The 72,089-nt window shown below is 41.6% G+C and overlaps 3 protein-coding genes across 3 annotated transcripts; 1 reads left to right on the top strand and 2 right to left on the bottom strand.

Moving 5' to 3' along the window:
* Nucleotides 1-28,809: 28,809 nt before the first annotated feature.
* Nucleotides 28,810-41,855, top strand: CCDC43 (coiled-coil domain containing 43). Its single transcript, XM_080923379.1, has 5 exons — nucleotides 28,810-29,042; nucleotides 34,325-34,412; nucleotides 36,486-36,621; nucleotides 37,857-37,915; nucleotides 40,032-41,855. The coding sequence occupies exons 1-5, from the start codon at nucleotides 28,845-28,847 to the stop codon at nucleotides 40,217-40,219; spliced, it is 669 nt and encodes a 222-aa protein (XP_080779505.1). The 5' UTR covers nucleotides 28,810-28,844; the 3' UTR covers nucleotides 40,220-41,855.
* A 4,187-nt stretch (nucleotides 41,856-46,042) lies between these two features.
* On the bottom strand, nucleotides 46,043-61,862 carry MEIOC (meiosis specific with coiled-coil domain; the record flags this gene model as incomplete). The annotated part of the gene is made up of 8 exons (XM_080923033.1): nucleotides 46,043-46,272; nucleotides 46,681-46,861; nucleotides 48,500-48,634; nucleotides 49,488-51,360; nucleotides 53,082-53,186; nucleotides 57,053-57,210; nucleotides 61,218-61,352; nucleotides 61,797-61,862. 8 exons carry the CDS (start codon nucleotides 61,860-61,862, stop codon nucleotides 46,043-46,045), a joined length of 2,883 nt encoding a protein of 960 aa, XP_080779159.1.
* A 7,046-nt stretch (nucleotides 61,863-68,908) lies between these two features.
* Nucleotides 68,909-69,394, bottom strand: LOC308425059 (transcription factor BTF3-like; the record flags this gene model as incomplete). Its single annotated transcript, XM_080922258.1, has 1 exon — nucleotides 68,909-69,394. The coding sequence occupies one exon, from the start codon at nucleotides 69,392-69,394 to the stop codon at nucleotides 68,909-68,911; it is 486 nt and encodes a 161-aa protein (XP_080778384.1).
* Nucleotides 69,395-72,089: the final 2,695 nt, after the last annotated feature.

Raw genomic sequence — 72,089 nt, 5'->3', positions numbered from 1 at the left:
TCAGATGTATAGTCATTCCCATTGATACTCAAAACAGCTTCTCCTACACATAGTGGTTCCTGATCAATAGTCACTTACCTTCTGGTCCTGTCAGCCTCCCTGTAAGTCATAGGGGCAGAGACAGAATGTCATTAGAAAGTCAGCTTGGCTGGGAATGGTGGTGCACACCTTTAATCCCAGCATTCAGGAGGCAGAGGCAGGTGGATCTCTGAGAGTTTGAGGCCAGCCTGGTCTACATACCGAGTTCTAGGTCAGCCAGTGCTACATAGTGAAGAAAATAAATAAATAAACAAACATATTTCTGTCCTAGCTGTGGAACCCTAGGCAAGATGAACATCTGAGACTGCATTTCTTCTCTTCTGATGTAGTGAATAATGATAAACACATGACGTGTGCATATGCTCACACACACAGACACACACACATATACACATAACACACACACAGATACACACAGACACACACAGACACACAGACACATAACATACACAAGCACACACACAGGCACACACACAGATACACACAGACACACACAGACACACAGACACATAACACACACAGGCACACACACAGATACACATACACACACAGACACACATATATACACACAGACACACACAGACACACAGGCACACACAAACACAGACAGACAGACACACACAGTAAATATAATGAAAAGAAATGAAGGGGGCTGGAGAGATGACTCAGCAGTTAAGAGCACTGACTGCTCTTCCAGAGGTCCTGAGTTCAAATCCCAGCAACCACATGGTGGCTCATAACCACTGTAATGAGATCTGATGCCCTCTTCTGGTGGGTTCGAAGACAGCTACAGTGTACTTATATAGAATAAATAAATAAATATTTAAAAAGGAAATAAAAAAAAGAAGGCCCTGTTATAGTAGTAATCTGAGTAGCTGTTGAATGCTGATCCTGAGGGTATATTTATATAATTTTGTTATATAGCTTTGTTTCTTTTTCTTTCTCCCTTTTCCTTCCTTTTCCTCTTTTGTTATTGTTGCTGTTGTTTTGTCTTGTTGGTTTTTGTTTGTCTTCTTGAGACATGTTTTTCTGTGTAACAAGCCCTGACTGTCCTAGACTCGCTTTGTAAACCAGGCTGGCTTAGAACTCAAAGAGATCCAACTGTGTCAGCCTTTGTTGGGATTACAGGCACATGCCACCAAGAGTGGCCGTGGTTTTGTTTTTTGACACAGTCTCACTATGTGGATGGCCTTGAACTCACAGAGGTCACTCACTGCCTCTGTCTCCTGAGTGCCTGGATGGAAGTGTGCTGCCACCAGGCCTGGCTAATGATAACTAATTTGAATCCTTTTCTAACATCAACTTCTCCTGAAAGGCTCTCCCAGAGTCAGCCCTTTTGACTTTTAGTTCCAAACAAGATAACAAAGTCTACTGCCCACATTCAAGTGTATATTCTCTCTCTGTCTCTCTCTCTAAGTTTTGAAGACATCTGGGGAGATAGCTCAGTTGGTAGAGCACTCGTTTGACTATAGCAGGCCTGGGTTCGATCCTCAGAACCACAAAAACGACATCAAGTTTGGCTCATGGATTTGGTTCCAAGTCACGGATGAGGGCCTTTCTCCTGGCAGCCTTGTTAAGACGTCACAGGGCATCACACGGCAACATCCGAGGAGCACACACTATATAATCGGCTGCTTTCAGTGGCTTTGTGGTTAGAGTTGTAGAACTAACTTTAGAGCCTAACTTTGAATGATTTCAGTCACCCTAAGAAGAGCCTCATACCATTTGCAGCCACTCCACGACCCTGCTCCCTACCTCTGAGCAGCCTCTAATCTACTTCCTGTGTTTAGATATTTATCTTTGCTGAACATTTTATCCTAGCGTCCTTAGAACCTGTGGTCTTCTGCATGACGCCTAGTCATGGACCAGGACTTTGTCTCTTGTATTGTCAAACAGTGTTCTACTGTATGTACATACTGAATTCTGTTTATCCACTTATATTTAAATTCTTTCTTCTCACTGTTATGAGTAACGCTGCTCTGAACATCTGTGTACATGTTTTTGTGTGAGTCTGTTTTCATATCCTGAATAGATACCCACAAGTAAACTTGCTGGCTCACATATTCACACTGTGTTTAACATTTTAAGGATTTTATGGCACAGGAATTATATTTTAATAATGCCATTACAAGAGAAAAAGGAGGGAGGAGGAAGGAAAAACTCCTAAAGTCCCAGCAGTCATTTGGAGTAACTCTGCACTCTTTAAATTCCTAGAATAAACTAATTATTTTCCTCAATAGGAAATAATAACTTTATATCTCACTGGAAAGACCTGAAAACCTCAGGACTAACCCTCTCAGCTCCTGCTGGACAGTTTTCAAAGGCCCGTGTGATCACAGGGGTAAAGCAAGCCACACACCCACCTAGTTGTTAGATGGCCCATGCTAAAAACTGCAGATTCATGCCAGCAGGCAGGTTTGAATACTAGCAGTTTCAAGACAAGGGTTGTCTCCAATACTTGGTGAACTCTTGACATCTCCCCAAACAACTTGGAAGCTGTAGCTGCTGCTAAAAAAAAAAAAAAAAAAAAAAAAGAGAGAGTATCATGAGGAGAGAGCTCCTGAGAGCAAGGTAACCCTTCAGAGGACTTTGGCTACATGCTGGGCCCCTGATATTCAGAGGCAACTGTGCAGCTCGGGCTTGACCCCCACAAAACTTGGATGTAGAGGAACCAGAGCTCTCACAGGCCGAGAGGGTGGGGCTCCAAAATAGTGCATTAACACTGTAAAGTTTGATTATTTCTCCTCCTAGGGAAGGAGGAACTGATGGCTTTCCTAGCACCCACTAAAAGCCTCAGGGAATAGCAGTACTTGAATCTGCAGCAGACGCTGTTGAGCAAAGCTTAGCCATACTTGACCCCCATTCAGTCATTTTCACTGGAGAAGGCAGCCAGAGCTTGTAGCTCAGCAGGAAAAAAAAAAAAAAATCTGTGTTGACAACCATATTGGAGTCTCAACTGTGAGACTTACTGTTGACACTAGGCTGTTATGTAATCTTACACAGCAATACATGTTTGGATTTCAGATCTACATTTGACAGACCATTTCCTATAGTATGTCTTGCTTGTATTTCTAATTGGAAGCAAGACCCAGACACCAACAAAGGAGTATGGCCGGAGACCATATGGTGGGGGGGGGGGGGCTTCCTGCTGCTTAGGATGATATGAGTCTTCACATTTCCCAAACCAGTCCATCTGCTATTTCATCTCCAGCTATGTCCACTGGAGTTATTTCAGCCAGCTTACTCAGAGAAGCATATGTCTACATTTATGAGATGCAATTTAAATGAACTGGTTAAACATGGGCTGTGAGCTTTGGAAGGAAACTTTCCACAGAACGAAACCCAGCTATAAAGGATGTTCTCACAGGGGCTGCTGGGAAAGACGTGACAGTCCTGGGAAGACCACAGGGACAGGAATGGCCGCACAGCGGAGGAGGAGCCAGTGGAACACAAATCGATAAATCAAGTACGATATTATCAAAGCAATATTATAGCGTTTATTTATTTATCTATCTATTTTGGTTTTTCCAGACAGGGTTTCTCTATGAAACAGCCCTGGCTGTCCTGGAATTCACTTTGTAGACCCTGCTGGCCCCCCAACTTACAGAGGTCTGCCTGCCTCTGCCCCCTGAGTGCTGGAGTTAAAAGTGTGCTCCACCACACCTGGCTTCACTTATTTTTACTTTACATACATGGTGTTTGGCCTGCACGTGTGTCTATATGAGAATGTTAGATCCCTGGAACTAGAGTTGCAGACAGTTGTGAGTTGCCATGTGGTTGCTGGGAATTGAACCCAGGTCCTCTAGAAAGAGCAGCCAGTGCTTTTAATCTCTGAGCCATCTCTCCAGCCCATAAAAATATATTGATTAGGGCTGGAGAGATGGCTCGGCAGTTAGCACTGCCTGCTCTTCCAGAGGTCCTAAGTTCAATTTCCAGCAACCACATGGTGGCTCACAACCATCTGTAATGGGATCCAATGTCCTCTTCTGGTGTGTCTGAAAACAGCCACAGTGTACTCATATACATAAATATATATATATGTGTGTGTGTGTGTGTGTGTGTGTGTGTGTGTATGCTGTGTCTGTACATGATGAGAACACATACATTGTCCCTGCGGAGAGAAGAGAACAACCCTATGAACCTGGTTCTCCCTCCACACTAGGACTGAGTCTTGTGTGGCAACCACTTTTACCCACTGAATGTTGTTGGCCTGATGAGAAAGATTTAAGTATTTTAACATTCATTTATTTTTATTTTATCTGCATGTATGTTTTGCCTACATGTATGTATCGCAACATGTATGTGTCAGGTACCCTCGGAGGCCAGAAGTGGGTGTTCCAGAATCACCATATGGATGCTTCCTGACAGGGTAATGGGAAGGCCACATAACTCCTGTGCAAGAAACACACACCCTAAATTCCTTCAGGAAGACACACCAACAACACATCAGACACATTCTGTTCTTCAACAGTACTGAGTCTTAAGACAGATCTCACACTCTGAGAGCAGCGTGTGACCTCAGGACGAAGGTCACTAGAAGGCAGCTGTAAATATGAGTTCGGGGCTGGGGTGTAGCTCAGGGTACAAGCTCCTACCTAGCATGTAGCATGTAGATCCTAGCAACACACACACACACACACACACACAGAGGTGGGGTGGGGGAGAGAGATAGGGAGGGAGGGAGGGAGGGAGGGAAGGAGAGAGAGAGAGAGAGAGAGAGAGAGAGAGAGAGAGAGGCAGTGTGGAGGGGAGAGCTAGGCATATAGCTCAGTGTGGAAAGACTTCCTAGCTTGCTTGAGGCACTGGGTTTGGTCCCCACACAGCAAGAAATATGCAGCAAAATCCAGTGTAGTGGCATATACCTGTGATCCCAGCACTTGGGACGCTGCAGCAGGCCAATCTCTGAGAGTTCAAGGTCAGCTTGGTCTACAGAGAGTGAGTTACAGGATGGCCAAGGCTACACAGAGAAACCCTATCTCAACAAACAAACAAAGGAAGGAAGCTTGAGTCTGGCAGTGGCTGCCATAAGCGAACAGCTGTCCCACAGCCTTTCTTTAGGATGTTCTAACTGACCACAGGCCCGCAAGCCACCCAGCCAGCCAACCGCAGGCCCCAGCCTATGAAGTCATCAGCCAAGATCTGTCCCTCCTTTGACCAGCTGTCTCGGGTGTTTGTCCCAGTGACAGACCTCTGGCTAACAAAATAAACAAGATGCTCAGAGCGGGAGGCCCTGACATCAGAGGGATACTAAGCTGCCAGAAAACTAACAATCAAGCTTATATTCAACAAACAAGGGAAGGACTGAAGACTGCTCTCTAGAGGACGGAGTGGGCCAAGACTAAAGCCCTGCTTTATAAAACTGCCAGGACCCAGCCTGTTCACCACAGGGAAAGCTACTACCCACAACTCCCTGGGACGTTCAATTAGCATTTATGGCTTGCTCTTTTGTTTGTTTTGATTGTTGTTGCTGTGTGTAGTGTGTGTGTGTGTGTGTGAGCGTATGCAAGCGAAGACCAGAAGACAACTTTTTTAAAAAAAATTAACTTATTAGTCTTCTTCTGTCTGTCCTCTGTCAAGAGGCAGAACTCTCAGCTCCCCCCGCGTCAGACGTCCGTGTCCCCACTTTGATGATAATGGACTGAATCTCTGAACCTGTAAGCCAGCCCCAATTAAATGTCCTTTGTAAGAAAAAAAAAAAAAAACTTATATTTATTTTATGTATGTGAGTACACTGTCGCTGTCTTCAGACCCCAGAAGAGGGCACCAGATCCTATTACAGATGGTTGTGAGCCACCATGTGGTTGATGGGAATTGAACTCAGGACCTCTGGAAGAACAGTCAGTGCTCTGAACCATTGAGCCATCTCTCCAGCCCCCCAGAAGACAACTTTTGAAAGCCCGCTCTCTCCTATCATGGATTCGGGAGTCAAACACAGGTTGTCAGCCTTGCTCGGCTATCTCCCTGTCCCTCACTCTTAAATAGAACGATAGCCAATGATCACCAGAAACCTAAACAAAGTATTTAAAGCTGGTCATGGGAATGGCAACACATATCTATCATTTCATCGCTCGGGAAGCTGAAGAAGGAGAATAGCCAAGGAGAGGAGATGGTCAGTTCGAATCCTAGAACCCACATTAAAAGCTAGGTGTTGCTTAGGTGCCTGGAACTCTAGCACTGTGGGGCAGAGACAGGTGGATCAGGAGAATTCACTGGTTAGCCAGCCTAGCTACTGTTCCTGACAGCATGTCTGTCTGTCTATATGTATGTATGTATGTATCTATGAATGAATGTATGTATGAATGAATGTATGTATGAATACATGTGTGTGTATGAATGTATGTATGAATGAATGAGTGAATGTATGTATGTATATGAATGTATGTATGAATGTATGTATGAATGAATGTATGAATGTATGAATACATGTATGTGTGTGTATGAATGTACGTATGAATGTATGTATAAATGAATGAGTGAATGTATGAATGTATGTATGTATGTATTTATGTCTGGGCATGTTGGTTCACAACTGAAGCACTGAGGAAGCAGAGGAGGATGTATCTCCATGAGTTCAAGGACAGCCTGGTTCTCTCATATAAGTATAGCTTATGTCAGGTTAACATGAAACTAACCAGCACAGATGGGATGTAGCTCAGGGGCAGAATGTAGCTATGTTCCAGGCCCTGGGTTCAAACCTAAGTAATGGAAACTCCCTAAATACAACACCAAACCAATCCACAGGGAAAGAAATAAAACCACCAAGCATTACATAAAGCCTATTAGCCTCTCAACAGATATTCCAACAGCAACAATTGAACCAAGAAACCAGTATAATAATAGTCCATAAATTAATGTCAGCTTAGAATCTGATGTTCCTATAACAATTATTTAGAGACAAGAATAGGGGAGTCAGGCATGGCAGAACACACTTTTAATCCCAGCCCTTGGGAGGCAGAGGCAGGTGGATATCTGTGAGTTCAAACCCAGCCTGTTCAACACCGCCATCCTACAAGGTCAGGCTGGGATAGTACAAAGGAGTGGGCAGCAGAAAACGCTCCAGAGTAGAACATCAATAGCGTCATCTGAAGCTGCACAAGCCTGGTGACCTGAGTGTGATCCCTGTGACCTGAGTGTGATCCCAGGTGACCTGAGTGTGATCCCAGGAACACACACATAAAGGTGGAAAGAGAGAACTGACTCTACAGGACCTCCGTGTGTGCTCTGGTTAGTGTGTCCGTGGCTCCGCCCCCACCACACGCACATATACAACAGTAATAAATTCAGTCAAATTTTAAACAAGAGGTAATACTGTAGAGCTGTGTTGGTGGCTCACATCTGGAATCCCGTTACTTGGGAGGCAGAGGCAGAAGTTCAAATCCAGCCCGGACTACATGACATCCTACCACAATACAAAAATGAAAGGAAGGAGAGCCAGGTACAGTGTTACATGCCTATAATCCTCCCATTAAGGCTGAGGCAGGAGAAATGCCGTGAGTTAAAGGCCAATGTGAAATTGTATAATGAGGTCACCTCAAAAAATAGGGGGGGATTGTGTACACAAAAACTGTGATTAAGGGCTAACACTTATCCACATATTGGTACTTAAAAAATTTTAATAAAATAATCATGAATATGGGTTTATTTTTTTTTTTACTGCACCCTGACTCTGTTTACTAATCTTTGTTTGACCTTTACCATAAATAACAAAATTACCTATGACGCTCCTCTGCTCCTTGTGTATACACAAGGTGTCTAAGCTACTAGAAAACACTAGTAAGACTATGTGGTCTTCAAAGCTTCCAAGAGAGCCCCAGGCAGAGGCAGCAGCACTGACTTCACAGTCCTTAGAGAAAACCAGGAGTGGAGCGTTGGTGCTCAGGGGAGGGGGAGGCAGGAGAATCAGGCTCAAGGTCATTCTTGCCATTGAGTCCAAGGCTAGCCTGAGCTACACCGAGACCCTGTCTCAAACAAACAAGAAATTAACTTCCTAGTTCTGACTTGCTACTCACCTGAGTCCAAAGCAGGAGATCTGTTCTCGACCAGCTCCGCTCCAGCTCCAGGTACCTGCTGCCTAGGAAGGAGGGACAAAGCAGGGACTCTACCGCCTTCATCAGCCTTTCCATCCTCGTCGGCCCACCAACTCAACCACCCCCCAAACATCTGGCAAAATGAGGCTCAGGGGAGCATTGAGGTAAGTCCACACCTTCTTCCAGGCTTGGGTTGCTCAGTCCCTTGGTCTCCTGTCTGTCTCTGTTTCCTGAACTCTAATGACAGCTTCTTTTGTTTTCTTGATTTTGTTTATTTTTTTTTAACTTTCGTTTAATTTATATGTATGTGTTCATGGAGATCAGAGGACAACTTGAGGGAATCAGTTCTCACCTTCCACCGTGTGTGTGTGTGTGTGTGTGTGTGTGTGTGTGTGTGTGTGTGTCCAGGGATCGAACTCAGGTCATAAGGCTTGGCTGCAAGCACTTTCTTTCTTTCTTTTTTTTTTTTTTTTTATCATAATTGTATATATTTTTAAAGTAGAGTAGATAATGGAAAGCAACTTGATACATGAGTTTATACTAAAATTTCAGCTGGGTAAAGATGTGTGTTACAATATTGCTTTGCCAATAATCTAAACATTCTTTTATCTATTAAAACACATAGTTTGTGGCTTACAACTTTTTCTCTGAGCTCAATAATCATCTTTGAAAATACAGTGGACTGAAAAGCAATTTATTGAAAGTTTTCATTTATAGCTCTAAACTACCCATTTTTGTTTCAATTTCTAAATGTACAATTTATGTTTAAATAGGCTAAAGCTGACTGTGACTTCTGTCTGCAAAAATTAGACAAATTAATATATAAATAATTCAAAGGATTTTGTTTACTTTGACAACGCATTTTCTCTGAATTAAAGATGGTTCCACAGGATTGCACCAATCAGTTCCTTGTAAAATAAAAAAGAAAAAAAATTCAGCAACTGACTTCGCTTGTTTCTTTCAAGATTTGATTCTTTCTTAAACTCTTAAAAAACATAATTCATCCTACTGTTTTAAGGTAGTTTTGGGGCATGGTGGGGAGACAGTGTTCTAAGGTTGCCGGGTGTATAGAAACGAGCCCGGTGTAGTTGTGCATGCCTTTAATCCTAGCACTGGGAGGCAGAGGCAAGCAGATCTCTGTGAGGCAAGTTCACTCTACAGAGGAGGTTCCAGAACAGCCAGAGTTGCACAGAGAAATGCTGTCTCAAAAAAAAAAAAAAAAGAAAAAAGAAAAAAAGAAAAAAGAAAAAAAAAAGAAAGAAAGAAAAAAAAGAAAGAAAGAAAGAAAAGGAAGAAGAGTGGGAAGGGTATAAGAGAAAAAGAAAGAGGAAGGAAGGAAAAGAAAAAGGTACAGCTCAGTACTGATTTGAAACAATAGTGCTTATTTCTCATTTCATGAAGTTGTATGAGAAGAAACTCACCAAAATAGATTATAAAGAGTCAAACCACTGTCTTGTTTCTGTCTTTACAGTTTTAGTGAAAATATTCATGGAAGACAGTAATACCATTAGTTTCTCCAAAGTATTCCTAGTCAACTAACTTAGGTTATTTAAAACTTAGTAGTGTTGGCTCGCCTCCAGTCCTTCATGGAGTAGTCAGAAGAGACAATTGGATTCCTGGGCACAACTCTACAAAAAGGGAAATAACGGTATATACAGACTGGCATTTATTGAATACGTACACTGTACTGTACTGGAAGTATTATGTGTTGACAGAAAGTGTTCTCTACAATTGCCCTTTGAACTAAGTGTTTTTCTATTTTTAGACGAGACGTAGTGTAATTTGAAAATGACCCCTATAGGGAATGGTACTATTATAGGAGGTGTGCCCTTGGAGTAGATGTGGCCTAGGTAGAAATGTGTCAATTTTTAGGTTTCAGAGGCTGCAAGCACTTTCACCTGCTTGAGCCATTTCATGGGTCCTACTGATAAGACTCAGTCCCTCCCACCTCAGTAGCTCAAGACCCGTGTTACACTCGCCCACCCCCAGCCTCCCTCAGTTCCCGGAACATCCCTCACCCTCTAGGATCCATGGCACCTTAGTATTATTATTTTTACCACCTTTATCCTTTCCCCGCTTCCGTACCTTTTCCTGGCTTGCTCATCAGACTTGGGCTCCTTCTTGGCCTCTGTACTCCCTCCTCACAAACTCCGTGAAGGTGTTGCAGGTCCTGGGAGCACTTTCAGACTCCCTGTCCCTCCTTAGTCCCAGACTTTGATTTAAATTTCTTGGTGGCTCCACCCTATGGTGTCCCTGGAAGGACAATATTAATAAACAATGCTTTTATCCATGCCCACCCTTTCTATCCCGTTCTGCTATGGCTTCTTTAGCTCAATTTTCATTTCTTGTTTATCTGCTGCTCTTTGCCAGAAAGTGAATCCACTAAAGCAAATCTTCTCCAAAGTATGAGCCACAGTCAATTCTTAAAAAAATGTTTATGTAATGTGTGTGGGTGTTTTGTTTGCATGTGTGCAGTGCCCACAGAGAGACAAGAAGTACAGATGTTTGGTGAGCAGCTGACGTGAGGATCCTGGAAACTGAACCTGGGCCCTCTGGACGAGCAGCCAGTGTTTGAAAGCTGAGCCATCTCTCCAGCTCCGCCAGTTAATTCTTAACGTTATGTCTCCTTGAGGATGTCCTTCTCTTTCTAACATAATCTGTCATGCTGTGTAGGAAAATGGAGACAAGAGGAAGGGGGGGGGGTGGAGAGTAAAAGCAGTTACCGGACTAGCACACATAAAGGAAAGAAACCAGAACCATGATGGCTCGATGGGTAAAGGGGCTTGCCACCAAACCTAACAACCTCAGCCTGTTTCCTGGAGACCCACAAGTGAAAAGAGGAAACTGACTCTTCGAGTTTCCTTGACTGTGTAAGTGAATGTATGAGACATGTATTCACACACACACACACACACACACACACACACACACACACACACACACACACACACGTTAAGGACACTTGGCTGCTCTTCCAGAGGCCCAGGTTCAATTCCTAGAACTGACAGGACAGCTCACAAACATCTGTAACTCTAGTTCCAGGGCATCTAGTGCCCTCTTCTGGCCTTTGTGAGCACTGCATGCATGTACATGTACATGTGTGTATATGCAGGCAAACCACAGACGCACATGCAATACTAATGAAATTACAGCAAAGACAAAGAAAATAGTTGCAAAGTAAGACATAGACACAGCACGTAAATTCTCACAAGAAAGACGCCTCATGGAGGGGCTGCCCTTCCAGAGGGCCTGAGTTCAATTCCCACCAACCACATGGTGGCTCACAACCATGTGTAATGGGATCCAATGCCCTCTTCTGGTGTGTCTGGAGACAGCTACTCATATATAATAATAATAAGTACTCATATATAATAAATAAATAAATCTTAAGAATATCTCATGCAATGTCATCCTCCAAGGATAGGTTCCAAGGGTCTCTGGTCCAGCTGAAAATGCCCAAATTGTTACAGCTCCCAGAAGGGAAACCCCTTAAAGGGCAGGTGGCCAGAGCCTTAGGTCTTGTCCAATACCGTGGCAGTACCAATGCCAGTGGTAGAGGTGGCAGTGGCAGGTGGCAGGGATATGAGCCCAGCCTGCCTGCTGGTTCCAAGGTCCAAAGATGAATGCTTCAGGAGAGGAAACTCTTCCCCAGAGTGTTACAGCTCAGTAGCACAGCTGCTCCCAGAGGTTCTTGGTGAAATAACTCATGCACTTTATCCCACGAGGACAGGGACTTTATAAACACTGAGCAGTGGATGGGACCCAGGGGTAGACTGCCATTGGCTCAGTTTGAGAAGCTACTGATGCTCTATCAGCATGGGGAAGGATTCAGGTGTTTTCTCTGCATAGTTCTCTTGTGGTCACGAGCAGGTAGGTGGCCCCAACCATTCTCAATTCTGAGTTTCCCAGGGTGTGGGCTTACTCAGTGGTGACACAGTCCACTTGCCCCACAGTAGAAGGTCACGGGAGTTCTTTTCTAACAGTTTCATCGGATGCACTCGCCATTTGTTTATAGGCACGATGTCACTGTACACTGTGTAAAGTTCACCCTTGTGCTATTTAGATGCTGGTTTCTCTGCCTTTATTTCTTGTTGCAATCCAGACTTGACATTGTAATGCTTATACCAAGAACCTTCTGTCCCAAGTTTGTGTAAACAATGCTCTTCACTTTTTCTCTGCCTTATCAACCAAAGTTGGAAAAGCCAATAACTAGGCAACAGAGAGAATGGCGCACGGGGGGGGGGGGGGGGGGGGGGGGAATGGGGGAGGACTTCTGCCATCCATTTCCTGTGCTTTAAGCTGAAATAAAACCCTGGTTCCCGGTGTCATTATTGGGGGAAATAGCTAAGATAAGCTAATTTACCACATACATTTTTATTTAAATTACCATTGCATTTGTGGGAGGCCATACCCGGACAGTCAAGTTAGCATCTCACTATCTTGTTGGGTAATAAATTTTCCCAGCACCAATTGTTTTTCTTGAGAGTGGTCATTTGAGAGAGAGGCACTATAGATAGGTTCATTAAGAGTTAGGCACCAAATATTTATTTATATAAGGTAAGAACAAACCACTACGGTCAGCTGCCAAGCAGGGTCTAATGATTAAAGTGTAGGAATTTCTGTTTTTACTTCTGGCCTTTGGGTCCTCACGTTGGATCCTTCTGATAGATCAGCAAGCTCAAATTCTGGACCAGAGAGGAAGATCATCACTGGGAGTGTCTTCAGAGCTAAGAGGGGGTATTGGGAGAGGGGAGACCTAGTTGACATCACTCATCCATTGTAGGTTCATAAAACTGTAAGTCACAGACAGATTGAGAGGGATTCTGGAGAGATCACAGCTGCATGTTGAAGACAGGTTGCAGGGCAGCGTCACTTGGAAGCTGAGAGAAAGAACGGCGGGAGACAGTAATGATAATGGTTTATCTCCTTGAGATAATAACAGGCTTAGCCGCCTGTAGCCAGGAAGATACCAAACGTATCAGAAAAGTTAAAGACACAAGGTCAAAGGGTTATGCCAGTGACAGGACCCAGGAAAAGGGGCCTATGTGCCCTTCCATAGAAGAGGTGCTCTCTCTCTCTCTCTCTCTCTCTCTCTCTCTCTCTCTCTCTCTCTCTCTCAAGATTTTATTTATTATAAATAAGTACACTGTAGCTGTCCTCAGACACACCAGAAGAGGGCATCAGATCCCATTACAGATGGTTGTGAGCCACCATGTGATTGCTGGGAATTGAACTTAGAACCTCTGGAAGAGTAGTCAGTGCTCTTAACTGCTAGGCCATCTCTCCAGCCCCTGGAACCGGACTTTTTATAGGGGCATTTGGGCCTTTTTGAAAGTGAGAACCTAAGTCCATGTGAGGGTAGGTTTTGAGGATTAGGGCAGTGTTTTGACCTGAAGTATGACCATTTAGACTGCAGATTAATAAACCACTTATACAATGAAAAAAAGGCAATGCCCAAGGGGAGTTTTCAGGAGGTTCAGGTCTCTGAATAGGGCCTGTCTAAAACAGCAGGGACTCCTGAGAGCCCGGAGGTAAGACAGTTTGGGTGCATTGTTAGCAACCAGGGTAGACAGGGTCTGCTACACAAAGACAAATAATGATGGGGATCCTGGGTGAACAGGAATACAAATGAAACATCTGTAACATCTAATATCACCCCCAAAAGTGGGAGGATTGGGGACTCGCTGGGTTGGGGCCAGAGCCTCACGGTTGTCAGATCTTAAGTGTTCTCTAGGATGTACCCCATCTCTTTATTGCCAAGACAGGATGCTGTATGGAGGGTCACATGGGTGCAGTAGCCTGGTAGCCAGGCTGGAAGCGTTCCATCCTGTAAAGGATATGGAGGCCTCCAGGGAACAGTATCAGGATCTTTGAGGGCAATTGTGATGGCAGTCACCATTAGTGAGTGGTCAGGGATGGTGGTGCCAAGACTTTGGGAGGAACATGCTGGGTGACAGCGGGTCTTCAGTAGGCTCTGTGGAGGGGTATTGATCTGTTACAGAGCTGTGGTTAACTGGACAGAATTGAGAACCACCTGTGAGATGGGCCTCTGGCAAGGGGGTGGGTCTTAGTTATATTAACTGAGATGAAAAGACCCACCCACAGTAGGCAACACCTTTCCCTGGCTGGGATCCCAGACTGCAATGGAGAAGGGGATTGGGCAAGCGTTCGTTCTCTGCTTTCTGACACAGCTGCGATATAAACAGACTCTCCCAGCGTCTTTAAGCTTGCCTTCTGTACCATGCTAAAACAACACGCTCTCGAGCTCTGAGCTAGAATAAGCCCTTTCTCCCTTAGGTTTCTTTTGTAAAAAGGTAGTTTATCATCAAAGCAATGGGGAAATAAAGTTAAACAGCATTGCGAGATGAATATAAGACAGACACACATTCACACACACATACATACAGATACATACATACATACACATACATATATACATACATACATACACCACATACACACATACACACATACATACACACATCACATACACACACATACATATACACATCATATTCCACATATACATACTACACACCACACACACACATACACCCCACACGCAAATAAATGCAAAAAGAGAAGTATCTCATGTTACTTGTTTATTGTCTATAATTTCCAATCCTTAGACTCTAAGCTCATGTCTCTCGGCTGTCCTGGAGCTTGCTTACCATGTAGATGAGGCTGGCCTCAAACTGAGTGTTGGGATTAAAGGCATGTGCCACCACGCCCAGCCAATATTAAGGTTTTATATCATTTAATGATCTGTATATTTGGGTTTTTTCCTGTGTGTTCGTATATGTATCCCATGTGCCCTTGGAGGTCAGAAGAAGGCACTGGATTTCCTGGAACTGGAGTTATGGATGGTTGTGAGCTATTACATGGGTGCTAGGAACTGCAGGTCCTCTGCGAGAGCAAGTGCTCCTAACCATGGAGCCACCCCTCCAGCCCCAGGCTGTAGAGTAGTCACTGACAAAGGAAAGAAAGAAAGAAAGGAAGGAAGGAAGGAAGGAAGAAAGAAAGGAAGGAAGGAAGGAAGGAAGGAAGGAAGAAAGGAAGGAAGGAAGGAAGGAAGGAAGGAAGAAAGAAAAAAAGAAAGAAAGAAAGAAAGAAAGGAAGGAAGGAAGGAAGAAAGGAAGGAAGAAAGAAAAAAAGAAAGAAAGAAAAAAAGAAAGAAAAAACTATCATTTACTTCTTGGCAGAAAAAAATGTGAGATAATTCAAAATATTTTTCTTTGGGGCTCTAGGAGAAGGGGAGAACATGATCAAAATATATTCATGAAAAGAAAAAAATTTTTTTCTTCTGGGTATGATGGCACAATGGTTTTAATCTCACCACTTAGGAGGAAGAAGCAGTCTGATCCCTGAGTTCAAATCACAGTAAGTTCCAGGCCAGCCAGGGTTACACAGTAAGTCCTGTCTCAACTAACAAGCAAGTGACCAAACAACCAATCAATCAATAATTTCTCCTCTAGTGAGATTTTTGGTTTTTTTAAAAAACCTAGCTATGCTGTGCGAATGTTTTTGTTTTAATCCCAGGTGTGGGAAAGGCTGCTTCACAGCAGGTGATTATGATTCGCCTCCTGCACTATTAGGGGCATGATCTTTGCCAGCTGCAGATAGTTTAATTCTGGGGACTCTAGAGAGGGCCTGTGATGGTGGCTGCTCCCTCTGCTGCTTCTGGTTGTTGCTGCTGTTTGATGGAAAGAAGTTGGTGATATCTTAGTGGGGAAGAATGGACTTTCCCCAAGGGATCCTTTGCCCCCAAACCAACAGGGAGCAGTCTAAAGAGATATATGTCCCATTTCCCTTTTAATCTTCTTTCTCACCTACCTTGTGTTGAGGGGGTTGGAAATGTTGGGGGTTCAGGAATCACCACACAAACCATGCAAACATCGATCTCAATTAAGCAAGAATAGTTTGTTGAACACACACCTAAGGCTGATCAATCAGGACCACAAGAAGGACTTGTAGGCTAAATGTGACACTGGTGTGTCCTTGGGGCAGGCTTTTTAATAGGAAAAGCCAGGTTCAGAAGTTTACAGGCAAGCAGTAAAGTGGCACAACATTTTTTTGGCTCACTAGACCAAGTATCATCAGCTCTCCTTTGAGCTGATTGGTCCTAGGTGAGGTGAGAGGGGTAGTGGATGGATGGTGAACAGGGAGGGACATTGCAGAACACTGAGATAACAGAGCAGAAGTGACTCAACCATCACTTTATGAGCAAAATGGAGACTGAATACAAAATGGCCACAGTTACGTTAAAAGGAGCGGCCTCAATAGGAAGGAATTGGGGTAGAAGGGTTGGAAGAGTTGTAGATATAAGAACCTGATAAAGTAGCCAAAAAATGAAAGCCAACATTTCCCCACTATTTTTCTTAATTTCTAAGTGGGAAAGGGAAAGGGTTGAATATTTTGTTTGTTTGTTTGTTTGTTTGTTTTTAAGTTTTAGCTCACATCACAAAGCAAGGCCTGATTTTCCCAATCCCAAATTTTATTCTAACAGATGCTGAAAAGACCAAGAATTCAGTCAAAATAAGTGAAGCAATATTTATAGAAAAAGAATAAAAACAGCATTCAAATATACTGAACTTCACTTAAAGATAAATGCAAATTAAATCTATTACCAAAATGCTATTTTTTTCCCCTCGTAACAGACTGGCAAAGATCAGTTTTGCTAGCAAGTTCCAAGTTGCCACTCGCAGGGGTTGTATCAGATTCCTTCCTAAGGCAATTTGGCACTGGCTCACACGTCACAACTGTGAAGTCTTCCCACCCAGAAATCCCACACCCACGAGTTTCCTGCAGACAACACTCCAGCGTAAGACAGAATTTACATAGTAAAGGTAATTTACATTGTCTGGAATGCAAAAGACCAAAAGCAACTGGCAATGAACGAGCAACAGATAAAACAACTTGGTTATACAGCGCTGTATACAAACAAGACAGCACCTCAGAATATGAACGCATTAGATTACCAAGTCCTCAGGTTGGACTTTTATTCTTAGACAATGTTTCATGCAACCCAAGATGGCTTTATTCTCACTATGTAGCCAAGGATAGCCCAAAACTTTTAAATCTTCCTGCCTCCACTCCCAAGTACTGGGATTACAGGCATGTACTCCTGGTAGAAAAAGATTAAAAACAATAATGATGAAGAACAGGCAAGGGTGGCTGCACACACATCTAATAGCAGCCACCGAGGAAGTGGAGGAGACTGGTAGAAGGGGGATGTGTTTATAAAAAGATAAAGAGGGTGGGGATATGTTCTATAGAGGTGCCCCAGCGGGCTCATGTTGAGGCATCCCTTCTCCCTGAGGGACCAGCCACATGAAGGTATAGTACAGAATAGAGTTTATTCAAAGCATGGGGAGGGGAGTCAGGAAAGTAGCAGAGTTGGGGAGGGGGGAGAATGACAGAGAGACAGACAGAGAGAAGGAGGACTAAAGAAGTAGAGGCCAGCCATGAGCATTTGGAGAGGAGGCAGGGAGGGAATGGAGAGGGGGGAGCAGGGGCAGGAAGGCAAGAGCAAGAGAGGAGGGAGGCAAACAGCTCCTTTTATAGTGTCAGGTACACCTGACTGTTGCCAGCTAACTGTGGGGCAGAGCTTAGAATGCTAATAGGGAGTCAGTCTTTGCCTGCTTGCCTTTGGAACAAGATGTAGAACTCTGCTCCTCCTCGGTAGTCTTTGCTAACCTATAGGCATAAATTTTCTCAACCCACTTTAATAAACGTTCAACGTCCCCTCGAGTCCAGCAGAGGTAGTGGAAAAGGAAAATTATTAGGACATGGGGGAGGTAGACCTTTAGACCTTTAAAAATAGTTCTTTGGGGTCCCCATCTTCATTGTCAGGATATCAGCAGTTCAGTCCAGTAGCAAACACCAAACACGAACCGAGCAGCTGCAGACCACTCCACTGGGCAGACCCCACACATGAAGCAGAAGGGCAGCTCAGCCCAAGGTCTTGGAAATGGCAGGAAGCCACAGAAACCTCTTTGTCGAGTTGGTCTCTTTGGCTTAAGGTGAACCAATACATGCGTGTTGTTAGCAAAGAATAGTGAGGCAGAGCAAAGCGACCGAGGCCGGAGCTCCCACTGTCTGTGGGGCCATATTTCTGTTTCTTCCAAACATCGAGCGTTCATGTGTCTGCTTTAGAAGAACATCCTTTTCCCTGTGTGCCCCACAAAACATCATCTGACATAACTGACTTTCCAAAGAAACCAGAAGTTTCCACTTCAGTCCCGAATTGATGGTGTAGCAGAAGCCCGAGACCTTGAACCACACCAACAAGTCATTGCAATGAACATTTGCAAGTAAAGCTGTGTGGTCAAAATGGTGTTCTCCAATGCCACTACGATTATTGATTTTTAATTTTTTTTCCGAGTGGGGGAGGTGACTAGGGTTGGGGGAGAACGTGAAAAATGAGTGGGATTGGGGTGCATGACGTGAAACTCTGAAAGAATCAATAAGAAAATATTGCATTGAAACAAATGCGAATTTATCCTTTTATTTCATGCCCTTTCTGCAGTCGAAGAATTAGAAAGCAAGGTGATAAGGGAGGACTTCCAACATAACAAGGACAATCTGAAGGCTAATCAGAGTCATGCAAGCCCATGGAGAGCTCTAGAATATAGAGCTACCACTGTATCAGGCTTCATGTTCCTGAGACCAAATACCTAAGAAAAGTAACTTGGAGGGGAGCTATTGGCTCCCAGCTTTGGAGGGCTCATGTGTGGGGGATGGAAAGGCGTAGGTGAGCAGAGCAGAAACGAGGCAAAGACAGAAGAAACCGTAAAAGCTGATCGAAATATCAAAATGTTCACACCAAATAGGAAGATTCAAATTAAACCGCCACCAGATGTCATCAGCGACAATCTTCCGGCTGGCAACAATTAGTTTATTAAAATCAAGTCTTTTAAGTTGGGTGTGGTGGTGTAAGGGTGAGAGTTAACCTGTAAGCCCTTGCTCAAGAACAGATAACTTCCTGGCATGCTGGGGGGCTTGGGAGATGACAAGCCACGGGTTTTCGCTCCCCTAAACAAATTTGACCCAACAGCACCAGATGTACTTGATTGAAGGCAAGCAGGAACTACGGCAAAGTAAACGCTTGCCTGATTGGACCTGATTGGGACGTCTTAATAGTTTTAACGTAATGTTTTCCACTCATTTTCCAGTCTGCCCATGTTCTCCCCCAAGCCTTGTAACCTCCCCCACTCGAAAAATAAAAATAAATAATCGTAGTGGCATTGGAGAATACCATTTATTCTGATTGCCTTTATAAGCTTCTGCAAAATGTGCCTTGTGGAATTTTCTGGGAGTCTTGGGATGCTCTCTTGACTCTCGGGTTTAGCAGTGGCTTACCTGTGCAATCCTATCACCAGTGAGGCCGAAGTAGGCAAATCACTAAAGATAGAGGCCGGCCTGGGTCACACGGCAAGTTTTAGAACAGCCAGAGCTACACAGGGGGAACTGTTTCAAATAAACCAAGTTTTAGTGAAAACAAAACAAAACAAAACAAAAAAAACTACTGTGAATGGAGCCAAGCTTTTGGAAGAACAGGCTGGCCATACTCTTAGGTATGTGCTCTTCAACCTAACGGTTTTGTTCCTGACTATGCCGTTACAGTCTATGCTCTGGAGGTCTTCAAAGAGTTCCACCTCAGCCATGGGATGACCAGGAATGCTGGAAGAGAAAACATAATTTTTAAATAGCACTTTTGAAAATCATTTATTTTCATTATATGTGCATTGGTGTTTTGCCTGCCTAAATGTCTGAGGGTGTGAGATCTTGGAGTACGTGTGTGTTAGAAACTGAAGCCAGTTCCTTTGGAAACATTCAGTGCTCTTAACCCCTGAGCCATCTCCCAGCCCTGAGAAACCATGATTTAAATTTACTCTTTTTAATCTAACAGAAAACCCAAGTAAGGTTTAAATAATATTTACTAAGTAGGGTGACACTAATCTGCTTGGACCTTTCGGTCACACCTGAGAGCTTCTTATAGGGAGGGTTGTGTGTGGTTGTTCAAAGTCCTGTTGTGTGGGTTACTTTTTGCCAACTTGACAGGAACCTAGGAAGCAGGAGCCTCAGCGGAGGGCTGACTCTATCGGATCAACCAGAGGGCAGGTGACTATGGATGCCCATTGTGGGTAGTTCCATTGCTGGGCAGGTGGTTCTGGGAGGTTGTCTTAGTCATCGTTCAATTCCTGCAAAAACATCATGACCAAGAAGCAAGTTAGGGAAGAAAGGGTTTATTCAACTTACATATTGCTGTTCATCACCAAAGGAAGTCAGGACTGGAACTCAGGAAGCAGGAACTGATGCAGAGGCCATGGGAGGGATGTCACTAAATGGTTTGCTTTGCTTGCTTTCTTTTTCCTTTTAAAGATTTATTTATTTACTACATATAAGTACACTGTAGCTGTCTTCAGACGCACCAGAAGAGGGCATCAGATCCCATTACAGATGGTTGTGAGCCACCATGTGGTTGGTGGGAATTGAACTCAGGACCTCTAGGAAGAGCAGTCAGTGCTCTTAACCACTGAGCCATCTCTCCAGCCCTTAGCTTGCTTTCTTATGGAACCCAAGACTACCAGCCCAGGGTGGCACCACCCACAATGGGCCCTCCCACCCTTGATGACTAATTGAGAAAATGCCTTACAGCTGGATTTCATGGAGGCATTTCCTCCATGGAGGCTCCTTTCTCTGTGATAACACCAGCTTGTGTCAAATTGACACACAAAACCAGCCAGTACAGAGGTATCAGAAAGCCAGTTGACAAACAGTGTTCTACCATGGTGCCTGCCCTGACTCCCTCAGTGATTAACAGGACTCATAAGCCAAATAAACCCCTTCTTCTCGTAGTTTCATGTAGTCATGGTTGTTACACCAACGGAGAACTAACTGGAGCACCTGTGGTTCTAGACTTCCTGTTTGCTCTGATAAATGGATTTACATTATGCTCTCAGGGTTTGATTTACTGAGTCTCCCAAAAGAGACAGGAAGCTTAAGATGCCCGTGAAGAAGCAATCGGACAATTACAAATGATCCTGGGAGTCACATCCTCCATGCACACACTTTAGTTAATAACAGTCCAGTGAGAAGAGGGATGAGGACACCTTTTCAGGAGAAGCTACTTCAATGAGAGTTGTTCATTTGTTTTGAGATGGGGTTGCCATGCAAAGTCCGGGATAGCTTCAAACTCTTGTGTCAGCCTCTGGAATTCTGGGATTGCAGACAACCAGAAGAGCGCACTTTGAAGACAGAAGCCTAGAAATGGCTCTGTTTAAGTGGCTCTGTTTCTAGTTAGCAGAGTATGTGGCATCTTTAAAACTAAAATCGCCTGCCAGATGCAATGGTATTTGTCTGTAATCCTAGCATTTAGGAAACAGAGGCAGAAGGATCAGGAATTCGAAGTCATCCTTACCAACCTGGCAAGGCAGTCATGAGACCAGTGTATCATCTCCACAGAATGAACAAAGCCAAAACAAATCTTTAGCTGCACACTGAAAAATTCACTGGCTGCTCTTGTAGGTGGCCTGGGTTTGATTCCCAGCACCCACATGGTATTTACAAGCATCCATAACTCCAGTTCCAGGGAATCTGATAAGCTCTTCTGAACTCCCCTAGCACCAAGCATGCTCATGGTGCACATGTGTGTACATGCAGGTAAGACACACATAAAATAAAAGTGAATACAGCTAATATTTAAACATGTATGAAACAGAATTTCCTAAGCCACTAAAATATTCTTTAAAAAAAGTTTTCAGTGGGTTTAGGATCTGCTGAAAATATAAAATTCAACACTTTGATTATTTTGCAAAAACAACTGATAAACATCAGAAGAGATAGGAACTTATTCACCCAACTTCAATAAGAAGCCTTTAAATATAGAACTGAAAATGACTAGTTTTATTGAGTGCACAGCCACAGATTCTAAAAACGGAGATAAAAACATTCATAAAAGTTGACATATTGTAATAAATCTCTGTGGACCCGTCACTCAGCCCATTCCCATCTCACCCAGTGAACACCATCATTCATCTTGACAGCCCCCGAAACACAGGAAATAAAAAAAATTAAAATGAAGAATTAAGTGGCTGCTACATAAAATGTGAAATCGATTAAAAAAATAATGACTCTTTAGCACGAATCAACTGAACACGTAAAAATGGTTGAGTCAGTAAACATTATCAGTACAGTGATATCAGTGGTTTTGGGCCTCTATACACACACGTACACTCACAAAAAAAATGGATTCATGTGCACACTTGCCAACACACCTCCAAAAAGAAGTGATAAACATCTTTAAATGTTTTTTATGGTGAACAGCTGTTAATCCTATTTTGTCGGTATCTTGAGGCCATACTAATCACAGCCTGTTGAACATGCCTTACCTGTTCACCCTGACCACAGCAATGTCAGAGGAGTCTCTCAGGCTGGTGGACTGGGGTATATTGACCTTGACAAACACAATGGACACAGGTGCATTCTGTCTCAATGTCTGTCTACTGGCCAAGAAAATCCAAGATGGTGGAGCCCCAATGCCCGTTATTCCCAAGGGGCCCAGAGCTGTGTGACTCCAGGGTCCAGCAGAGGATTGTCACAGGGTCCTCTCAGCACTATTTGCTTGGCCTTCCAACCCTTTAGGCTTTGGCTGAGACAGGATCTTTTTCATTTTCATTGATATCTTGGGGACCATGAATTTTAAAATTTTGTTCGGTTTTGGTACCACAAATAAATAGATAACACCACGACCAAGGAAACTCTTATCAGGACATTTAATTGAAGCTGGCTTATAGGTCCAGAGGTTCTGTCTACTATCATCAAGGTGGGAACATGACAGCACCCAGGTAGTCATGGCGCAGGAGGAGCTGAGAGTTCATCTGAAGGCAGCTAGAAGACTGGCTTCCACGTGGTTAGGAGGAGGGTCTTAAAGCCCACACCCACAGTGACACACTTCTTCCAACAAGGCCACACCTCCTGATAGTACCACTCCCTGGGCCAAGCACATGTAAACCATCACAATCATGCACAACACATTTCATGTTTCCTGAATACCCTGACTGCTCATCCTGAAATCAAGATTCTCCTCTTAGACTCCCAAATCCTGGTGTCACATGTGTGAACCACAATGTCCCAGACACACTTATTTTTAAATGCTTTTATTTATCATTATTTTATGTATGGGTGTTTCGCCTGCTTGCATGTCTATGGACCACAAGCATGCTTGATGCCCGTGGAGGTCAGAAGAGAGCTAGTCTGAAGTCACAGACAATTGTAAGCTGATGTGTGGTTCTGAGAAACAGACTTTGGGTTCTCTGGAAGAACAGCAAGTGCTCCTAACCTCTGCACCATCTCTCCTGAGTCTGCACTTCTTTTTATGCATGTGTGTGGGGCACATGTCTGTAATAAAACACTCTGCAGCTCTGGACCATGACAGATCCTGTCTCAAAGGAGCTGGGTGGCATCCCTGAGGCCCCCTGAGGCGGTCCTCCTGCCCCCACAGGTATTCAGACATTTATGCTACTCCCATACATGCGCACACACAACAATGAATTGAGGGGCTAGGGAAGATGGCTCCGTCAGTAAAGTGTTTGCTGCAAATCATGAAGGCCTGTATTTGGGCCCCCCCCAACACCCACATTAAAACAAACAAACAGTGTGTTAGTTCGTGCCTGTAATCCCAGAGGCTAGGAAGGTAGATGCAGAAGGATTCCAGGGCTTGCTGATGCAGTGAGAGACTGCCTCAAAAGAAAAAAGGAAAAGCAACTGAGATAGAAGACACCTGAGATTCCCAAACCCACAGAAAATGAATTGAGGCACTACTTGGAAAACTAGAAGCTAATGTTCATCAGCAGACTGGACCAACTAGGATATATCCAAGCAGGAGCTTGCTGATGTAGGGGTGTAGTGACATGTTATCAATTTGAGTAGATATTTTAAATAAATTTACATGGAAAAATGCCCTGGAAAATACAACATGTCAAACAATGTGATACAGTGTTTATGGATATTTATGTATGACAGGCATTCTGCATACAGTAATAAATTGTTAAAAAAAAAAAAAAGAGAAGGAAGGCGAGTACCAAATTCAGAAACCTTGGAAGAAGCATTTCAAAATGTGTGTGTGTGTGTGTGTGTGTGTTTGTAGAACCTTATGCATGCTAAGAACAATGTATGATTGAGCTACACCCCTAGGTAGAAGTTTAAAAAAAAAAAGATACAAAGTAAAGAAACAGAACACTTTCCTCAAGAGTGGATCTGACCTTGACCCTTTCACACCCTTGTGGGTTCTCACAGGCAGCCTATGCAGGTACAGGACAAATTACTCCTGGCTGAGGTTTCAGAGCTCAGCTCTCACTGTCCATCCTGGCTGGCATATGGGGTCCATAATCCCTTCAGGGGATCCAACTCCCTCTCTGACCTCCACAGGCACCCACGTATATACACACAATTTTTTTCTTTTATTGTTTTCTTTTTACAGTGCCAGAGACCAAATCTATCAAATGTAGGGTCTAGATCTCTGCAAACACTCTAGCACTGAGCTTTGCCCTTGAGTTTTCTCCTATATGTTTTTGTTTGTTATTTGTCTGTTTACATGACTTTTTTCTGACACACACCATTGATGGTTTCCTAGTGAGCCAGTCAGTCAGGGTATTCTTAATATTTGTAAGCAGCTTTTTCCAAAAGAAAAATGTTTGTAAGCAGTCATGTATATACTTAGAATGAGTTGATTCCTGGGTTCAAATCCTTTTATGAAATTAACAATTACAATATAGGGCTGGAGTGATGGCTCAGCGGTTAGAAACACAGGACCCCAGTGTTGGGCTCAATTCCCAGGACCTACATGACAGTTTACAATCATGTGTACCTCCAGCTCCAAAGGACCCATTGTCCTCTTCTGGCCGCTATGGGTACCAGGTACACATATAGTACACAGATATACATGCAGGCAAAATACTGTGGTGGTCTGAATAAGCTTGGCCCATGGGAAGTGGCACTATTAGGAGGTGTGGCCCTGTTGGAGAAAGTGTGTCACTATGTAGGCTGGTTTTGAGGGCTCCCAGTGCTTAAACTCTGCCCAGTGTGGAGGAGAGAACCTCCTCCTGGCTGTCTTTGGATCAAGATGTAGAAATGTCCACACACCTCTAGTACCATGTCTGCTGGCACACTGCCATGCTTCCCACCATGATGATACTAAGCCTCTGAAACTGTAAGCCAGTCCCAATGAAATGTTTCCCTTTATAAGAGTTGCCTTGGTCATGGTGTCTCTTCACAGCAATAAACCACTAAGGCAAACTCCTATGCCTATAAAATAAGTAATTTTTTAAAAAATGAAAGAGTAGTAAGTATTTGTGCATGATATCAAAACCAATTTCTCAATTTTTACTTCTTTATTATTTATTTGAGTGTGTTCCAAGGTTAGAGTGTAGAGATCAGAGGACAACATTCAGGAGTTGATTCTTTCTTTCTACCATGTGGATTCCAGGGATGAAGCTCAGGTCTTCAGGCTTGGCAGCAGGGGCCTTTGCACACTGAGCTATCTCACTTGCTCTACATTTTTTTCTTGAGATGAGATCCTGATTCATTATTCATGCTGGCCTCTAATTTCTGGGGATGGACTTCCTGCCTCGGCCAACCCAGCAGCTAGGACTAAAGATGACACCTCATCCAACTTCTATTTCCTGATTTTGATGCTGTGCTATGGTTATGGAAGAGGATGCTGTTAGATCAACTGGACAAAGGCATTCAACACTGTTTGGGGCAGGAGCGATGGCTCAGGAGCTATGAGTGTATATTGCTCTTCCAACTATGGAGTTCAGTTTCCAGTACATACACTGACTCACAACCAATTTCAGCTTCAAGGATCCAATGCTGACAGATTCCTCAAGCATCAACACCCACATTCACACAGTGGCACACACACTAAAGAAAATCTTTGTTTTTAAAGTCTGCTTTTTGAAACTACATCTATGAGGCTTGTTTTCTTTAGCTCAAGCTGGCCTTGAACCGATCCTCCACCTTCATCTGCCAAACGCTGGGACTGTAGCAGGCGGCGTCATCATCCCCAGCTTCTGTTTCTTGGAAATAAAATGTCTGTATGTGATACTTCCCTGACTTGAGAGCTCAGTGTTGACCTCAAACTATGATGCTTAACAGGTGTCTCTCATGATGACTTACTGATAAAGACCCACCTACTTATAAGACAGCAGACTGGAAGGAGTGTATGTGGTTAAGACGTAGTTTGGTGTAAGAGCAAGGGCTCACCATGTGTGAGGGCCTAGATTCAATCTCAGCACCCAAAGAACAACAACAAGAAAAGGTGTATCTGGGGGACATGAAAGGGGGTGAGTCTTTGTGGGCCAACTCCTTTAATGCTGTCCTAGAGTTTCTATTCCTGCATAAACATCATGACCAAGAAGCTAGTTGGGGAGGAAAGGGTTTATTCAGCTTACACTTCCACATTGCTGTTCATCACCACAGGAAGTCAGGACTGGAACTCAAGCGGGTCAGGAAGCAGGAGCTGATGCAGAGGCCATGGAGGGATGCTACTGGCTTGCTTGGCTTCCTTCCTTTCTTATAGAACCCGGGACTACCAGCCCAGATATGGCACCACCCACAATGGGCCCTCCCCCCTTGATCACAAGTTGTGAGAAAATGCCTTACAGCTGGATCTCATGAAGGCATTTTCTCAACTGAGGCTCCTTTCTCTGTGATAACTCCAGCTTGTGTCAAATTGACACACAAAACCAGCCAGTACAAATGCCATTCTCTCTCTTTCTCTCTCTCTCTCTCTCTCTCTCTCTCTCTCTCTCTCTCTCTCTCTCTCTGCCTGTCTTTTTTCTTAAACAGGATCTCACCATGTAGCCCTAGCTGACATGGAACTTATAATGTAGACCACACTGGCTTCTGGCTTCTTAGAGTGGCCACAGAAATCTTCCTGTTTCTGCCTCCCAAACGCTAGGATTAAATTCATGCACCGCCATACCTGGATTTAATGTCATTTTCTTACTTAGCATTTAGAAGCCTAAAACTTAAAAATTCTGTATTTCCACATCTGTATTTGTGACATTTCATTTAGTGCCTATTTATTTGCTTTACCTCAGTAGTAATAAGAGTACAGAATTCTTTGAAGAGGCCCTTCACAACCCTCTTCTACTCTCCTCCCATCTCTCTTGAATACCTCCTATTTAAGGCCTGTTGTTCCAGCTGCTGGGATCTCTAGAGGTGCCTTAGCAAGCCTTTTCACAGTTTTCCATCGGGATGGTCAGTCAGGCTGGTCTGACCTCAAACCCTTGTCTCATTCTCCCAAATGCTGGGGTTAGAGATGCTGCTGTGTCTGGCAAACTTAGCCATGTTTGAAGAATGTTAAAAGTCCCCCCAGTGTTGAGACGTACTCCTAGACCCCTCATCTCTCCCTTTCCAGGAAAATTAATAGCTTAGGGATCCAGTCACACCGTCACCAAAACCTGATCTCAATTTGGGTATGGTGGTGCTAGCCTATAATCCCAATACTTGGGAGGCAGAGACAGGGTTACAAGTTCAAAGAAAAGAAATAGATCCAAGTCCCAGGCAAGCCTGGATTACATCAAAAGACCCTGTTCTAACACCACTACCACCACACTAACAATCACCCATTTACCTCTGAGCTGGAGAGTTGACTCAGATGCATGTATGTCTGTGTGCGGGTGCCAGATCTTCTGGGAGTGACAGTTATGAGCTGCCATGTGGTTGCTGGGGATTGAACCCCGGGTGCCTGGAAGAGCAGCCAGTGCCCTTACCAGCTGAACCACCTCTCCAGCCTCAGTTTCCTTATCTTTTAATCGAACATAAAAGCATCTGCTCACTGGGTTGTTGGGAAGATGGCAACAGATACTTCAAGAAAATCTCTTAGCAGAGTCCCTGGCAGAAGATAGAATGCGTATCTTGGGCTGGCTGTCAACGTGTCTACATGGCACATGCTACAGTCATTTGGGAAGAGGGGAAGTGAGAAAAATACCCACTACAAGACTGGCCTGTGGGGCATTTTCCTGATTAGGGATTGATGTGGGAGGGCCCAATGTATTGTGGGTGGTGCCACCCCTGGGCAGGTGTCTCCTGAATGGAAGAAGAAAGCAGTCTGAGCAAGGAATGAGGAGGGGTGTGACCGGAGAGTAGACGCTGAAATAAACCTTTTCTCCCATAGTTGCTTTCGGCCACGGTGTTTTATCTCAATAAAAACTCTAAGACACTACTCAAAGGCATACCTGTGGCAACATGGAAGTAATGAGTAAAAGCAATGACTCCGAGGCTGCTTGTTTAACCGTTGAGTACCTACTATGTGTCTTTGTACGGAGATGAGTCAGAGAACGTCTTCTGAAATTTGGCTTTTCATGGAGGGCGGCTGGGAATGGCAGCGGCGGTAGTATTCCGGACACAAGACTCAGTGGGGCATCCTCGCTTCACATCCCTCAAGTGCCTGCCGCCGCGCTGGAATCGGTGGTGAGCGACAGTCCTCTGAGCTGTCTGTCGCGTGGCTGACAATGACATTGAATCCGATCGTTGCCAACTATGACGAACCGGTTCAAAACTCACCTGGGGGAGTTCCTGGGGGCCCAGCGACCACGCCTACACCAAGAGGCGCTTGCTGCGTGGGTATAAAGAAGCCTCAGCCGGCGGGTCACAACCCGGCGCTCAGGGGTGGAGGCTCCCTCTCCAGGCATGCGCGCTAGGCCAGTGGTACGGCCCGTCAGGCACTGCGGTAGGCACCCTCGGGTCCAGGAGGACCCTGTCCCCAGCATGGCGGCGCCCAGCGAAGTGGCCGCGGCAGTCCTCGGTGAAGGCGATGGCGGGGGTTTTGGATCCTGGCTTGACGGACGGTTGGAGGCGCTGGGAGTGGACCGAGCCGTTTACGCTGCTTACATCCTTGGCGTCCTACAGGAGGAGGAGGAAGAAGAGAAGCTGGACGCCCTGCAGAGTATCCTCTCTGCTTTCCTGGTGAGTAGAGTAGTCCGGGCACATTCCACCAACCTCACGGAGACATCTGGGAACCTCTGATTACTTCACATTTCTCTTCTCCTTTTGCTGCAACGAAGGTTTAGTGGTTTCACCGGGAAGAAGCATAACTCTGAGGGAGAAGTGAGCTGCTGCTCCCTCGCCAGATTTTGGGTTGCAGGTGCATAGGGAAGATGGGATTCCCGTATTCTGGGCAACAAGGCTCCCTGAGGTGCCTTTGGGGGTGCTAGGGAGTGTCCTGAAGCCATTGAGATGTGTAAATGGCAGTTTGATCATAAACGTCAAATAGTTGCGTTTCTATGGTTTTCGATATTCAGAGAGGGGAATAAAATGTTTTTGAGATGTCTGCCCATTAGGGGGTACTCTCAGGGCTGTCCCAGGACAAAGCCTGTGGGAAGTTCCCGCTTGGCTCCAATTTCAGTAATTAGAGTCCTCAATGGGTAAGGTAATGGAGATTATTTCATGATAAGTAACATTGGGAAATTCAGTAATTATTAATGTGTGTTGGATAGGGCGGTACCCGGTGATGAGACAGACTGGAAGTATTTGCCTGGAATGGTGGCCGGTGCACACCTTTAAGCCCAGCACTCAGAAGGCAGATGCAGGCCGATCTCAGTGACTTCAAGGCCAGACTGGTATACACAGAGAAACCCTGTCTCAAAAACTCCAAAGCAGACTCGTCACAGTGTGCTGTGATGCATGTTTGTAATCCCAGCCCTCAGACGACAGCAAGTGAGATACTGGCAAAGCAAAACAGGGAGATCCACTAATTTAGAAACTTGTCATTTAAAGCTGTGTTTGTGTGTCATGTGAGCAAGATGCCCACTTTTCTAGTCTGATTATTTGTGTGGTGTTATTTGAAACAGAAACAGTTAAATTATATGCTTAGATTAGATTCCCTACGTCTCTTGTCTGGGACTGTCCAGTAGAGTCTTCCCTTTTAATATAATTGAGTTGGGGGCTGGAAGGATGGCTCCGAAGTTAAGAGCACTTGTTGCTCTTACAGGGCACCTGAGTTCCATTCCCAGCACCCACACAGTGGCTCACAAGTATCTCTAATCCTAGTTTCAGGGGATTGGACAACCTCCATGGGTAACAGGCATGCATGTGGTGCACAGGCATACATGCAGTCAAAGCACCCATACACATAAAATAAGGGCAAATCTAATAAACGAATAATCAGCTCAAAAGTAAAATTGCTGCATCTGCACTAAATACCATAGACATTGGTATCCTCACTGCAGTGACTGATTTTGTGTCAACTTGACACAAGCTGGGGTCAATCACAGAGAAAGGAGCCTCAGTTGAGGAAATGCCTCCATGAGATCCAGTTGTAAGGCATTTTCTCAACTAGTGATCAAGGGGGGGAGGGCCCAGCCCATTGTGGGCGGTGCCATCCCTGGGCTGGTAGACCTGGGCTCTGTAAGAAAGCAGGCTGAGCAAGCCAGGGAAGCAAGTCAGCAAGTAACATCTCTACATCAGCTCCTGCTTCCTGACCTGCTTGAGTTCCAGTCCTGACTTCCTTTGATAATGAACAGCAATGTGGAAAGGGTAAGCTGAATAAACCCTTTCCTCCCCAACTTGCTTCTTGGTCTTGATGTTTTGTGCAGCAATAGAAACCCTGACTAAGACACTCACACTTGGTTTAGGGATTGATTTCTTGAAAACAAAACTGCTACTGTGAGAATCAGCCACCCATCAAAGGCTTTGTTCTGTGATGTCGATCACAATGAGCCAGTTTGGAGAATGGGTTTATCTGTTGTCTTTAATTTAAAATCAATATTCAGAGACTAGTAAGGAAAATCAAAAGGTATGGTGAGCTTAGACATAAATATGCATGTACATTTTTAAAGAGTTATTTACTTTATGTATGTGAGTACACTGTAGCTGTCTTCAGACACACCAGAAGAGGGCATTGGATCACATTACAAATGGTTGTGAGCCACCATATGCTTGCTGGAGATTGAACTCAGGACCTCTGGAAGAGCAGTCTGTGCTCTTAACCGCTGAGCCATCTCTTCAGTTCCTGGATGTATGTTCTTTATGTAAAGACATAGAAGGAAGATTTATTATTTATTTATTTATTTATCAAAGCCAAAAGTGATTTTTGGACATCAGACATATGTTAGAGACAATCACACTAAAGTTCAAGTCATTGAGAACATGTTGGAAATATAACACAGTGACTCAGCTGTCCCTGATCCCACTGGCAAGAATCTCATGATCTATAAATGGAAAAGAACTAACACAGCTTGTGAGGAGCTTGGGGCTCAGGGGGAATATAACACAACAGATTCTTTCCTTTGACTCTAAATTTCAGATTATCAGAATAAAGAATAAGAGGCAGAGACTTTGGGGCTTTATTCCTGGCTGTGAGGTTCCTAGGAACTCCAGAAAGTAGTTGATACTTAGTGTTTTCCATGGTGATGTTGATGAAGTCTGTGTCTATTGCTAACAAGAAGCAAGTGCTTGTTCCAGACTCTTAGTAGAAGAGGCAACATCAAGAAACAACATCAAGAAGCATATTTGTGGGGCTGGAGAGATGGCTCAGCGGTTAAGAGCACTGACTGCTCTTCCAGAGGTCCTGAGTTCAATTCCCAGCACCCACACGGTGGCTCACAACCATCTGTAATGGGATCTGATGCCCTCTTCTGGTGTATCTGAAGACAGCTACAGTGCATTCACATACATAAAATAAATAATTCTTAAAAAAAAATCATATTTGCTTATTTATCTCTTGCATAAACTGCAGAAAACAAAAATCACTTTAAGGATGATTCCCCTCACACCATGTATCAAATTCAGATATCATGTTTGATTTTTTTCATAGTTTCCTGAAACCCCATCTATATATAGACTGTCTTTGGGGAAAGAATGCCAGGAATCATATAATGAGGCAGGAGTCATGTTAGTGAAGCAACTGAGAACATTTCTCTACAGAGAAAAGAAGGACTAAAGAATATGGTCTCTCTTCAATACATTGTTCACAGTTTTGTTTGACTTCATGTGATGTCCGAGGCCCCTTGACTCTTGTAGAAAATCCTATTCTTAGAGAAACAAAACGGATGCATTGTTCAGGATTATGAAGTTTGTTAGCAAGACTTTGAGGTAAGATTTCTGGCAGTTCACAATCCAGGTAAAAAAAAAGCTTTCCTACTCTCCTTGTTTCTCTCCAGCAGCACTTGCTCCAGATGATCATCAACTCGTGCGTCGTATATATTTTTTTTAATGATAGAACTATTTTCTTCTTAACACTGCTTGAAGTATTTGGAGGAACAAAATAGAAAGCCCTACCATTGTGGAGTGCTATTCTAGAAAGGAAAGCCTTTACCACTAAGTTATAGCTCTGTTAGTACTATAAGTAATGAGGGCTAAGATTGATTAGTCACTGACTCTCATCTTTGTGTCTTGCAGACACTTAATGGGGGGCTACAAGGAATAATGAATGGACTCCTTTGGATTAGATGAGGAGACTGGGGGACAAGCTGGTTTGTCCTCTAGAACTGTTCTGTTTCTCTTGTATAGTGCTGTTTTTCTTTGCTTGGTTGGGTGTGTGTTGTTGGACGGAAGTTGTGTGTGTCAGCACCCCTGCTAAAAGGGTGAAGGAATTTCTTGCTAATAAAAAGAGTATGCAACAGGTTTGTGTTTTGACTCTCACATTTCAGTGAGAGATGGTGTCTAATTGCTAAGAGCTGAGCTGGGAATAGTGGTGTGTGTTAGTAATACCAGCACTTGGGAGGCAAAGGCAAGAGGATTGCTGTAAGATCAAGGCCAGCATGGGCTACAGAGTGTGACCCTGAAGCCACCAATAGCGGGTGTGATTATACAAGCATTTAACCCCCGCATAGCTGGGCTTTGGCTAATTTTGTGGGTTCTTTCTTCCATCCTTTCAACCCCATAACACTAGGTAAGGGAGAAGAAAGGAGAGAGAAGAAAGAGATCCCTGAATAAAGTCAGGGGTCAGAAGGGAGTGATGTTACATTAGACTGCTTCCTGCTGGTTAGGAGTTCCTTGGAGCAAGTTTGATCTTTGCTGTCAGGATATCTCATTTCTTATTCTTGTTTCTTCTTTGCGAACGACTACTTCTTGGCAAACCGTGAGCAACAACAATCAAAAACCCACCCGCCTCCTGGGGGGCCCTGACATTTATATACCTTCTGAAAAGTCCCCAGAGTCCCAAACATCACAACAGTCACAGAAACTGTCTGCAGCTGGCAAGATCACACCCCTATTTCTGTTTTTTAAAGAAACCAGAATTCCCACTAGACCCTAGTACTTGAAAGACAGAGGTAAGAGGTTCATGGGCAACCTCAGCTACTTAGCAAACTGGAAGCTAGCCTGGGCCAACAAGACAAAGGGAGAATTTTGATTTAGGCAACAAGTTTACCACCAAAAAAAAAAAAAAAAAAAAAAAAAGTTAGGCAAGGGAAAAGGGAAGACAACTTTAGCAATCTGTACCATGAAACGGAGGCTCTCATGAATAACAGTGTAATAATATAGTGTGTTTCAAAAATGGGCATTTTAACCGTTTTCCCACAGGAAACTGGTAAGTAGCAAACTAAGAAAATAATTGGGTTGATTTAACCTGATTTCTATAGTATGTACATAGTATCAGACCAGTAATCTGGCTAAGCAGGCAAAGGTGTTTTCTGCCAGGCACTTAAGTTCCTGAGACCCACATGGTGGAAGGAGGGAACCAACTCACACAGTTGTCTCTGACTCTGCAGGCCCACCATAGTGTTCACAACATGTACACACATGCCACACCTCACACACAAAACAAAAACTAAACATTGTTTACTGTACCCTAAGAGTAGAAAATGTATATAATTATTAATTAAAAAATAAAGCATCTTTTTCTTTAAAAATGGAAAATGAAGGCTGTGTGATGGTGGTGTGTGCCTTTAATTCTAGCACCCAGGGCAAAGGCAGGCAGATCTCTATGAGTTTGAGGTCAGCCTGATCTACAAAGAGTTCCAGGACAGCCAGGGCAGTTACAGAGAAACCCTGCCTCGAAATACCTAGATAGATAGATAGATAGGTAGATAGGTAGATAAAAGGAAGGATGAGGCAGGGCAGTGTGGGACTCTGGACAGGAGGCGTGGGTTCTGTGTCCGGAGCCTCAGATGGGAAGCATTCTCGTCTGGCCCAAGTCCTTCCAGGGTTTCTCCTCGATGCCAGTGGGGAGAGCAGTGTCCTTTCTTAGGTTGCTGTTCTTACTGAGGGCTTTTCAGGAAATTAATTGGCGTGCTTTTCCAACTCAGGAAGAAGATTCCCTCCTTGATATCTGTAAGGAAATTGTGGAAAGGTGGTCAGAAACTCGGGATGTCACCACCAAAGTAAAAAAAGAAGGTAGAGTTGGCCGGCCTTTTTAAAAACCATTTATTCTTCTGTGTGTGCCTATGCATGTGTGTGTGTGTGTGTGTGTGTGTGTGTGTGTGTGTGTAGTATGCAAGGGCTAGGAGTGCTTTGAGGATTTGGATCTGTCTTTTCACCTTGTGGAAATTCAGGTCATGAAGATGCCAGAGTGTGGTCTCAGAGTTGCTGGCCCAACCTGAGACCAACAGGAGCTTTTTCTGTCAGCTGTTAAAGGGCAAGGATTTCATGTTTTCCTATGGATAGTCACTCTTCCAAATAATAATAATTATTTGCATAATTTGCATTAGCAAGTACCCAGAGGCTCTCTACCCAGTAGCAATCAGGATTTCCTTTACCCTGTCTTTCCAGTCCCACCCTGACCACAGTCATCTTCCCTGTGGTGTGGTATGCTCTTCATTTCTTTGGGGTTTTTTTTTGGGGGGGGAGGGGAGGGGTGTTTTTGCAAACAAAGTCTCTTTGTATAGCCCAGGCTTGCCTGGAACTCTTTTTTTTTTTTTTTTTTTTTCACATGTATTATATGAAAGAACACCGTAGCTGTCTTCAGACACACCAGAAGAGGGCATCAGATCCTCTTACAGATGGTTGTGAGCCACCATGTGGTTGCTGGGAATTGAACTCAGGACCTCTGGAAGAACAACCAGTGCTCTTAACCACTGAGCCATCTCTCCAGCTCAACCTGGAGCTCTTTAGTGTCCCCTGCTTGCCTTGCATTCCTGATCCCCTTGCCTCAGCTTCCTAAGGGCTAAAGTGTGCACCACCATACCTGTATCATTCTGGATTTTACTCTTCCTCCCATCCTATGCCCCCTAGTAGATTTGCATCATAAAGATAGGGTCAGCTATAGTCTTCTGAACTCAGTGGTCAGTCTTGAAGTCTGGAGCCTGCACCACTGAGCCATGTCACTGGCCCATTCACCGTTTCCATTTCATTACATAGCATAGGTTATGGCTGTATCTACAACATTTGGCTGAATCCTTCACCTTTGAAAATGAAAGAGGAATGGGCTCACATGCTACAGAGAACTCAAAACACAGAAACCAGACTTGTAGAGAAGCTAACTTATACAGTGTAGTCCTCAGTCTTGAGTATACAGTATAATCGCATAATATACTTGGTTTGGGGCCCAGGGACTGGTGTTGATTTGTTTTGTTAGAAACAAAAGCAAAACTAATTTGTTAATATCTATTTTTTTTCCACTTTTAATGTATGTCTATGTTTGTCTATGTGGGTGTGTGGGTGTGAGTGGGGGTGCCCACTGAAGCTGTGTGGGTGTGAATGGGGGTGCCCACTGAAGCTGTGTGGGTGTGAATGGGGTGCCCACTGAAGCTGTGTGGGTGTGAATGGGGGTGCCCACTGAAGCTGTGTGGGTGTGAGTGGGGGTGCCCACTGAAGATGTGTGGGTGTGAGTGGGGGTGCCCACTGAAGCTGTGTGGGTGTGAATGAGGGTGCCCACTGAAGCTGTGTGGGTGTGAATGGGGGTGCCCACTGAAGCTGTGTGGGTGTGAATGGGGTGCCCACTGAAGCTGTGTGGGTATAAGTGGGGGTGCCCACTGAAGCATTGGATCCCGTCAAGCTGCAGGTGAGGGGACTGTGAGTCACCTGATAGGAGGGCTGGGAACTAAACTCCGGTCCTTTGCAGGGACAGTATGTACTCTTTAATCATGGACCTGTCTCTAGCCCTGGGTACTAGTGTTTTTAAAAACTTCCCCTAGGGCTGATGAGATGTCTCAACAAGGTGCTTAGTGCACAAGCCTGGAACCCCATAAAGGAGAAAACTGTCTCCTAACAGTTATTCTCTAGGCTTCAGCACACCTCCCTCCCTAATAAATAAACATAATCTAAAATATTTTTTAAAAGGCCTCAGGCCTAGCCTGCATAGCTTTTCCTTGAGTCCTGAATGGCCTAAGTCCTCAGCTTTCAGGGACCAGCAAAAGTGAGCAGAGCAGTTACGGTCACTACCTACACGTCCACTGGGGTGGCCTAGTGATTTGGGAACTTGTTTTCACTTATCCAATGTCCTTGTCTCTCTTTGCATCCGCCACACAGATGAGGTTCAGGCTATCACCACCTTGATTGAGAAGCAGGCACAGATTGTGGTGAAGCCTAGGGTGGTTTCAGAAGAAGAGAAGCAGAGAAAAGCAGCCCTGCTGGCCCAGTATGCTGATGTAACAGACGAAGAGGAATATCCTTTTTGGAGGCTTAGCACCATTCCCTAAGGCTCGTGCCAGGAATGTTGGACAGTTTACATCACCCCTGAGAAGTTGCAATCCCCCTCTGTAGCCTAGTTTCCTCTTCCAAAATGGCAGGGCCATGGGCCTTTGTGGGTTTGATAAATGATGTTGGAGTTGTTGACATGGGACTTCTAATTCAACACATAATTGGTACACTCCAGATAGAATAAGAAAGTACTGTGATTCCTTGCACTTGTGGGACACTGTTACTTTTGTTTTGGCTTACAGTTTGAACTGATACCCTCCATCATAGTGGGGAACCTTACAGTTTGAACTGATACCCTCCATCATGGCTGGGAAAACAAGGCAGCGGGCACAGGCAGCGGGCACAGGCAGCAGGATCAGGCAGCAGCTGGTTACTTTGCATCCAGTCAAGAAGCAGAGAGAAATCAATGCTGTTCTCAACCTGCCTTTCCTCTTGATTCAGTCCAAGACGGTAACCCAAGGAAAGGTTGCCTCCCACATTCAGGCTTATCCTGAAACTCTCACAGACATCCCAGAGGTATGTGTTCGTGATGATTCTAAACTCATCCAGCTGACAGTCCATGTTCCATCATGTACGGTGTAGTATCATACTCGCTTCCTGCCAAAATAACTTTTTGGAGATAGTCTCATTATGTAGATCTCGCTGCCCTCAAGCTCACAAAGATCCACCATCCATCACTGAGATTAAAGGCATGCATAACCACGCCTGGCTTCCAGAAACAGCTTTTAAAGTATAAGTTCCCCTGAAGTTAAAACACAGATCTCTGGGCTTTTTCTGCGTTTTGATATAAAGTAGCCATTCGATACATGGATGGATGATTGGACTTCTTGAAAGTTCCTAGAGGTTCCAAGAGTTACACCATGTGTGTCTGTGTGTTCTCAGGCAGCTGAGGGGGCTTTGAGCTCTTGCTTCCATCTCCTGTGTGTTGGTGAAGCTGTGCAGTTTCAGAATGTCTTTCCCCTGCCTTTTAGGTAATGTCAATGTGGTGGTCTTTGCAGACCACCTGACCCTTCTTTTTAGCCTCTGAATTTTAGAGAATTTCAGCCATTTTCCCCATTAAGATTTTTCAGAAATGAGTCAGCAGTGCCCTGTCCTCACTGCATTCAGCCCGCTTCTTACCTGTCCATGAAATGCTTTTCAAACCCAGTTTAAGATGTGTGAAGGCCTTTTTTCCACCTGGTTTTCCTTAACTTCACTCACTGAAGCAGATGAGAAAGACGATCCGGGTGCTTCAACAGCAAGCATTGGCTCTGACAAAAGTATCCTTCTCTTTGTCCATCCCTGGTGTTTCCCCACAGAATCCTCCTGGAGATCAGTTGTCATCTTGCTGTCCCTGCTACAGGCTCTCTCTCTCTAAAGAGGTCTTGTCATTGGGAGCCCTGTGCCTAGCACAGCCCTGGGTGGTCAACTTAGCAAATACTCTACCCCAAAACCCAAGTTATCGAGGGCTACACTAGCTTCTAACATACTAGGGTGACTGACTTCCTCATCTCTGCCCCCACCTCCGAGTACTGTGATTAAAAGCATGCCCACACCTAACAAAGGAGGTGGAGTTTTTAAAAAATTTCATAATTGAGACAGGGTCTTATTAGATAGTTACGGCTAGCCTGGAACTGTCTGTATAGACCAGGCTGGCCTGGAACTCGGAGACCAGCCTGCCTCTGTCTCTTGAGTGCCACAATTAAAGGAATGTGCCACCACACCTGGCTTGTTGGGTTTTCGTTAGTTTGGATTTTTTGTTTTGCTTTTTGTATTTTTTTTGTTTTTTGTTTGTTTGTTTGTTTTTGGAGACAGGGTAGACTTGATACTCGATATGTAAACCAGGCCAGCCATAAACGCTCAGAGATTGCCACCACAACAGGCCTCACCTGCCTTAATTTTTTTTTTTTTTTTTTTTTTTTTTTTTTTTTTTGAGACAGGAGTCTCTTTTAGTCCAGGCTAAACTCACACTGGTTATATTGGAGGCTGTCTTTGAATTGCCTTCACTTCTGTCAGGTATGAGCCGCCATACCCAGATAGAAGGATTTCTAAGGGAAAAAAAATTATAGTGTCTGGAACGCTGAGTTTCCAGGGGCTGAGGAAAAGTTTTAGATGTTAAGGTTTTAACTTCATTCTCAAAAACCTTGTAATTGAAAAGAGAACAGAGACTAGATTCTTGAAGCCGAAAATATAAAATATTGGAATATGTGTTGAGGAAGAAGGTCCCACTAACAGGGTTCTAGTGGGCTCTCGGGGATTATCTCAGGGGTTCATCTTTGGTGTGACGGACTGACAGTAAGGTCTTGTGTATGCTTAGGCGAGGGCTTTGCTGATGAGCTCTCGTCTCAGACCGAGGCTCATTTCATAGCCTAACCCAGAAAGTCAGATTTTTAAGAATACAGGGAAGATTGATTGCCTGGTACTTTTTTTTTTTTTTTTAAGATTTTTTTTTAGTGTTTTACCTGCATATATGCACGTGTTCCATATGTGTGCATAATGCCCCCAGAGGCCAGAAGAGGCCGTCAGATCCCCTGGAACTTGAGTTACAGATGGTTGTGAAGCCACCATGTGGGTTCTGAGAATTGAACCCAGGTCCTCTGAAAGAGCCAGCCCCTGATATTTTATTTTTAAAAGAAATAAAGGAATAAAGTTTTTGGCTATTTTCTAACTTTTGTTAAACTCATTTCATATGAACTCACTGCTGACAACATAACTTGGTTTCTCACTTAAACTTTAGAAAAAATGTCAAATTAACAACATGTAGTAAGAATAAACCTTAATTACTTCCAAGCATCTTTATAGTGCCAGGTGCATAAGCATTTTCAGGCCACAGTGATGCTGTCTTCACTGATGTACTGTAGGTTCCACAGCAGTCATTCTGCATTAGACTGAGTGAGTGGGTTTTATTTATTTATTTTTTGATCAACTATTTGCAAGTATTAACTGTATTTTTCAGATGACCTTGTTAATGAAATTCATTTTTATAAAATATTCCAAAGGCTTAATTTTCCAAATGAGATTTTTTAAAAATCCAATAAACATTTTAGGGCTAATTGTAACATTAGGACTTACCATTAAACCAAGGTTTTTAATTTTTTTTTTTTGACATATGAGTTTTGCATGCATATATGTGTAGCGTACCTAATGTCTGATGCCTGAAGAGGCCAGAAGAGGGCACTGGATCTCCAGGAACTGGGACTGAACCCAGGTCCTCTGCAAGAGCAAGTGTCTATGACCACTGAGCCATCCCTAGTCCAAACCAAAGATTCTTTTCCTGTTCTGGGGATACCTTGAGTGCATTTAGACTCAGCATGTAGAGAAGGGGCATCCAGACTGAGGAAGGAGCAAGCTTGTTGCCTGTAGGACTTGGGCCTAAATCCCTTAACTCACCGGTAGCCCTGTTCCGAAACACCAATGTGGAAGATGTTCTCAATGCTCGGAAATTGGAGCGAGACTCACTTCGGGATGAGTCCCAAAGGAAGAAGGAACAGGACAAGCTGCAGAGGGAGAAGGACAAGCTAGCCAAGCAGGAGCGCAAGGAGAAGGAAAAGAAAAGGACACAGAGAGGCGAGCGAAAGCGATAACCTTGGCCCGCTCTGCTCTTTTCACCCATGAATTGTGTGTATTTAAGAGAACTGAGACTAATGTATTTCCACACTTTCCTAAAGGCTTTCCCTCTGTTTACATGTTCAAAAGGAAAATCACAATCACTTGTAAATGTGCCATGTTTTGGTGGTGTGGGCAATCAATTATAGTTAGTATCTCTACCAAAGATCTGGAATTAGGGTAACCTTTCTATTTTAGTACTAAAACCCTGTGCTCTTCTTTTTTAAAAAGGTCTTCCCTCATTTTGTATAATTAGCCAGCTACAGAAACCTAACACCCTGTGTTAAAAAAAAAGTGCAAATTGCTTCTGAGGCATTATTTGCCCTAAAATATAGTGGGCTTTTGTTTTGAGGCTGGGTTTCATTCTGTAGCCCAGGCTGGCCTTGAACTTGCTGCAGTGTCCTTGCTTCAGCTTTTCAGCTTCAGGATTATGGACATAAATCACCAAGCCTGGCTTGTAACTATTTTGAGGCTGAAATAGCTAATGAAGAGCCCTGCCTGGATCCAGATTTTATATGACATCAAATTGGGGAAATGAAGTAAAAATTATTTGGAATGTGACCTAAGAATTTTTTTTCTGATGTGTCAAATTGGGCTCAGGTTGTAGTTGTGCTGAGTTCGTGCTTAGCATGTACAAGGCCCTGGGATGCCCTGGGATTAAGCCCCAATACGGAAGAAAGATTAATCTATGGGGAAAACAAGTATCTTTTAAAATAGAGAGCTATGTATTTTTCATGTAGTTTGTGATTTCAAGAAGGATGTTCTAGTTTGGAGTATAAGGATATCATGTTGTTAGTTTTTTTTTTTTTTTTTTTTGTTTTTTGTTTTTTGGGGATTTTTGGTAATCATGAGTTCCCTTGAAATCTCTTAATTTTGGTTTATCCTGCAGGCATGTCCTATCTTTTAACATTGTGACATGACTTTTTTAAAAACTTGCGGGGGAAAAAAATCATGTTTTAAAGGTATGATTTTTGTGTTCTGAATTTATAGCTGTCCTTGACCACGGGTCGGACACACCTGCAACATTAGTGAGACCTAATAATTCCCGGTTTAGAGAAACTAAAGGAATTTACACTTTTAGAGAAAAAACACTGGAAATTTTGCTAACACAATATGTAAAAGTATATAGTTGGTGGTTATGAAATAAGTGAATGGAAAAACCAGGAGAGTCAGGGTGAACAGAACTCTCCAAGTCTACTTCCGTCACAGCCACATCTGGTTGTAAATAGTCCTTCTTGACTTGACTTTGGGCAACAGGCATCAAAAGCCTCAAGAGAACAATTTCTCTAAGATTATTTTATACCAGGGGTCAGAAGACTCCACTCACAGGCCAAGTTTGGCCCAGTCTTTTTTTGTATGGGGCAAACTAAAATGGTTTTTTACATTTTTAAGAGGTTATAAAAGAAAGGCATTCATGATTGAGACCATATGTGGCCTATAAAACCTAGTATTTGGAGAAAGTTTGTTGACTTTTGTATCATTAGCTACCTTTGTGCAGAAGAAAAAAAACATGGTTAAGGAAAGGAGATGTGCTGCCTCTTTGTCCTACAACCATGGCATTGCAAAAATAACCACCTTTTTCTTTTTTTGAAATAAATTTTATTTAAGTCAGTGCCTTCTGTCTTGTTCTTTCCAACTGCTGGTGGGAAGGAGCTTGTGGCTGGTCCCTTGGGAATGGTCTGTGAGTCTGGTCAGCCCAGTAGCCATACTCTGCAATTGGAAGTCTTTTCCCTTAAATGTATAAATCCTTGCCAAGTTTTCTGTGAAGGATTAACTGAGAGGATTACCTTGCTTTTTGGAGCATAAGTTGGTTTTGAAGTTCTTTGAGGTACTAGTGGCCCTTACAAAATAATGTAATAGCTGTGAGCCACAGCTCTGCAGAGTATTTTAACCTGTTCTAATTTAGTAATCCTTATTTTAGGACTTGGGTTCTCACGTTCCTTTTGACTTCTGAAGGAATTAAGATTATAACCTTTCTTAAGGGTACTTGTTTCAATTTGCTAGCTTTCTGTTTCTTTTTCTTTTTGACAGGATCTTGCATTGTCCAAGCTGCCTCCAGCTAGCTTTGTGATTTAGGCTTCTATTGAATTCCTCATTGTCCCGAATCTGCCTCCCAACTGCTGGGATTATAGGCATGTGTCACCACACCCAGCTAATAGTTTTTTTTTTTTTTTTTCTGGGACCTTTTATATTATAGAGTACACCCAACTAATGCTTAAATTAAAAAAAAAAAAATTAGCTCATTAGGCTTTGGCAAAGTTATCCACTTAAGAGACACTAATTAATTTTTTTTAAACAGAAGTATGAAAGGGCAGGTTTTAAACTATCGTTAAACTTACGCCAAATGGGATTTTTTTTTTTTTTAATTATTTATGGTGGTGGAGAGATGCTCAGCAGTTAAGAGCACATGTTCTGGCAGAGGATCCAGAGGTTTGATTCCCAGCATAAGCACTGTGGCTCACGACTGTAACTTAGTTCTAGGGGATCTGACCCCTTCTTTTGGCCTGTTTGGGCACCAACCATGCACATGGTATACAGAAAAATGTAGTAAAAATGTTCATATACTTTTAAATCTAAAAATTAATTTTTTCCCCTTTGGCTTTTTAAGATCGGGTTTCTCTAAGTAGCTCTGGCTGTCCTGGAATTCACTCTGTAAGCCAGCTTGGCCTTGAACTCAAAAGAGATCCACCTGCCCTCACCTCCTGTGTGCTGGATTGAAGGCATGCACTTCCATGTCCAGCTAAATATTAAAATTGTATTTTTATGTGTTTTGTCTGCATGTCTATGCACGCAGTTCTATTGGAAACCAGAAGAGGGTATGGAATCCCTGGGACTGGAGGTACAGGTGACATGAGCCACCATGTGGGTGCTGGGAACCAAACTGGAACCAACTTCTCTGAAGAGCTAAGTCCCCCCAAATGGGATTTTAACCACAATAGTAATTCCTCCAAAACTTTATTGTAACTATTGTATCCAAATGGAAAGGGTACATACTGATAAAATGACTCAAGATCATTTTCAGATACCTCCATATAGATTTGTGTGTGGTATCTACATGTTTGTGTGAATGTCAGCATGCTGTATGGAAACTAGGTGTTGATATTGGGTGTCTTTCCTTGATCTCTTTCTACCTAATTAAAACACTTCTATGTTTATATGTGCTTACAAACATGGAAACACATACATTATTCTTTTAAGAAAAAAAAAAAAACAACCAAAGTAAAAACATGGGCTAGCTTAGTTGGGTATGTAAGGATGCAACAATCTCCATGACCTACATGCAGTTAGGAGAGACAAAGTTGTCCTCTGACCCTAACACCCACTGCAGTTTGGTCACCCACCATAGTTTATGTGTGTATGTGTGTATACACATATTTTAAAAACTAAGAAAATCACCACTGCAAGCCTGCCCACATAACTAGTTATAAGACAGCTAGGAAACCATCTAAAAAAACCATCTAGAAAAGGGAAAGAACCATCTATACCTATGGTTCTCAATCTTCCTAATGTTGTGGCCCTTTAATACAGTGCCCCATGTTGTGGTGAGCCCCAACCATAAAGTTATTTATTACTTCAAAACTAATTTGCTACTGTTATGAATTGTAGTGTAAATACTTTTGAAGATAGAGGTTTGCTGAAGGGGCTATGACCCACAAGTTGAGAACCACTATAGAAAAAGACAATAAGGCAAAATTTCAAAGATCTTGTGACAGGATAGCCTCAGTTGGCCTTTGTTATTTAGCTGAGGCTGGCCTTCAATTTCTTTCTGATCCTCCTGCCTCTCTCTACCTCCCAAGTTTCCTATGTGCTAAATCTGTTTCTGTCTCATCTTGTATTACCGGCTAGCCTCAAAAACTCCATCACTGAATATATATAGCTCTGACTTTCTGATCCTCTTGCCCTTGCCCCCTTTAATGCTGGGATCACAGACATGAACCACAAGTTTTTTATACAGTGCCCAGAAGCAACCCAGAGTCTCCTCCATACAATAAACATTCACACAATTGAGCTATATCCGAAGACCAGGGTTTGGTTTTCCTTAACTGACTGGCATTTTACTTGTGACCACTGTCCTGTAAAAGTCACCCCAGAGTTTTTATTCAGCAAGGAAAAGTTTCATTTTTGAAGGAGGTCGGATAGGATCTAAGTTTATCTGAATCACAATCATCTGTCAATATTCTCATGTGTTAATGAAATTTAAATCAGGAAGGCTCTTAGCTAAATGAATTTCATGTGGTTTTCAGACGTAAAGACAATGTTAAAAATTAACACAAATGTAAAAAATGAAACTCAACATTTCCAACAAAGTAATTTATTTTTACCTGAGAGACTAAATTCAGTACAATATTTTTCATAACATTCAACATGTTTTATGTCAAACTTAACCACTTTCTATGCAGTGACTGTGGTGGGGTGGTCTATTTTATTTGATTACCCTCAATGTAATTCATTTGATAGTTCTAAAGCATATCAGTGATCAAAATGTTTCTCCCTACAGTTACTCCTGCATCTTCAATCAGTTTCTTCCGCACATCATCTAAAGAAAATTTATGTGGTGTGATTACACTCTTTTTTTTTTTAATTCCAGGATTTCTAAAGCTAAGAAAAAAACACTAACATCAGAAACATCAGTGTTTCTAGTCAAGGATATTTCAATTAAATTTCATCAGTACATTATATTATAGTTTAACTCATGCTAGAAACTTTAAAACCCAAGATCTTCTGAGTCACATAATACCAACATTTCATATTAATGAATAAATTATTCGTGTTCTAATACAAAGATACTAAGTGATGAAAACAGAAAAAGCCAAGCTTTCAAGTGCTCTTTTAAAAAAATACAGAAGCAAACAAATGAACATAACCACACAAAATGTACATTAACTAATTGAGAAACTAAACTAGTTAAAGATTAACCTAAATACATTTTAGAACTTCGTGATACCCTCATTAAATACAGCAAACTAAGGGTATCAAAACAAGAGTCATTATTTTAGTTACTAGGCATCGAGTCTATAAGATCCAGATAAAGGAATGTTTTATTTTGATTCAATTTAAATGCTTTAAAATTGGAAATATTTAATAATTGATAGTTTAATTAAAATTTAAAGAATATACACTAATGATTTGAACAGGTTTTATATTCAGTAACTTGCATGGTTTTCACACTGGCACTTTTATCACTAATTTAGGAGAATCAGATGCACTTCCCTCCATATACTTAGGCACTAAGATTTCAAATTTATAAATATGGTAGTATTTTAAATATTAAATTTTTACATGAATATTGGGTTTATTGTCCCCGTTTTCCTTTGTTTTCTAGGTATTATCCAGTTTTGTAAGGAAAATACTTTTAAATCACAATCAAAACTTGTCTTGGTTACTAAACTGTAGCCATAATTGGGTTACAGTCACTTAGACTCATTATTTGGAATTATACTTACTAAGGCAGAACTAAATGAAACTTATCTCCTAGAAGAATTTCACATTTGCATTTACCTGCACTGAAGAATGGACTTAAGCAATTTTTAGCTGTAAGGGGATATTTAATAAAATAAACTTGCTATCTTTGACTACTCAGAACTCCTAGAATAATCAACTTTACCTTTGAGTTCACTTTAAACTGTATCTGATTCATTCCAAACAGATTTTTAAATAGAAGTTAGACTTCATTGAAGTATTAACTTTAAATCTGAAAGAAAATTAATGGACTGAAAGTTTGACAAGTTCATTAAAAATTTTAGCACATCTTGATACATTTACTTATCAGCTTTTAAACTCTTCCTTCTGTTGGCATTTCCTTAATGTTTACTTGTTTCACCTCTCTGATTCATTGGATTGCTACTATTTATGCTTTCATGGACTTTATCTTCACAGTTTACTAGATCTTGGAAAGCCTTTTCCATGTCAGCTTGGCCTGCTGTACTTGCTGTTTTTGGTAAGGTCATCTGCAGTGCACACCATAGGGTAGTGCGTGCTTTTCGAGTAGCTACACACATCTCTTTAATTGCTGTAGCAAGAGCAAAAACATCTGTAAAATAAATAGTTATTTCTTATTAGTCACTTAAATACTCCTTACATCTTAAGAAGCTCACTGCTGTTGCTACCAAATGATCAAATATTATTTTTACAAAATGGTGATAGCTAAGATAATGAAATACTTTTTTTTAATAGTTAAAAGCATTGTTACTTTATCTTTGATCTATATAGCAATAACTCTGATTTGGTAAAAAAAAAAGATTATTATCTTAAAACAGGTATTATAATTAAGTGCATAAAATTAACAAAAGAGAATATACTTTGGGAATAAATAATGTAATCATTTCTAATTTGTTCAGATAAATGTTAATTTTAAAAATTCAATCTTTTAATCCCAGAATCTGATTTTATTAATATACAAATTACTATACTACTGTATCAAAAGAGTTAACGTTTGTACCTCTATCATCTTGGCACCTAGGCACTCCTTGTCTTTGCCGATTTGAAGCATTAACAATTTCATCCTTTCTACGTGACTGTACAATGTGAATTGACTCCAAGTGTCTATCAAGAGCAGTAGAGATATTAGCATGAAGGGGAGAGCTTCGAAGACGTTCCATTTTGCCTAGTAAAGTCACAACCTGAAGGAAACATTTAAATGTTGATAAGTCAAACAAGTCTTTAATGAAGCATAGTAGAGAGCAACAATAATCTTAGGCAAACTGGCTAGCTACACTAGCCAAACTGGCAAGTTGTGGGTTCAAGTGAGAGTTTCTGCCTCAATATATATGGTGGAGAGTGAATAAGGAAAGAAACCACCACCAACCTCTGGCCTCTACAGACATGTGCACACATATACACATACACCCTCACATGTGTGCCCACAGATGTAAAACACACACACACACCACTCCCATGCACATGAAAAGCTTAAATGTCACTGGGTATATTAAATTAGTATGGGAAGTTATGTTGAATATGCCTAACATTTCAAGATTTAGCCAAGGCAGATTAAAGAACTTTGGAATTAATTTGCATTTGACTATCAAGTAAGTAAAATATCACTGGGAACTAATTATTAATAAGTCTGTTCCAAGTGTTAAATATTTTCCTCCCTTTGTACACCAGTCAGATCCTTGAGGACTGAACAGATGAACAATGACAATAGAAAACATATGCAAAACTCCAATGAGGTAAAAATTATGTTTCTAAACAGGGGAGAGCCAAGAGAGTAATGGGGGTAAGAAAGACACATAGCTAATGTTTTTTATTATGTGGACTCCAGATGTAAATGTATACAACAAAGGCAGAGAGACTACTTGAAGGGAGAGGGAACAAAAGAAGGTAATGGGAGGTAAAGAACAAAGTACAGTCAAGCCTACTATCAAAATGCCATCATTCTTACAGGAGTTGATTTTCTCCTTCTACTACCATGTGGGTTCTAGAAATCAAACTTAGGTTTTTAGACTTGATATTCAGCACCTTTACCCACTGAGCAATCTTACAGGCCTTTTAAAGTGTTGACCTTTAAAAACATTCTTTCCATCAGGGGTTCCTTTGCCAACGTGTATTTGGAGAGGAATTCTTTAAATTACTAAAAATATTATGTTATGATGCTGGGAATGGAACTCAAGGTTTCATACATGTTAAAGATAAGTCTACCAGTTATTATTGTCTTTCTCTAATATCTATCATAGTTATAGAACCAAACATGAATTGATTTGAGCTGTGTTGAGAGATGGTTCATTCAGTAAAGTACTAGCTGGGCAAGCATGAGAACCTGAGTTCAGATCCTCAGCACTCATGTTTAAAAAAAAAAAAAAAGTCAAACAGTGATGTCGACCTGTAATCCCAGTGCTGATAAAGTAGAGATAAGAGGATATGTAAGCCAGCTAGTAAACTAGCCTAGATAAATCAGTGACCTCCAGGTTCCATGAGACCCTGTCTCAAAAAACTAAGTTGAAAAGCAACTGAGGAAGACCCTGCTGTATATGCACATATACACAAAAGATTTTTTTTTCAGCTATAGGTAAGTGATTTTACTATGTTTTTTGTTTGTTTTGAGCCTAAGCTGTTCTCAAACTCACTAATATAGCTGAGGTTGGCCTTAATCTTGATCTCCCCGCTTCCACCTCCCAAATGTTGGGATTTCATACATATGTCATCACACCTGGACGTAAATGTGATATTAAAATCTTTCACTCTAACTTTCTGAAATTCTTTAAAATTTGTATTAGGTAATTTTTAAAAGCCCATAATTGGATGTTTTAACAGCTTACTCTGGCTTGTTCTCGAAGTTCATCCACAATTAACCGATCAACTCTAGATGGGTTGGAAGTCAGTCTTGGAATTGGAGTATTATTAGTACTGGATACTTTTTTTCCTGGATAGTTCTTGGCAAGGGCTAATTCAGTCTGTGAAATATAATTTTTAGAAACTAGATTTTAAAAATATGATTTACATGAATATTTTTCACAGCTCTAAGAAATAGAAAAAATTCCCCTCTAAATATAAGTTACTTGGTGTTAAAAGACAATCAATATAAATCATATATGCTAACTTAGAAAGTGAAAAATTGAAAAATGAAAATATAAACCACAGTACCATAATTTTTTCATACTTATTATATTTATTTACTTCAAAACTCTCCAACAATACTTAAAACCACAACAGGGCTGGAGAGACGGCTCAGCGGTTAAGAGCACTGACTGTTCTTCCAGAGGTCCTGAATTCAAATCCCAGCAACCACATGGTGGCTCACAACCATCTGTAATGAGATCTGATGATCTCTTCTGGTGTGTCTGAAGACAGCTACAGTGTACTTATATATAATAAATAAATAAATCTTTAAAAACAACAACAAAACCTTTGTAACACAATAAGAAAATCTACCTCATAGGAACTTTTAAGAGAAAAAAAAACTGCTTCAAAACTCTATAATCTTTCAAGCCTTAAGTAACCTAGTTAAGTCCTTATAACATTGAATTAAATACTCTACAGTATTTACAGAAAAAGCCAGCTAGAAATAAATACTCTTAGGCTGGGCAGTGGTGGCTCACACCTTTAATCTCAGCACTCAGGAGGCATAGGCAGGAGGAACTCTGAGTTCAAGGCCAGCCTGGTCTACAGAATGAGACTCATGACAGCCAGAGCTATTCAGAGAAACCCTGTCTTGAAAAACCAAAAAAGTACTCTTAAACCAAACAAGTAAACAAAGACAAGCAGATGGAACACACTGTTTCTTATAAATGGATAATTCTGTGTTACCTTTTTTCTCTCCTTTTCCAATGCTCTCCATTGTTCATAACACTCTTCTAGACGAATATGAAGCTCACTAGCTGGTCCACTACGGGTTTTAATTGGTCTTTGAAATCCAAAAGTTGGCACAAAACCAGAAAAGGAATTATCACCATACATCATATCATTAAAATAAGGATATAAATGGCTTAAGTCATCATAAGAAAACAAATCATAGGAATCCAACAGTGGAACAACTGAATGGCCAAATGGATGAGTAGATCTTAGGGGAAACCCATTTGAACCAAGTTGTTGAAAACCCTGATTATGCCGTAAATCTCCCATCATATAATTATTAGAAAAGCATGAGGCCTGTGTGCGATTCACACGGCTATTAATATTGTTGTCTCCACTTCCTTGTCTGTGGCTATTAAAATGGCCCTGTGACTCTAACAGATCTTGATATGTATTTTGAGGTAAGCCATCAAAATGCTTTGGAATGTCCTCAGGATCATAATGTCCACTCTGGGGCTTGGCTTGAAAATTATGTTTGTTTACATTTTCTATTATCCCATACTGTGAAGCTGAATAGCTATCACAAAATCCATTCGGTTGTTTTATTTTTTTCTCTGTAACCGATTCAAAGAGATTGTCTTCTCCAGTCTTTGTTAGTCCTTCCATGTGATTCACAGGTTGAATTCTTTCTGCACCATTGTAACTAAAATCAAAATTAGAAAATGCTGAAGGGTTTTCTTGGCAATACTTCTGAAATAAATTGCTATTTGAGGTTAAATTTGTAGATGAGAGTTGGGGAAAATCTGAAGAATGGTTAGAACCTTTAGAAGCTGCACTTAAATGACTATTCAATTTCATCAAGTTACCTTGATTTCGATAAGGAATAGGAAGGTTATTTTTTGTTTGAACATTCATCCAAGTTGGTCTGTTTAAACTGATACCTCCTGAAGATGTTGCTGAATTTGAAAATAAATTCACTGATTTAAAATATTCAGAGTTTAGAGGATCAGGCTTAGCAAACTGTTGCTTTTCAGTGACATTAGTGAAATCATTATTAGCTGGACAAGCTGTGTGAGGCTTTAGTCCATATTCTGATTTTAAGCCAAAATCAGTAGTGAATGCTGCTTCCTTTGCAAACTGTTTTTCTGTCAGATGTGGTGTTGTTTTTGGAAATGCAAAATTCTGCTGGTCAGGTATTGTCTCCTCCATTTTTTTCTGATTTGCTGGCTTAACTTGAAATAACTTCGTATAGGCATCTGCTTCCACAGTTGGTGTTTCAGGTGTACCATTGGCTAATTTTTTACCATCTTGAACACTAAAATTTGAACACTTGTTAAGCTTTGTCTTATTAGGATGAGCATATTCTGGGTATCTACAATAATCTACATTTTCATTATATCTATTAAATTGGGAAAGAAATATCTCTGCCCTTTTATGCTGTAATGGTGTTTCAAGACCTTTAGTACATATTTTCTCTCTTCCATAGGCATAAGTATCAATTCCTGATTCTTTCATGATATCAGACAGACCAGTCTGTGGTGTAAAACAGTTTTTGATAAATGGATACTCTTGGAAAGTTGCTTTGACTGTATCATTTGTCTGAATATTGTAACAGTTAGAATGATCACTTCTTGAGAGGTACAACCATTGTTCTTCGAGGTCTAAACCAGTATATCCATGATAAAGTTCATCTATTTTTTGCTGTGGTGTGAGAGTACTATTATGCAAGTATTGCTTTTCCACTGCTGACACAGATTCACCACTATAAAAAGCTTGCTGAGAGATAGATGTATCTATTGGTCTTTTGGTTTCTGTTAAGAGGTCATGGTGATCTACAAATCTGCCTGTGTTCATTGGCCAAACTGACTTTAAATTGGAGGAGCAGGTCCTAGAACAAGTAAGCATACTTAATTACAATTTAAGTCTTAGAGACTTTATTTTCTCTAGAAACATTAGGAAAGAATAAAAAAAAATTCTCTTACCCCATTCTCAAATCTTTCCCAACCCTTATTTATAAACTACCACTGTTTCCAAACAAGTCAATCATATAAAGTGTGCTATCTGCTGTAAGAGTTAATGTGCCAAACACAAGTGACCACATATATATGATCGTGCTTTAAGATTACCAGCAGAATTGGAAAATTCCCTTTGCCTTAGTGGCATAGCACAAAGCATTACTTATGTCTGTGGTACTTTTATAAACATGATTACTGTATTGCCAGTCCTTTAACAGCAAAGGACACAGTTACATGTAGTGCATAATATTAGGTTATGATAATGACTGTTACTCATTTATAATTTACTGTAGAATATTTAAAGTTTTTAGATTTATTTATTATTATTATATCTATGTATGTGTCTGCATGTGGGTATGTGCATGTATGTCCAGTACCCTCAGAGGCCAAAGGCATTTATTCTAGAGCTGGAGATACAAAAGGTTGTGAACTGTTTCAAATGGGTACTGAAAAATGAGCTTGGATTCTTTGCTTAACCACTGAGCCATCTTTCCAGCCCCTGTATATTTTTATTGCCTGTTTATTTTTAAATAAATTAATTGTAAAATGGTCATTATACCAGCAGAAGCCTTGTATATTCTAAGGTTACACTGTCTCTCATTTCTTTGTCTTTTGTTTGTATATTTGTAGACAGGGTCTTGTTATAAGTCAAAGTCAACCTCAAGTGTTCAAATGCCCTAGGTAGGCAAGGATGGCCTTGAACTCTGGATTGTACTACCTTGGCCCAAACTGACATTATAGGCATGTGTACCCATTTGAAGAACTTACTTTATGGTTACTGTGTCTTTTGACTACATCAAGGAGGTGCACTGAATGATTGGCCTATACCTTTAGCTTTGTGTAAATACTGTGTTCTCATGACACTGAAATAGTGTAATGATGCATTTGTTGGACCCTGTCCCCATCATTAAGCAATGCATGATTATACACATTTTAATTTTACTATCTTCACCAAACTTTTCTAGAAGTCATTAGCCAATGCCGAGGTGGGTAACTTTAGGGTCTTACATGAATTGTTTATACTAAGCAAATAGTTTTTCCTTTGAATAGGTTATTATTGAATTCAGAAGTATATTGACCAAAATTTCTAATAAAAAATGTTTTGCTTAAAATATTTTGAAACTAAAATATTTTAACTGGTTACACGTGTATGGCATATTTTCTTATTAATAGGGCATTTGGATAATATGGCTTCCACACCCAAATAAAACAATTAAAATATTTTAAAACCTCTACCACATGAATAAAATCCATATGTATTTATGCAATGAGTTTTATCCTTCAAGGTCTAAGTGTGAAGCCTCTTAGAACTTATGTTCCTTAAGCCAAACTTAAGGCTCATGAATTCAAGGGAAATAACTATGAATTATGCTAGGATTTTTTTCAAATCAAAGTTCTTAAGCTAGTAAAATAGTAGACTGAATGTTCAATTGTATGGCAAGTACTTCAGCAAAATCAAGGCTCCTTGAAACAAATATTTGAAAATACCTATTATCCTAAGATCCGTTGTTAAATACAAATAAATAGTAAACAAGGTAATCTAGTATATGTCGATTCAAAGGGTTATTAAATACTATAAAGCTTATATACTAACCCTTCAGCAAAATATGGCTGCGACTTATCCTGTTCTTCCAAAATGTTAGACACAAGTCCATATAAGTCTGTTTCACTGCCATAGTCATTTCTTTCGGTCTGAATCCTAAAAATGAATATCATATATAAACTATCTTATTTATTAAAATATAATGTATCAGTTTCTCTTTCCATATTCCATTCTTTTTCATTTTTATTCCTTTTTCATTTGTGGTGCTAAAGATCAAATCCAGGACCTCATGCATGCTAGATAAATGCTCTAACATTATGCTACATTCCCTTCCCATTATCATCTTTTCTGTAAGATAGGTAGACTGACTCTATACATCATTTCAAACAAAGAAAAGACAGAAACATTTTCTAGTTTAGTATATTATCTATTATATATAAATATTTCTCATTTCAAGTCCTATGCCTAGTTTACAAAATATGCTTACCTCTTATTTCTTTATAACACGTTATTGATTTAAAGTGACCAAGATATAAATTTCTGACCAACAATGTCACAGAAATGCTTGTTACCTCACCTGAAAGATTTTTTCATTTGTTATTTGAAAACCAAATAAAGCTAGAGGCATGGCAGCACACTCCTTCAGTGCTAGCACTTAGGAGGCAGAGGCAGGCAGAGATCTATGACTCTGAGGTTAGCGTGGTCTACGCAGTGAGTTCCAGGCCAGCCAAGGCTATAAAGTGAGACTGTCACAAAAACAAACAAACAAAAAAAGAAAAAGAAGAAAGCAAGAAAGCAAACTAAAATAAAAACAACCACAAAACCATGAAACTGCTGTTGCTTTTAGGTCCTTGTATTAAATATTAGATAAAAAGATGAAATTTGATATGGACATCATAGCCAACATGGCAATTTTATAGTTGTTTATTAAATATAGTAGTTTATGGGCTATCCCTATATCTTTGCTAAGTAGTGATTAAGCTAGAGTGTCACATCTCTGAAATGCTACATTTAATGCTACAATTAATAGTATCTAATACAGTGGTTCTCAACTTTGAGGGTTGTTCTCACCCTTTGGGGGTGTTGAATGACCCTTTCACAAGGTGTCATCCAAGACTACAGAAAACACAGATATTTACATTAAGGCTCATAGTGGTAGCAAAATTAAAGTTATGAAGTAGCAACAAAAGTAATATTATATAGTTGGGGGTCACAACATGAGGAACTGCATTAAAGTGTCACAGCATTAGGGAGGCTGAGAAACACTGGTTTAATACATGAATGAAGAGACATAAACACTTGAAAAAATTGCTGTCTTTTACTTTTACTTTTTCTATTTTTAAAAATAATTCCTTCCTAAATGTAATGTTTTGCTGTTTTAAAACATAACTTCTAAGCAAGGAATGGTAGTACACACCTATAATTCTAGCACTCAGAAGGCTGAGGCAGAAAAATTACTGTAAATTTGAGCCTAGTCAGGGCCACACAATGCAATCCTGTCTTCATAACAGAAAAAAATAAAAAGACAAGGCCAGGTGGTTTAATCCCAGTACCCAGCAAACAGAGGAAGTCAGATCTCTGTGAATTTGAGGCCAGCCTGGCATACAAAATGAGCTCTAGGACAACCAGGGCTGTCAATAAGAGAAACCAAGTCTTGAAAAACAAACAAACAAAACCAACCAACCAACAATGACAAATTAGCCAGGCTTGGTGGTACATTCCTTTAATCCCAGCACTTAAAAGGCAGAGGACAGAGATAGATGGATCTCAGAGTTCACGGCCAACCTGATCTACATAGTAAATTCCAGAATTATGTAGAGAGACCGTGTCTCAAAAAGCAAAAAGCAAGCAAGCAAACAAACACTAACACTGAGTTGTTTGAAGCCAGCTTATGTAACCTGTCTGAAAAAACAAGAAATCATTTTTTTAAATTTTCTTTCCAACAGTTCAGAGTTCCAATACTGTTGGAGTATTTTAGAAATAAATAATCGAGAAAGGTAACTATTAGTGTCATTTAGTTATCTGTTGAATGTATAATTGTAAGAAATATTAAAATTGTATTTTACAAGGGTATGTGACTTACCAAACTATACATTGAACAAACTGTATACCACCAAGTCTAATATTTTTCCACTATATAGTGTTAATTCATTAAAGATTCAGGTTGAGCACTGACTGCTCTTCCAGAGGTCCTGAGTTCAATTACCAGCAACCACATGGTGGCTCACAACCACCTGTAATGGACATCCAATGCCCTCTTCTGGTGTGTCTGAAGACAGCGAGAGTATACCCACATACATGAAATAAATAATCTTTAAAAATAAAAAAGATTCAATATGAACTTTTTTCTTTGTATATAGTATCTAGAAAAATTTCAATCTAACACTTACCAAACCATTAATAATTATCATTGTGGGAGAAGAGACAGAGTGGTCAAAATAAAGTTTTACTTTTCTTTAATACATATTTTTGTGAAGTTTTTGAGGTTTTTCTGCTTTTTTTTTTTTTTTGAGACAGGGACTTCCTATATATAGTTCTAGCTGTCCTGGAACTCACGATGTAGACCAAGCTGACCTTTAATTCACAAATTCACAGAGATATGTATGTCTCTGCCTCTGGAAGGCTGGCATTAAAGGAGTGTGCCCAGACTGAATTTTTTCAATAGCATCTGTCAACTTCAGTCATTTTTGGAGGATTGTTTTATTATATAGTCTCATATTAATTACCAATAATTTTTAATTTTCAGTGTTTTTTATTAGTAGTACTCAACAAATGTTTCCTTATTAAACATACATCAAGCCTCTATTAATAGCTCCCTTATATGTAACTAAAATAAATATAAACATCACTCCGAGGAAGCTTCTCTTCCCAATAGCCTTCAGTAATGTTTTATTTATACACAGCCCCATTCTTTTTTAAATCCTCACTTGATGTCCCTGGTATGTTATTATTGTCATTATCTTCTTTATTATAAGATTATAAAAATAATATTTACTGTATTCTATTTTTCCCAGGTATGAGATATTTGACATGCAGTAAGCTCTTATTGCTTGCAGGATAAAAAATACTTTAAAATATTTCATGTTGCATAAACCTTGTTTTCTGTATAAAAAAATTAGTGAAAACTTAAAATTGGACAAAAATAGATCTAAACATTTTAATTTTATTTGTGTATGAATGCTATATTTGCATGTATGGCTGCATGCCAGAAGAGAACATCAGATTTCATCATAGATATTGCTGGAAACTGAACTCAGAACTTCTGGAAAAGGAGGCAGTAGTGCTCTGAATGGCTGAGCTATCTCTTCAGTACCCTAGATCTAAATTTAAACATTTTAAATTTAATTATGTTTAGAGTTGGTAAGAAGCTTTAGCAGGTTATAAGCGCTTACCACCAAGCCTAATGACCTGAGCTCCATCCCTGAGACATAAGATATTAGAGGAGAACCAACTTCCTCAAGTTGTCCTTAACATAGGCATACACACAGACAGACAGATATAATTTTTGAAATTTTAAAAATGTCATCTTTAGAAAGAAGAACTTCAGAAAACTGAGATTTGGGACCCAAGAAGTGGTTCAGTGCTTAGGAAAACTTATTGCTCTTTCTTGTAGAGGATGCAGGTTCAGTTACCAGCACCCACATAGTAACTCATAACCAACCATTAACTCCAGTTTCAGGGGATTCAAAATCCATTTGACCTCCATGGGCAAGAGGCATGCATATGGTACACAGACATACATGCAAGCAAAACACTTCTGCACATAAAATATTCTAAAAACATTTTAAAGAAAGTTGAGACTTATGCACTACTGCAGATCCAGCACTCAAGAGGTAAAGGCAAAAAGGTAACAAATGTGAAGCCAACCTGTCTAAAAACATTAACTAAAAATTATATACAAATAACTGCCTAATTTATGCTTCCTTAAAACTTGATTAACATAAAATTATAATCCCACAATATTAAAATAGAAGAGATAAAAATCTAATATACTTTAATCCCTGTGATATTTATTAATTTACCTGTTCTTTACACTGATCTGAGAACTAGAAGGTTGTTTAATATCATCTCCGTAAGTAGACCATGGTGCATAGAAGAGTGAGGAGTCTATAGAATTTGCATACTCTGTTGATGAGGAGAGTGGAGTGCAGGTCTGCCTTAGGTCTACATTGTCTTCATTCTAAAATTTTAAAGAAATATTTCTACATTAGAGATATCAAATTTTCATTTATTGGAGAGTATTAACAAAATATTAATAAAACAGATAATAATGCAGGTGTTAGAAGTTGAGATAGCTACTTAAGAACTCTGTCAAAACCTAGAATACAAACATCTGTGGGGCATTACAATGGGCTGCAATTCCTCAGCTCTGTTCCAGCACTGAAGCTGAACAACTACGACAATATATAAACAAATGAACATTTTTTATGTACAAAAAGTTATTGATAAGATCTAGTTTTAGTTAAACTAAAGATGTATCAAGCCTGCTAATAGCTCCCTTGGATCTTTACATATCTCCATACATGTGCCACAGACACAAGTGCTCTGTCTCCCACACTCCCCCCAAAATGACAAACATAATCTTTTTTAATTTATAAAGGTAGGAGCAGAGAGATGGCTCAGAGGGTTAAAGTGCTTGCCCTTAAAAGCCTAATGACCTGAGTTCTATCCCTGGAACTCACAATGGATGAGAAATACTCCAAAAGTTTACCTCTGGACCGTGGTAATGTGTGTACTTATATTCATATGTACACATTATAACACTGTAAAAATTTTAATGTAAAGGTTATTTTAAGTTAAAAATAATAGAAGTAGATTTCATTCCCTTAGGTATCTCTTTGCAAATACTTACTGATAGCTGTAATTGCTGTAGTTTTAATACTGAAACATTTGTGTGGATACTGTACTGGTGGTATTATTTTAAGTAAAGTATACACAAAACTTACTTTTTTTTTAGACAGGATTGTAGAAGTTTGGTCTGTTTCTTCCTCTCTGCCCAAGTTTCCAGAAATAACACTCAGACTCATAATCAAAATATATCTATATATACCTTGGCAATATAGCTAGGCTCTTTTATAACTAGATTATAACAATATAACACACTTATTCTGATCTACATTCTGCCACATGGCTGGTTACCTGTACTGAAGTACCATGTGTATGTTCTGTCACACCTTTCTGGGTAAATCTCTCACACCTGGCTCTGTTCCAGAATTCTATCTGCTTCCTGGATGTCCCACTTCCTATTTCCTTCCTAAGCCATAGGCCATCACATTTATTGACAGGTGCCACACAGACAGAAGATATTCTTTCTACATAGCACCTCATGTAGTATAGACTGGCCTTGAATTTACCAGGAATGGGCCTAAAATTTTTGAACTCCATTTGCTCTCTCTTTCAAATACTGTTATTTTAGGAGTGTACCACCATGCCCAGCTTTATAAAATCTATTCAATGAAAAACATACAACAATGTAAAACCCTGTAATTTTCATGGAAATTCCACATATTTTATTTAGTCAACTTAGAAAATGAGTATTATCTCTTTGTTGTTGTTGAGACAGGGTCTTGCTCTGTATTTCAGGCTGGTTTGGAACTCAATTTATAGCCCAAGGTGGCCTTGAACTCACAGCAATCCTCCTGCCTCAGATTCCCAAACACTGGAAATATAGACAGAGCCCCACTTGGCTTTTCTATTTTAAAAACAAAGTAACTGAGAGTCTGAGAATATAGTTCAGTGGCAGAACACATGACTATCATCATTAAAAAATAAAACAAAAATACAAGGTTATAAATTACTCAGAAAATACATGACAAAATTAAGCTAAAACTCAAAATGTTAGTCCTAATCAAGGACCTTTTTCACAAATTTTAAACTTTTAAGCGTACTTTGTGTTTCCAAGAGATAGGGAAAAATATAAATAAAAAGATAAATATTGTTATCTCTTTGGAGAATTTAAAGCTATTACTACAAGTAGAAGGAAATACAAGGAACCAGATGTGACAGCACTCATCTGCAATCCCAGCACTTACAAGATAGAGGCAGGAAGATTATTAGTTCAAGGTTAACCTCAGGTCTATGATGAGTTCAAGACCAGTTTAGTCAGTATAAGATCCTGTCTCAAAAACTAAAGATCATGAATTTCTGATCATTCTCCCCTTACCTTCCTAGCGCTAGGATAATAGGTTGGTATCACCATACCAAGTTTATGCAATGCCAGGATCATACTTAGAGCTCTGTGCATGTTAGGCAAACATTCTACCAACTAAGCTACACACCCCCAGCCCAAATATTTACTTATTGATAAAACAATCAACTAAAATAAGATAGTGAGGAATATATGGATACTTTTCTGTTAAAATATTTATAGAAGTTTGGTCATATATAAATATTTGGTAATGTTAATTATGCTGCTTATATACTTTATATACATAAAATAATTAAAATCTTAACTCTACAGAGGTAGAAGTAGGAAGATCAAAAATTCATCATCATGTCCAGCTAAATGGTGAGTTAAAGGCCAGCATGGGTTATATGAAACTGTTTGGAAAGAAGACAGAATGAACACATAGTTTGGGTTTCTGTATAAGGCATAAATCAAACTTCAATTTCTTAATCTGTACTGTAGATATAATTAATAAGTTATTATTCCTATGCATTGTTATGACTAGAAATATATCAATGATTGACCTGCTTAAAATTTTCAAATAGAATTTTCAGGGGGCAAGAGAGATGGCTCGGCAGGTAAGAGTACTTGCTGCTCTTGGGAGAGGACCCAGGTACAACTCCCAGCACCCAAATGATAGCTTTCAACAATCTGTAACTCCACTTCCAGGGATACTGCCTCGTCTGTCATCACAGGCAAGTACATAGTGCACATAAAAACATTCAGGCAAAACACTCATACACATTTTAAAAACTTTATTCTATGTCTGAGTTAAAAAAAAAAAAAAAAAAGGCTTGCTAGGCTTGGTGGTTCATGCTTTTAATCCTAGCACTTAGGAGGCAGAGGCAGATCTCTGAGTTGGAGGCCACCCTGGACTACAGAGTCAATTTCAGAACAGCTAGGGCTGCACCAGAGAAATAAAACTGTATCCTGAGAAACTAGAACAAACAAACCAAATCCCAAAATCAAACAAAGTTTTAGTGAGCTAAACAGTAGCATGTAATTAAAGACACTGAAAAGAAAAAAAAAGATATAAAATTTTTACCTTTAAATTATCAAGTGTGTTTTAAATTAAAAACTAAAAAGTATTACAATACATGCTTAAAATAAAACAATATTATGTAGTCTTGCTAAATTTTCTTACTTGTCAAACGAATTTTTACATCACTGACATGTTATATATACTAAGAACAGGATGGGAATGAGCGAATGAAAAATCATTTCTTGGAGGGCTGGAGAGGTTGCACAGCGGTTAAAAGCACCGACTGCTCTTCTAAAGGATCAAAGTTCAATGGCGGCCCGCAACGCCTTATTCGGGTTTCCAGAGGTGATGCACAGACTATGCTGGCAAAACCACCATATATAGAAAAAAAAATTTTTTTTTCATTTTATCGAGATAGGGTTTCTCTGTGTAGCTCTGCCTGTCCTGGAACTTGCCCTGTAGACTAGCTGGCCTCGAACTCAAGAGATCCGCCCGCCTTTGCCTCCCAAATGCTGGGATTACAGGCATGCACAAACACTGCCTGGCTTAAATTTTTTTTTTTAATGTTTTTTTCTCATGTCCAAATCCAAGAATGTACTATGCGAACTCTAAAATGTTTTCCTCTGGACCAGTCAGATAGCAGCAGGGTGTTTGCTGCTGATCCTGAGGACCTGAGTTCAAATCCTGAGAACCCGTGTTCAAACCCCAGGACCCACACGGTGGACGTCGAGAACTGAAAAGTCCGCGGGTCTCCACCTGTTTGCTATGGCACGTTTCCGTGCCCCCTCCCCCATAGAAAATATAATTTTTAAAACTTGGTGTCTATATAGAGCTAGATAAATATAATAATAATAATAGCCCCTGTTTTCCCAAGCCTCTAACTGGAGTTTTTTCAACAAGCGTGGGACTGGAGCCGTTGGTCCTGGGTTTGTGTTAGAGCGTGGGGACGGGGGGGGGGGGGGGGGGGTAGGGTGGCTACAAAGGAAGCTAGGGGCATGTGGGAGGGGGGACGAGCAAAGCATTGAATTGGTTACTGGACCTGCGACTTGTAGCAGTCATAGAAGGACGTGGAGCCGGTCAGCATCATGCTGTTGAACACATCAGATAACCTGCTGCTGGTGTCGACACTGAGGTTCCAGCAACGATTCGCACTTCCACGGAATGCCACCTTCGGCTGCTCGGAACAGGAAAACGCGAGGTCGTCACGGAGCACTGCGAAGGCAGCGCTGCAGCCGGGGCCGTCTGGCTGCGGATTCTTAGGGCACACTAACTTGGGGTCCCTCTTTCAGTCCCCCTCCAACCCCATTTCCTCTTCGAGCCCTCCTCCTCACTGCGCACACCTCGACGGCCCTGACAGATGCCTCAGCGCCACAGCGCCTCGACAGGCTGACAGAGGTGGCGGCTCCGCTGTGGAGGCCTCAGCGAAGTCAACCCTCGCCCCCTTCCCCACTCGAGACTCGACCCGGCGACATGTCGGGGCTCCCCACCCGCGACCCTCAATCTCCCGTGTCCCCCACGCCACCTCCACCCCCAGCCTCCTCAAAGAAGCGTGCGGACAGACAGCCTGCTCCTCAGCGTCTCTCCCGGGTCGCCATCCTCGAAGCCCCCCACGAGTTACCTCAGGTCCCTCCCTCAGGCCTTGGGGGTGACGGGGCCGGCAGGTGTCTCCGCCGCTCACCTCCATGGGGGCCCCCCAGCTCCTCCTGGACTAGCTACAGCTCCTGGGGTACGGGGATGAGGGGGGACGTCGAGGCCCAGCTCCCTCAGCCCGCACCCCACCGCTGCCGCAGCCGCCGTCGGCGCTGCCTGGAGCCGGTCTGTGGGTGGGGGGCCGAGCCGAGAGGGTGCGACAGAGAAGAGGCCGTTACATTGCTACCGGTGGCTCGCGACTAGGCACCTGCTGCCGGCGCCCCGCCCCACCCACGCCCTGGAGGCCCGTCACCCCTCACCTCGCACCCCTCATTGGCCCGCTGCCCAGCCAATGAGCAACGGCCTCCAGGGTCTGTTACAGCCCCCCCAGAGACAAGGCTAAGAAGGAGCAGTTAGACGACTTCGCTCTAGGCTTGCTCTGGCCAAGTCTGAGATTTTCCCGCTCAAAGTAAGCTCGCTCGGGATTGGCCAGAATGGACGAGACCCTATCCATTGATTGGCTGATAGGAGGCGCACGCCTACTGGCTAGATAGCGGTGCTTGGAAGATTAGGGAAATTGCACAGCAACTGGCCAATGACCTGAAAGCCCTGGCCCCGCACCCTGGGCCAACATCTTGTGCCTTGTTCTCCTCCCCTAGTTCTCAGGATTCCACAGAGCCGCCGGCCTTTTTGTAACCTTTTTCCGAGGGCAAAGAAACGAAACTCTTGTCGAGCTAAATGGCAAAAGCTGCCCTCTGTCCTCGGCTCAGGTTTCCTTTAGGGTGAAGGTGTTTTGACTATTAAATGTGAATATGACTTTTTTGAACAAACGTCACCCTGAATTTGTTTTTGTTTTTTTAATGTTCGTTGTTTTAAAGCTATTCCAGGGACTTTACAAGATGTTGACATAGGCAGTTTGATTAGGGGTATTATGGTCTTAAAAAAAAAAAAAAAAAAAAAAAGCAAAGTTCACCTCCAGGCAATCCTCAAAATGTGTGTACGCGCGAACATGGCGGTGGGGGGGGGGCACTGAAATATTAAAGGAGTAAGCACAGGTGGTTTAGAATGTTTGCACTTAAAACCAAAATTTGAGAAGCAACGGATTAAGCAGTTGTTCATTTAACTGGGGCACTAATGGAAGTAAACTAGGAAGATGAGTTTACTTGCCCGTGTAGGCCTGACAGATTTTTTTCAGATTCACAACTATAACTTCAGATGGGGAAAGACACAGGAAATACAACGTATCAAACTCTGGCCTCCAGCACAAACTAGAAAAAGAGATTTGGAATTGGGGTGATAGTAACCTGAATCTTATTCCCAGAAGTCCGGACAAAAAAGCAAGTGTGATAAATGTGAAATCCCAGTACTGCGGATGTACGGGTGGATCACTGGGTCTCAGTGGCCTGCCAGCCTACTTCCTGTGCTCATTCCAGTAAAGTAAGGCCCTAGCTCAAAAGTCTAGATGGGGACAGCGAGATGGCTCAATAGGTAAAGGCATGTGTCTCCAAGACTGATGGTTCGGTTTGAGCTGTCATGGAAGGTGAGAATCCACCAAGTTTTCCTCTAGCCTCTACATGTGTTCTGTCATGCATGTACTTCCATACACATATACATCCATACAATAGACACATAATAGATAGATAAACACATATATGCCCATACAATAGAAATATGTTTCTTGTTTTTTGTTGTTTAGAGAAAGTTTCTGCATAGGCTGGCCTCAAACTCACAGAGATCCATCTGACTCCCAAGTAATTTTTTAATTAAAAAAAAAAATGATGGCTGGGTGGGGCAGTTCACTGAGTTCAAGGCTAGCCTGGTGTTCTCTAGAGTCACAGAACTTACAAACAGTCTCTATATAGCAAGGTATTTATTATGGTGACTTACAGTCTATAGTCCAATCCCTTAACAATGGTCGGCAGCAGCTGTGAAGTCCAAGGATCTAGCAGATGCTCAGTCCCACAGGGCAAGCAAGCAGAGTCCCCACAAGGCAAGCAGGCAAAGTCCCAGAAAGCAGGCAGGCCGAGCGAGGACCTTCCTTGTTCCAGTGTCCTTATGTAGGTCTCCGACAGAAGGTGTGTCCCAGATTAAAGGTGTGTACCATCACACTTGGATCTGGGATTTGCTTGTCCCAGATGACTTTGAGCTCAGTGATCTACTTGCCTTAGTTTCCTAAAATTAATCTTAGCTTCTATGCCTCAAGATCAAGATCAAAGGTGGGCCTCCCAATTCTGAATTGTGGTTCATTCCAGATATGGTCAAGTGGTCAAGTTGACAACCAGAAATAGCCACTACACCTGGTCTATAGAGCATGTTCTAGGACAGCTGGGGCTACACAGAGAAACCATCTAAAAAAAAAAAAAAAAAAAAAAAAAAAAAAAAAAAAAACAGTCTAAATATAAGGTGGATGGCACTTGAGTTTTGATACCTGAAGTAAGTCTCTGGACTCCACATGGTTAAACTGTTAAGTAAAAGTTTCCTTAGAGATTGAAACATTCTGTTCTGCCTGGAAGCTCCTTCAGCAGGAATGCTAACAACTCAAAAGAGCTGAAGGAAGTCCCTGAAAGTGACCCGTGTGACTAGGCCCTTCCCTACTAGATTAAGCCACAAAAGCTCAGAGTCTCTCTCAGAACAGCCAACCTGTCAAAAAGAAACAACAACAAAAAAGCCAAACCCACCAAAAACTCTCATACCAGACCGGCTGCCTGGGAGAAGCAGAAACCAGCCAAGCTGCCCGGAAGAGGTTTAGACCGACTGAGGCACCTGGAAAGGCCATTTTCAACTTGTTCAGCTGCCTGCAGGTTCATTGTATGCCCCACGTTCCCAGCTCTGTGAACTGTCACACATACTGGGGTGGTCCTTGGTGAGTCAGCTCTCTGTGAATAATTTCTGTTCTCACCCATATTCCTGTAAGTAACCACAATAAAACTCATTAGCTCAGCAACTTGGACTTCGGTGGTCTGGGTACTTTGGTCTGTAAGGAGTTCCCTATCTGTGGTAAGTAGACATGTGTGTTGCATCTGCCCAGAAAATGTTTTGTCATACAACACGCACCAGCACATACATGTACATCTACATACACACAAGCATGTCCACGTGTTCAAAAAAGGAAACATAGGCTTCATTATCAAAGCCTATAGATAGTTGTTTGGATACAAAACCTTACAACTTGTTTTAGGTTGGCATCGGCTCCTTATGTCAGGTTCTCCAAAAACCTGGGAAGACGACCTGTTGGCTTCTGCTTTAAGGGGACAGAGTGAGAATGGTTTCTAGCTGCTCACTGGTCTGGAGTCCCACTGCTAATCTGGTTTGATGATCTAGCACTTTCTTGTTTGTTTGCTTTGGTTTCTTTTGTTTGTTTGTTTGGTTGTTGAGACAGGTTTTCTCTGTGTGGCCCTAGCTGTCCCGAAACTCAATTTGTAGGCCAGGCTGGCCTCGAACTCACAGAGGCCCACCTGCCTCTGCCTCTGGAGTACTGGGATTAAAGACGTGTGCTATTAATGCCCAGCTCACGGTTTGGATTTTTCTTCTTTAAATAGATTTTTAATTTTTAGAGAAGTTTCAGGGCCACGAAATTGAAAGTGAAGAGGGTTTCCTTGTGCCTTCACTCCTACACATATAGCTTCCCCCCCAACATCAGCATCCTGCCTGGGAGTGCTACCCTACTGAGAATCTTCCTCACTCATCCTTCCCAACTGCCGTCCACAGTCCATGTAGAGTTCACACTCTTGCTGCGGTGACTTCACATGGGATGACATGTGTCCGTGGTTGAGGTAACATATGAAAATATCTTCACTGCCTTAAAAAAAAAGTCTCGTTTTGGGCTAGAGAGAGAGTTTGGACAACTCTTGCAAGAGGACTTGAAATTAGTTTTAATCCTTTGTCAGGTGGCTGACTACCTCCGGTCATTCCAGCTTCAGGGGATCTGCTACCCTCTGGCCTTCACAGGCACCTGCACATGTGCACACACCAACACACACACACACACACACACAGGATAATTTATTTAATAAATAAATAAATTCCTGTTCCGCTTATCCATCACTAATGAATATATGATGCCTCTCGACATGCTCCTGGGAACCCTTGATCTTTTTACTGTATTCATGACTTTAGCCTTTTCAGAGTGTCACCTAGAATGATACAATATTTTGGCCTTTTCAGAGTGTCACCTAGAATGATACAATATTCGGCCTTTGCAGGTTGGCATCTTTGCCTTGGTTCTATGTTCTGGAGATTCTTCAGAGCCTTTTCATGGCTTTATATATAGATTATTTTTTCCTTCTGTTTTTGAAACCTGAACATGTATTTGACAACTGATTGGTAAAACCCTCAAGACCAACTGGATCCCACACCAGCCGCCCTCACGGGTGTAGGTTTTGCTCCTTCACGGAATCCAAGCCTGACTCTTCAATGCAAAGCCTTCAGGCACCATTAGCCCATTCCAGGTTCACTCTCTCTTACACTCAGCCACACTAGCCACTGGCTGACTTCTGAAGGCGGGAGGCCGCAGAGCCATGACCATGGCACACAGTTTCCAAATGACGGCATCCTCTACAGTCTAGATTGGCCTGGAACCCACCAAGATCCACTTGCTCTGCCTCCCGATGGCTGGGATTAAAGCTGCGTACCCTGTGTGCCTCTTGCTTATTTCTCTTTAACCCTCTACAGTCCACTGTCCCTATGTTCCACACGGTAACCACTAGCCTACTGAAGGGTAAGTTCAGCAGTTTTGAATTACGTTGCTATGAACATCAGTGTTGGCTTTGATTCCACAGGTTTTATTTTATTTTATTTTATTTTATTTAAACAACTTTATTTTACAAAACAAAGATAAATGTTCAGATTTTAAACATTTTTTGCTTAAAATTATACATTTTTGTCAGTACTTTTTTTTCCCGATTTTAACATAGTTTTAACATAAAACTATATGAATATATTTTTTAGTCAGTACTTGATTTTTTTCAAGGTTTGATAGTATGCCTTGAAAACTTAATAGTTACAATGAGCATAAAGTACATGTAAAACAAAATGTAACATGGAAATAGTTAAAGTTTTCTTGTTTTGTAACTATTTTTTTTTGTTTTGTTTTGTTTTCTTTATTTCTTGGACTTCATACAGTCTGTGAGTTGTTTCTGGGGGAGTGCAAGCCTCTGGAGTTAGCATCCCACTATCAGTGACTGCATATTATGTCTGTTCTTTTGTGACTGGGTTATCTCACTCAGGATGATATTCTCTAGATGCAGCCATTTTCTTAAGAATTTGGTTAAGTCATTGTTTCTGGTGGCTGAGTAGTATTCCATTGTGTATATGTACCACAATTTTTGTTTCCATTCATCTTCTGAAGGACCTCTGGGTTCCTTCCAGCTTCTGGCTATTATAAATAGAGCCGCTATGAACATTGTGGTGCATATATCTTTGTTGTGTATTAAAGTGTCTCTGGGGTATATGCCCAGAAGTGGAATAGCTGGGTCTTCAGGTAGTACTATATCCAATTTTCTGAGGTATCGCCAGACAGATTTCCAGAGTGGTTGTATTAGCTTGCAACCCCACCAACAGTGGAGAAGTGTTCCTCTTTCTCCGCAGCCTCGCCAGCATCTGCTGTCATCTGAGTTTTGGATCATGGCCAATCTGACTGGTGTGAGGTGGAATCTCAGGGTTGTTTTGATAATCCACGGGTTTTAAAGTCATGTGATGAAACACCAAGGACCTCAGTCGCTATACAGTATGGAAAATGACAAAGGTCAAGACACTACCGAAGTTTTATTTTCTCTCTAGCAATGAACAGGAATAGCAGCTGTTCTAGACTCTCACCAACACTTGCCACTGTCCGTCCTTTGGCTTTTAGAAGTCTGATTAAACATGTAGTGACATCTCACTGTTATACAATGCTCTTTGGCAGTGCTGGGAATCAAACCTGGTACTCACACGTGCTAAGCACAAAAAATCATTGGCACTTGCTGCCAAAACCATCCAGCCGAGCTTCATCCCACGTGGGACCCACGTGATGTAAGGAGAGAGCAGCCTCCTGAAAGTTGTCCTCTGACACTGGCGCTCGTGCCCTGACACACAGCTCACCCCTAACCCACATATGAAATAAATGTGTTTATATTTGTGTAAATATAAAAAGGTCAAGTGCTGTCACCAAGCTCCACCCTCATCTGCAGTGCTCATGTTTCACCTGCTCGCTTAAGTATCTCTGGCTTCTTATTGCATCCCTGGTTTTTTTTTTGGGGGGGGGGTTGTTTGTTTGTTTTGGTTCTCCAGTTCCTAGATGAACAATTTACAACAGGTAACCCTTAGACCAACAGCATCAGAGCCACATGGAAATTTGGTTAGAAATTCATGGGTTTGGGTCCTACCAAGACTTTAAATAAAAAAAAAAAAAAGATTTACTTATTTTATTTATATGAGTACACTGTAGCTGTCCTCAGACACACCAGAAGAGAGCATCAGATCCCATTACAGATGGTTGTGAGCCACCATGTGGTTGCTGGGAATTGAACTCTGGACCTCTGGGAGAACAGGCAGTGCTCTTAACCACTGAGCCATCTCTCTAGTCCCCACCAAGACTTATTAAATGAGAAACTGTGGAGATGTGGCCCAGCAGTGTGTATACTAACGGCCTTCCTATTGGTGCAAACTGAGGTTTAGAAACACGGTTGTGGGCCAGCTTCGTTGCTATGGTAGCCTCCAACCACCTGTGGCTGCTAAGACCTTGTAACATGGCTAGGACAAATTGGACTGTGAATGTTAAGTATACCCCAGGATTCAAAAGAAAAAGGCTTAGTTGAAAAAAAAGTGAGTTATCTCATTAATACTTTTTTTTTTTAAACTAGGCAAAGAATTTTATTAACCTTTTCCAAACTTTATTCCCAGGTTTCTTCAGCTTAATTTGCCGCAAAGAATAAATTAGGTATAAGTGAAAACTAAAAAGAGCTGCAGTGTCGGGGGGGGGGGGCGGCTTGGACTTAAAAATATTAGAGATCTAGATTTTATCAGATCCATAATAAACAAAAAAATTTTTAAGCGGTCATGATATATAAAATAGCAGCTCCTGTGACTTCTGCAAGTGTCACCTTCTTCAGAAGTTGCTTCAATTCAGTTTGCTTCATTCTTAGAAGCCTCATCAAAATTCTCCACCAGATCTGGAACTTCAGCATCTTCTTCCTCTCCAGGAGCAAGTGGTGCTTTTCCATCCACAGATGGTTCCGGCAGAGCTTCAGCGAGTCTTCTTAAACTAGTCAGACTGTCTGCACCGAGCTGGTTTTGGATGCTGGGAAGCATTTCTGTCAGCTGCTTTGTTTCAGCGTGGCCTGTAATGGTGAAGATGTTTGTTGCCAGAGACGCCTGAACTTTAGGGTTGTTCAAATGGATCACTGTTCCTTGGTTTGTAAACATGTTCACCTCTTCAACACCAGAGACATTGTTTACCCCTAACTTCTTTAAGGAGAACTGCAGTTTTTTATCGTCTGCTGTGGCTGTTCTGTGAACCACCTTCTTTCTACAAGCAGTTCCTTTCCCACCAACGTGCACTCCTGCCTGCAGTTTGGTGAGGTTTTCCTGGTTCACGATCGTTTCTTTCATTTTGTCGGAGTGAAAATGGGGCCGCGCGGGGAACTAAGGTTCACGCTCAGGGGGTCTCGGGCAGACACGCGGTGACACAAGATGGCGGCTCATTAATACTTCTCATATTGATAAATTCGAAACTATGATATTTTTGCTATATGAAATTGAATAAAGCTATGTTAAAGATAAGTTTACCTGTTTCTAGTTTAAAAAAAAAAAAAGTGGAGTGGGATCTGGAGAGGTGGTTCAGTGTTTGAGATCTGTTACTGCTCTTCCAGAGAACCCAAGTTCAAATCCCAGCACCCACATGGCAGCTCACACCTGACCATCATTTCAGTTCTAAGAGAAGGAACATCCTCTTCTGACCTTCTTGGGTACCAGGCATGTGTACAGTATAGGGACATACATACAGGCAAAACAACCAACCATAAAATAAAATAATTTTTAAGTAAATAAAATCAAGACATGGAATGGTTGGAGAGATGGCTCCATTGGTAAAGTTTCCTAAGTGTAAGAACCTAAGTTTGGGTCCTTAGCACCCATACAAAAGCCAAGCATGTCTTAATCCCTGTAAAGCAGATGGATCCCTGAGGCTGCAGGCCAGCCAGTCTAGATGAAATGGTGAACTCCAGATTCACTAAAATATTCTTTCTGCGCTGTAGAGGAGGCTTAGTAGTTAAGAGCACTGACTGTTCTTCCAGAGGACCCAGGTTCAATTCCCAGCACCGACATGGCAGCTCACAGCTGTCCGTAACTCCAGTTCCAGGGGATCTGGAACCCTCGAACAGACAGACACACACACATCCAGGCAAAACACCAATGCACATAAAATAAAAATAAGTACATCTTTTTTAATCTCCCAAAAACTAAGTGAGAGTAAAGAAGACGGTAGATATATATCCCTCACACAAGCCTACATACATGTGCACACATATGTACTCGCAAAATATTTTTATAAATAATACAGTTTCCAGAATTTTTTTCTGGTATTGTTTTTCTTTTATGCTAGGACTAGAACGCAGGTCAATATGAGTAAAATGACAGAAAGTACTCTCCCACTGAGCTACCCAATTAGCCCTAGAAACCTTGAACTAGGTACTGACTCACTCTGTAGACCTGGCTGCCCGGGAGCACCTGCTTCTGCCTCCCAAATGCTGGAATTAAAGGTAAAATATTTGGCCTCTTCGTGTCTTTAAATTCATCATCATCAGTAGTAGTAGCAGTGTGTGTGTGTGTGTGTGTGTGTGTGTGTGTGTGTGTGTGTGCTCATATCAGCATACACTGGCACAGGTACAAGTGTGGAGGTCAGAGAGGAACTTTCAGGGTCAAATCTTGCCTGACATTTATTTCTATATAATCCATGAGCTAAGAATGATTTTAAATTTTAAAAGCTGAAAATAAAAAAAATTGAATATAATAAAACGGTGCCTGGTCATGGAGGGCTAAGTCTTTAATACTGGTACTTTGTAGGGGGTGGTGTGAACAGGTAGAACAGATCTCTGTGAGGTCCAGGCCAGCCTTGTCTAAATAGTGAGTTCCAGGATATCCAGGTCTTCATAGTAGTGAGACATCTGTCTCAAAAACGGGGGGGGGGGGGGGGGGGGAGGGGCAAGGAAGAGAAGAGGAGGGGGTGGAGGAACAAGAGCAAGAGAACAGTCTTTGATCTTTCTCATGTAAGTATTTTATAAGTATTATACACACCCAGCACAAATGTAGCAGAAAGCACATCTCAACCCAATCTGCCGCCACATGACAAATAGAATAATTTAATACAGTTAAGTCATATTTTAATACTGCATCATTTGATACGGTAATAGTCAACTTCTACAGCAGAACTTTCTTGGACCTGCCAGCAGTATAAATACTGATGAAGAACCATTTATACTTTAATAGTTTAATCTTATAGGCATTTTGCTGGAGCATTCCCCCATCTAGCTCACCTAACTTAACCCAACTATCTTGCCACATGGCTAGATCAATAGTTTTTACTCCACTCTGGTCCGCGTCTGTTCCACCTGTGTCCACTCTCTGAATCTCTCTGAATCTCCCTCTTCTTAGTTCTTCCCGAGTTATTCTCCCCGCTAGGAAGCTCCGCCCTCCATTTCCTGCTGCAGTTATTGGGCCGTCAGGTGTTTATTACAAGCAGTCAGTAGCGAGACAATCTCTCATGAAGTTTCAGATTGCCTCTAGGTATAGAGGGCTTTCCGAACTTCAAGTACCTGAGGCTGAGTGGAGAGACAAGTCTTTACAAACATAAGGCCTGGGATGGGCCACAGAAATGACAGTACCAATATCCTACTAGCATTTAGAACTAACAGTTGAAAATACAGAGTCGCACCTTCACACAATGTAAAAATGGTTACCGCAACAAATATGGTTATAGTCATGTTTTATAAGGCATATCTATCTTACTGCGGTAATAGCCACTTTTTAATATGGTACAATTTAACATGGTAATAATCAATTTCTCCATAAGATGGTGCTCAAAGACTAACTGTAATATGTCTCTATTGCATTTCATTTGCAGGGGGGATGCGGCTAGTCATGCACACGCTATAGTAGATGTATAGAGCTCAAGGGAGTTGGCTTTCTCCTTCCACCATGTGGGTTTTATGATCCAATTTAAGCCATCAGACTTGGGAGCAAGGACCCTCACCTGCCTGAGCTGATTCTGGCTCTCTGTAAGACTTTTTTCTTTTTTCAAGACAGGGAT

This window comes from Micromys minutus (assembly GCF_963924665.1).
Source record: "Micromys minutus genome assembly, chromosome: 10".
Lineage (NCBI taxonomy): Eukaryota > Metazoa > Chordata > Mammalia > Rodentia > Muridae > Micromys > Micromys minutus.
Note: the sequence above shows the minus strand (reverse complement) of the source record. Positions and strands in the feature narration are given on the sequence as shown.

Coding starts and splice junctions, on each gene's coding strand:
- CCDC43 (XM_080923379.1), top strand. CDS start 28,845: ATGGCGGCGCCCAGCGAAGTGGCCGCGGCAGTCCTCGGTGAAGGCGAT. Junction 36,622..37,856: donor GATGTAACAGACGAAGAGGA/ATATCCTTTTTG, acceptor AACTTCACTCAC/TGAAGCAGATGAGAAAGACG. Junction 37,916..40,031: donor AAGCATTGGCTCTGACAAAA/GTATCCTTCTCT, acceptor ACTCACCGGTAG/CCCTGTTCCGAAACACCAAT.